The 72089-nt window shown below is 34.6% G+C and overlaps 4 protein-coding genes and 3 pseudogenes across 4 annotated transcripts; 5 read left to right on the top strand and 2 right to left on the bottom strand.

Annotated features, from left to right (window-relative positions):
• Window positions 1–4242: 4242 nt before the first annotated feature.
• Window positions 4243–5522, bottom strand: LOC116133939 (V-type proton ATPase 16 kDa proteolipid subunit-like). Its single transcript, XM_031419603.1, has 3 exons — window positions 5331–5522; window positions 4956–5241; window positions 4243–4321 (listed from the first exon to the last, which is right to left on the bottom strand). Exons 1-3 carry the CDS (start codon window positions 5407–5409, stop codon window positions 4264–4266), a joined length of 423 nt encoding a protein of 140 aa, XP_031275463.1. The 5' UTR covers window positions 5410–5522; the 3' UTR covers window positions 4243–4263.
• A 15628-nt stretch (window positions 5523–21150) lies between these two features.
• Window positions 21151–22695, bottom strand: LOC116133902 (V-type proton ATPase 16 kDa proteolipid subunit). Its single transcript, XM_031419573.1, has 3 exons — window positions 22517–22695; window positions 22142–22427; window positions 21151–21515 (listed from the first exon to the last, which is right to left on the bottom strand). Exons 1-3 carry the CDS (start codon window positions 22593–22595, stop codon window positions 21383–21385), a joined length of 498 nt encoding a protein of 165 aa, XP_031275433.1. The 5' UTR covers window positions 22596–22695; the 3' UTR covers window positions 21151–21382.
• An 11680-nt stretch (window positions 22696–34375) lies between these two features.
• LOC116133941 lies at window positions 34376–37561 on the top strand (annotated as a pseudogene).
• A 1072-nt stretch (window positions 37562–38633) lies between these two features.
• On the top strand, window positions 38634–41208 carry LOC116133920 (annotated as a pseudogene).
• A 2220-nt stretch (window positions 41209–43428) lies between these two features.
• Window positions 43429–47660, top strand: LOC116133911 (NAC domain-containing protein 37-like). The gene is given in 5 exon segments (XM_031419582.1): window positions 43429–43546; window positions 45265–45441; window positions 45895–46166; window positions 46894–47376; window positions 47378–47660. Coding segments are annotated over 4 exon segments (1014 nt in total). The 5' UTR covers window positions 43429–43546; window positions 45265–45275; the 3' UTR covers window positions 47471–47660.
• A 4793-nt stretch (window positions 47661–52453) lies between these two features.
• On the top strand, window positions 52454–55558 carry LOC116133919 (annotated as a pseudogene).
• Window positions 55559–59571: 4013 nt separating this feature from the next.
• LOC116133907 (NAC domain-containing protein 37-like) lies at window positions 59572–64053 on the top strand. Its single transcript, XM_031419578.1, is given in 5 exon segments — window positions 59572–59655; window positions 61385–61561; window positions 62373–62644; window positions 63372–63854; window positions 63856–64053. Coding segments are annotated over 4 exon segments (1014 nt in total). The 5' UTR covers window positions 59572–59655; window positions 61385–61395; the 3' UTR covers window positions 63949–64053.
• The last annotated feature ends 8036 nt before the right edge of the window (window positions 64054–72089 follow it).

Genomic DNA, 72089 nt, shown 5'->3' with positions numbered 1-72089 from the left:
ACCACCACCGTCGGAGGATGGTCGAAGTCACCGTATCGAAACACAATCGACTAGATATGGCCGGTTGTGTGCCGATATGGCCTTTTATGGCTAGATCCATTAACGGCTAGATTTGGTCGCGTTTGGTCGTCAACGATGGCTATATCTTTGCTGTCGTTAATGACTAGCTACGACCAAAGATCTTGCAGTCGGCCAGATTTTTTGTTGTAGATTTGGTATTTTTCGGCCAGATCCACGATGGATCTGGTTGAAAAAAGCTAGATCGACGCACTATCGGCCAGATCTGGTTGAAAAAGGCTAGATCGATGCACTATCGGCCAGATCCAGCCGGTAGTGCGTCATTATACCAGATTCCAACCATCTTCCAGCGATATTGGCTAGAATCTAGCAAATGTGGGTTGGTGGGGTGTTTTTGTTAATTTCGAAATTTTTTTGGGGTGTTTAGTTAAATTAACAGATCTAGGGGGATTAAAATAATTGAATAAAATATGATAATATTTTCAGAATAGGGAAACAAATGTGTATTTTGGATATGATAGAAATAAGATAGGGGAAAAATTGTGAAATAAACGAGAGATTAATTGAGGTACGCGTAAACTGGCCTGAACACCTCTGTTCATTTAAAAAAAAAAAGAGCTATTCCAAATCAAAACCTTGCCCTCTTATGCACTTACTATTCTCTCCCGCCTTGGATTCCACTACCATTCTAAAACCAGAAGGCTGGATAAATTGTGGTTCGGTTTTGGACCAGCGTCGTTTACAAGCGGAAGCAGTCCGAAATTAATAAATCATTCTCTTTTAAATCTGGTAAATATGGTCAAAGGAAACGCAAGACATTTTGGGAAGTGGATTCTATTGGGTTTGACATGTTGGTCGGAGAGATGAAAGTTTTGGGGCCAAGAAGAGGAGGGAAGTGGTCCGAGTGTGATGAAGGGACTTGGAGGAGGGACATTTGTGCAAGTTTCAAGTACTTAAGGGATCTTTAAGAATTTATACATGTTGAATTGCCAATGTTTATTGAGTTTAATGATAAATTTCAGTTGCATCCATCTTATATTCAAAGTAGATATATCAACACCTTTTTTTCTCTTCAATTAGTACTTTTGACAGTAAAATAATTAGACTAATTCACATCTCCATGCTTAAAATTCACAATCTCTAAATTACTTATACATGAAAAACGTGGATGAGATCCGGACTGGTTATCTCATTTCAAAGATATTCACGATATTCAGTATCTTATCGACGATTTCACCTTGTTGAACTCTCTTTCGCTATTGAAGGTGCAGTGTAAAGCATCCTAGTTCCAGACATTGATTTCCATTTAAACTTTGTCAACTGTTCTTATTTACAGGCATTTGATTTTCTTGAGATTTATCATCTAGGGATACTACTGGATTGCTTCCTGGATAACTTTTTTTAGTTTTTGCTTGTGGAGACCTTCTTAACTGAACCTCTTTAGTGTTTAAATGTATTCAACCTAAGAATTATTGAAACTAATAGTCTTCTAATAGGATTTCTTAATTTTTTTTTTGTTCTACAGGGGCTGTGATGTGATAAAGAGAACTGATAAGATGGACAGAATATCAGTATTACCGGATTCAATATTGCACCATATTTTGTCATTGAAACAAGTTTTTCGAACTAGTGCATTTTCTAGAAGATGGAAAGAGGTGTTGAAGAATTGGGAACAAGGTTTACTGTACCATCAGATGGAGAGGATAAGTACAAGGTAGCTTACAATTTCGATGTCTTCATCTTTTTGGTTGGTTCCAGAATTTACAGTGTTGGTAGATCAATGTGTTTGCAATGCAACTGGAAGTAACGTCAAGAGCTTAAACTTCGATTTCCAGTTTACGTCAAATTGTTTATTTTGCGGAATCCTTAGATGTGTTAGTTTTGAGGAAATGTGGTTTGGAGGAGGTTTATGCAGATAATCAAATGATTGAGAGTCTCGTTGCTATGTGCCCTTTGATTGAGTATCTAACGTTGATTCATCTAAAGGTAGTAACAATGATGAACTTGAAAAGGTGGAGATCAAAGCATTGAATGTTCACTCAGTGACAATAACTGAAATTAAGCATGTCAGATCGATGTAGCCTAATGTAAGAATTTGAAATGCTTAATATTATCGAAGCTTTCAACAATGGATGATTCATTATGCAATGTAATTCAGAATTTTCACTCCTCCAGTACTTAAAGCATAACTAATTGTTGTAAGTTAAGGTGAATCAAAATTTCAAGTCCTAGTCTTAAGGAATTGGTCATCTATGGATCTTTTTTGGTTCCTCGGGTTGAAGTAAAGCTTGAGACACCTAATTTAAGTATATTCAAATTTAGGGGTCCCCGGTAATATCCTTTACTTCAAATGCTGTGGGCGTGGCCTTGTAAAAAACTGAGCTTTACATTGATGGTTATGAACTCAATTTTTCATTAAGCGTATTCAACTTCTTGGAAACTTTAATTGGGACAAATTTTCATCCTCCTTATTCGGTGTCAAACATTTGAACTTCTTAATAGATGGAAATCTGGTGGATTTTTCAATTCCAGAACCTGTCGATGGCTTGCATCTCATGTAGACTGTGTTCATAAATTTTCCTTTAGTTTTTCGGCAAAGTATTTTTTCCAGGTATGGGAGAGATTATGTTAATGATCTCAAGTTTTAGTTCATTCTATATGGTGTTTAGGAAGATTTTAACTCTAAAGAATGCTTTTTTGTACCTAATTGTTGTTTACTGTAGTTGATCTATGGTTTTGTGATTGAGGCTGATTACAGGTAGAAATAGTCTTCTTAAAATTGATATAGGAACTCTCATGAAGTTTGTAAATTATAGGAAATTTCTTCTTCAAGGGAGGTCTATGACTATTTTCTGACCAAGGGGTTTCTATTTTAATTGGTCCAAACTTGAAGGGAAGTTAATGAAGCTTACCTTCCTTTTGCTTGGAAACAAACATTATTGGCCATATCTGGGTTACAACTCTTTGTATGGGACTGTTGCTCTTATTGCCATATGTTTTTTTTTTCTTACTATATTTATGCCATTGATTTTGTTCAGTTCTCATATAAGCACAGCTTACTCATGAGAGACTCCTAGTTGTTGCCAATCCCTTCCTCTCTCGTGTTTGCAGAATTGTCTCAAGGCAGTTATGAGATTGCCTACTTTTGCTTTTGGAGACAGGGTCCCTTTTAGGACAAGAGATTTATGAAGCAAAATATTGTGTAGAAGGTTCTTGTTCAAGGACAAGATCTTGGAGATGTTTCAATGTCATTATTTGGGTTTTTGGAAGGATAAGATTAACTCCACCCAATTTACAAACGTTCTCTCACAACCCCGACGTGGTAGCTAATTGATCAGCTCCAAATGGACAAAACTCATTTGCAAGCAGCCAAGTCGGGATTGTGAGAGAAAGTTTGTGAATTCAGTTATAAATGTAGTATTACCCTTTTGGAATATGTATATTTATATGTTTGATGATGAATATGAATAGTTATATGTTTGATGATGATGAGTATGAATAGTTTTATGTTTTCTTTCTTTAGTTGCCTTTTTTGTATAGATTTGAGAATCTGCAGATTTTACTTGCTTTAGTATCAGTGTATCTATGATTAGTTAATTTGAGAAATTTAGGGTTGATAACTAGAAAATTCAAAACCAACCATTGAATTGAACTGGACTGTAGTGACTTTGTAAATAATTTAATATGCATTTAGTATTCATTGATAAGCAAAAGATTTTGAAGTGTTTTTCATGTTTAATTTATATGTTTAATTACTAGCCAAACTTGGCTTTGTACTGAGAATTATTATGTACTTTTCTTATAAGGATCTGATTATGCATCAAGTTTCTGTGATACACATGAATCATCAATATCTACTTTTTTATTCATTCTTTGAAAAGATTGTCGTGTCGATCATACGGAAAATATAGATATGGTTAAATCATAGTATGAAATCAGAAAGAAAAAAATTTCTACCAAAGAGGACAAATAATATGCAGCAGTGGTTTTATCAATGTGGTTTTAACAGAAATCTGAAGTCACAGTAAAATACAGAAAATCATAAGAGAACCACTTAGCAAGCTTATTTCAAGGAAAAAACTTGCTCCTAATTATACAAAACACTCGATTGCATGCTTCATATGTTGTTCTAAACATCACCCACCTCGTAATGCCAACAACCCATTCGATCAAGCTATTCTCTCTGGATTGGCCAGCTCGGGATGACAAGATATGCCAACAATGAGGCCATACAATGCCAATGCCTCAGCAAATATGAGAATAAGAATCATTCCACAAAAGCTTTGGCTGCTGTGCATTAGCCCTAACAAAAAAAAAAAAAAAAAAAAAAAAAAAAAATGCAATCTAATTTCAGAGAGCAAATTCTTTTGATGGAAAGACATACAAAACCAAACTGATAATCTAACTAAACATGATGGAACTAAAGCAGTTAATAGGTAACCCAGGCTAAAATAAGCCAACTATTGCCAGTGGCAAATCCAAGAATAACTTGATAAAATGACTATTGTAATGCCTTAAGCAATTGTAAGACAGATCAGCCATGTCAAAATACAACATAAATTATACAACAACAGCAATAATCAAGTAATTAAGATTCCGTTTTTCTTGACTAGAACAATTCACCATTTCAATATCTTCATCCTAGGATCCCATTAAAGAATCGCCAAAGAAACATTAGTTTAAGGTTGATCACTTGAAGTAGTAAGCAATTCAATGAATGCAAAGCCACAACAACTCTGTTTATGAATCCGAAATCAATAAATTTGCTAATTTTTAGCTAAAGATAGACACTTATATAGCTTAGAGAATGAAATACACGCAAGTATGATCAACAATTGATGTTAGCAGCATGAAATTGGGTAATAGAATTCAATCTAACTTTGATTTGCAATGAAAATATTACAACATAAATAAATAATAAAGGGAATAGTAAATACCTAACCCCGGCATCACCAACAATACCGATAGCCATGCCAGCAGAGAGGCCAGCGAGACCACAAGCGAGACCCGAAGACAAATGAGCGTAGCCATCAAAAAGGTAATAGGATTTGGCCTTCGGGTTAATACCAGTACTAATAATAACCGCAATAATTAAACCATAAATACCTAAAACTCCAGCCATAACAACTGGCACTATCGATTTCATTACCAGCTCTGGTCTCATCACTCCCATTGATGCCACGCCCACTCCACTCTTTGCCGTTCCATACGCTGCTCCCATACCTGAAATCATTCATTTCATTTCATTTTATTGTTTCTCGAAACAACAACGAAATTAATAAAGAGTGTGGATTCAGGGTAAAGGATTATACATGAGAAAACAAGGGCAGCTGCGGCGCCAAGGAAGCCAAAAAACGGTGCCGTTTCATCTCCGCTGAACGTGGTTGACATTTTTTTTCTTTTGTTAATTGTTAGGTTATGGAGAGATTTGCAAAAGTGAGGATTTTTTCTTTTGGTGGGGGAACAGGATTGGAGAAGAAGACGGGAAATACTGGAGGAAGTTTCATACGGAAGAAGACAGCACATGGGAAACGTGTAGTGGGCCACATAGATTCTGTTTCTTCTTACAATGGCTTGGGCTTGGGCTTGGGCTTGGGCTTAAGTAAGATCCAATTTTGAGTAATTCATTTACGTTTAACTAAGGAGATAAGCCCATGGGCTGATCTTTCTCAATGTCAATGTTGAGTCATGGGTTCGCTCCATATATAATTGGGTAATACTATATTGACAAATATTTCTCACTAATTTTCTCTCACAAATATAACATGTCACAGCTCGTAATTGGTCAATTTGTAATGAGTCCTGCCTAACCAATTACGAACTAACCAATTGCGAGTTGACACGTCGTGATTGTGAGAAAAAAATTAGTGAGAAGGGTTTGTTAGTCTATTTTTATTGTATATAATTCTGAGGACATCATTTTGTTTTGCTTTGGTAATTTGGTATTGAATTTTTTCACACCAACCTAGGATCTACGAATCAAGAAGCCTAATTATGTTCAATAAGGACTCTTGGATATATTACTAAAGAGGTTATGAGTTTAAATCCATTCTCAGTTGCTAATAGGGGTAGCTACTAAAGTTCTTACCCAGTTGATAGTTTCAAGGTCTCGGAAGATTAGTTAAGGTGTGCATAAGCTAACCCAAAAACCCCCCGTCGTTAAAAAAAATAAAAAAACCTAATTGTCTTTATCATCTTCCAACACTATTGAACTAGCTAGCTTCTATTTTTGCTTCTTTCATTCTTTACCAAATGATTGAATTGAAATTAACCATGCAGCATCTGGTATTCATATCAAATATCTCATTGCAGACTGATGTAATGGAGAGTAAAACAAAGAATCATTTTGCTACAAGCAATTGCTTTGCGAAAAAGGATGCAAATTATACAAGCAATCACATTATTACAATGAAGGTTAAGTGGTTTATAATAGATTGCCATAAGTTATTGGACTTAATTTACTTTATCTTCTAATTTTTTTTTTACTATGAACTTCAAAGTCAGATCAAATTACATGGCAACAAGTAATTTAATTAATGCATGCTTTAATGAACATGCAAATGCTTAACTTAATCTTCAAAACAATGTGATTAAGTTTTAGGTAAAAAGACATCAGTTTACATGATTCAATTTGCTTTCGTTCCCAAAGTCTTAAGTAAATTTCCCCATCATCGATTGTGCTTTACTTACTGTGTGGTACTGTTGTTATGATGAACTGCAGATTATCAAACTCATTTTCACTTTGAGAAAATGTTAGCGTCTTCTAATACAAGTATTCAGCCACACGTTCATTTTAGTTATCATTCATTCAAGTCAATTAAATAATAGGTCCCCAAAGCAAATCTATAGAAATAGAAGCATTACTTAGAAATAATTATCCGTGGATATGTGGACTACACCCCATCCAAAATGCAATCATTTTATTTATATATTGGTGGTTTTCATTTAGCTTTTGTGATTACTCCATTTTAATTCTCTATATAGCTAACATACTCTAGATCAAATGGCAAAAATATTAACAATATTCTCACTATCATTCTTAATAATGACCAGAAAACTTCATGGAGAATCCATTATTATGCAATGATCTATACAATAATTCAATTTCAACCGACCTGATCATGTTCTATATTTACTTAATGCTTGTGAAAAACCATAAATATTTTGATTTTGGTGAGGCATTCAAATCCCATTCGACAGTTTTAGCTTAATGCTTCTGCATATCCGCGTTTCATTTTAGTTTTATTGTTCCACATATGCAGTAATTTCAAGATTTTAAGAGCAGAAACACTAATAATGGACATACTACAAATTGGGTTTGTGTCATTTATGAGACGTGACAGGGGCAATCGAAGTTGAATAAGAAAGTAACTTGACTAGGAAAAAGAAAAAAGAAAAAAGAAAAAACATAAAAAGTAATGCCACCCCAAGAACCATCCTTTTTGACAAACAACACACTCATGATCAAGGCAAAGTTTGTATCTAAAACAAAAAGAGGAATGTCTGTGCAAGGCAAGCAAGCAAACAGATCTAACTTGTCAATTCATACGCGTAATCATCAATTAGAATTGGACCCCCCACTTATAGAGAGAGCTCTCAAGAACACGGGGCAGAGACAGAGATCAGTAGTAGGAATTACCAATTACCCTTTAAAAACCACCATCCATTCATTCACCTGTTGCTGCACGATCCCTTAGCTCACCAGTGACTATCATGCCATCTATTTATTTCCCCATTCTTTCTTAATCAATGGCCCATTCGTCTTCCTTCAGACTTCCTGTTCAAATACGGATCCATCTAAATCATAATATTCTTCAGATCCTCTACGATCAAGTCGTTCAATTCCACGTGGTTTATACCTTTCAGATGACAAAGCCAATGAACATGTTGCACGTACAAAAATATACCAGTGAAAAACTTCAAAATGGAGGGTTTCTTTGATGGCTTTATTTTGATAATTGCCTTTCAGTTATCCTTCGCTGAGACACCAAGTGTAGTGAAGTAATTGAAATTCCAATACTTGAGGTTTTCTGCTTTTGATGATTCTAGCATAATGCCAGGGTTACAATATTATTCAACCATTTGAGAAAGAGTATATACCACTAACTTTTAAAATTAATATGATGATGTATGAATTAGCCACAGGATGTCCACTCTAATTCGCATGATGATCAATCATCAACCCAGAGAACGACAAATTACCATAGTAATTAATTAAAACTGAACTTTTTTACTCTCCACAAATCCAGAGATAAGGTACTGAAACAATTTCGTCAAATGGGGTCTAAATAGCTACTTTCCTTAGTGAAGATGTGATGAGGGTCTAGAAAAGTATAAATATTTAATTTCCCGTCAATGCAAGTGTTAGAATTAGTACCTACGAGGGAGCAATCATAGTTTTTGTCCCTTGGAAGAAGCTTCTGTTTCACACCTTTAATGTCTTTGGTAATTGCTATAGTAGTAAAGATAAAGAGAAGAGTGAAGCTGAAGAGTTTTGAGTTAAAAAAAAAAAAAAACATAAAAAAATAAGAGTAGATATAAATGGATGGTTTATCTTCACCAACCGCCATTAAACACAAATTAAAATACCTAAACAAATTGGTAAGCTGTTAATATTTATTCTTTAGATTCATTCACAGCTCTGAGAGAGAGAGAGAGAGAGAGAGAGAGAGAGAGAGAGAGAGAGAGAGAGAGAGAGTTTGGAGAAGGGTCGATGTCAAAAGAGTTAAGATCCTAATAGGGACCCCCAAGGATCTCCTTTTGCTGGTTACGCAAACTCCGTTTATCTCCACATTTTTTTTTTTTCTCATATATTTGTGTACAAAGTTATTATTGATTATAAATTTAAGATATTTTTATATAGTTTCTCTTTGGCTCACCGCCCCAGCTTTGAGAGTGAAGGTTTTCGATGGTGGTAGGGACCGCAATTGGAGATGTTTAATGAGTTCAATGATGCGGTCCGCCGCATGATTGGTGACTACGGCCGACCACCACCGTCCTACGTGGACTACGCGTCCACATCTCTAGCCATCCACTATTCCTTTATTACCCAGCTCAACTCCCCCAGCTCCGCTTTTCCTAAGAACTCCATTCTCATCCTCTCTCTCTCCAAATTTCTATTGTCTTTTTAACCCTACTCAATAAATAGAATTCTTCTGTGTGATATTATTTGCAAAAGTTTTATAAAAAGATTGATTACTTGTTAGAATTTGCAGTAATAATCTTCAACTGGGTTTATGAAAATGATTAGAAGGTGAATGTCCATGGCCCCGAATGAATCATAAGTTTCAAAAACATTTTCTTCTCTAATCATTGCATTTACATCTTCATATCTTACCTAACTTTGAAAATTATTTGTTCATATTTGATTAAATATAAATATTTCAGTAATTATTTTAAAAAAAAAAACCAGCTTTACTGTACAGAAACAAAAACTGTGTTCTAATAATTGAATGATTTTAATCCCTTTCGCCAACTCCCTAAACAATAAAGGAGAACAAAAAAAAAAAAACAGTATAATTTCTATCTATATTTAGCTCGAAACTTGACACGTGCGTGCAACATGTTTGATTCCAATTTACTCATGACTTTGTGTAAAGTCGAATAAATTAAATTTTCCTTACCTTTTATCATAATTTTAATCACCTGCAATTTGATATTCTCTGAGGATATCGAAACTCCATTTCTCCTACATTAGAATTCGTATCAATATAAACCATATGATATCAGGTTTATGTGCATTGTATTTATTTGAAATGTGAGAAAATCGCGTTACTCATTTTTTACATTGATTAATTACTTATATTATCCGTGTATATAATGAAATTATAGATGATATATGGGGACACAATAATTACATATCTTGACTAAAATTAAACAAACAGAATTGGATCATCTTGTCAATAATTTCTAACGTGATACACGACGAATAGGCTAAGATCAGCTATATGATCAGAACTGTTTAGTCTTAAGCTATGGGATGGAAGAACGCAAATGGGTCGTAAAACATATATAGCAAAATCATAATTCATCATATATTCAGTTCTCCTTATGCCCAAAATCTATACTAAATTACGTACAACGTACCATATTCATCACCTCCATTTAAGAATATAATGGTTTTGGGAATACCATACAACCTAGCATAGTTTGAGTAGTTTCGTGTACTTCTGTTCTTAATTGATTAGTAAAAGATTAGTTCTTCAAAACCCTTAAACAAATACAAAACCATTTGGTCACAGCTTGTACGCGATTGCTTTTCAAGGGAAGGAGGAGAGAGCCAGTGGACCACTTTGAATTTTGCTCAGAAATATTAACCCCAATAGCTTATTCTACAATTCTTTCCAAGATTCCTTTGTAGGAAACGGCATGTAAAAAAGTGACTTTGTAATAATTGCAAATTACAAATGCAATCTGAATTATGCAACACCGTGTTCTTCACCCATTTGTTTATATTCTCACTTAAAATGATAGGCATGAAGTGGGATATGAATGATCACAACTTTTATTATCTCCAAGAAATTGCAGATAGTCCATTGCTCTATCATCTCAACAACGACACTGTTAATCCAAAAATGAAATCCAATAACTTGCTTATCTCTCTGACTATATCAAGATCTTTGTTTACAATATTATTGATTTATTCTTTAACAATGATATAGTTTTAGAATAACGCCGATTTGGTAATCAGCATGCATCAACTTGGAACCCTAGTTCCATTATCATTAGATATCAGAAAGAAACTGCTAAAACAGTCCTTGTTAACAGTCTACATCGAGCCATTACTAGCACTTTCCCGACACTCTAAGATTTGCTTTACTACCTAGTTTTTGTCTTGATATGATGCTATCTAGTTTAAACTCAAACAGATGACAGTTCTTATTTTTTGTTCTACGAAACAAATTAAGAATGTAATCAACCCAACTTCCATTCATTTTAATGGGCAAAAGCTGATGGTGGGAGGGAGTGGGGGTCCTGGTAATCAAAGGCTGGCCTTGCGATTTATTTTTGTCTTTTGCTTTGTTTATCTTCTACGTAAAGGACGATGCCAGCCCACCAATCTAGACCGGCCACGTGTCTCTCAGAGTTATCCTCAACGTACGTTTTCCTCTTTCTCACTGTTTCTTCCCTAAAATACTTGTCGAGAAATCATTTTGAAGGCCGTAAAGGCGTAAATGAAATTCGAAATGACCAAAAAACCCCCTGATTGTGACACTGTGCAGACCCCATGTGGTGATGTTAACGTGCCTTGTCAGTGAGATTGGGAACCATACATCACCGCGTCATAGAAAGGACGGCTTCTTCTTAAATTGGAATGAACAGCTGAAAGAAAAGCCGTATGTGAAGCCATGTGAGCCGGCCACCGGGAGCCGCTTGGAAAAAAACTCAGTGTAAGAACCGGACACCGTGGCATGCGTGTGAGAAAGTTTGAAAGCGAAAAGTTACCAGAATCTCGTGTTATTTTAACGATAATTTCTGAGAAGCGTAAATGTCGTTACATTCCGACAGGCTCACTTTATACACATCTACCGAAAATATTTGTTATGTATACAAATAAATTTAAATCACACAGTAAAATAATTTAGATAAAAATTAATTAATTATTAAATATTTGAAATGTTGATACGAAACTAATGTAAGAAAACTGATTTACCTTGATGGAATCAGAATTGATGTATGTGTGATGTAATGATAAACCAACAATTGAATGTAAATATGTGTAATAATGCAAAGAACGTAATTTTTTTTTTAAGTGGTTCAACAAGTTAGAACTTAAGCCTACGTCCACTGTTATGTTATTGTTGTGAGAGCTTACAATGTATATCAATTGAAAAGTAAAAATGGTTAACCCCTTTCTCATAATTGGAGAGGGTGTTTATATAGTATTTATATAAGTTTGAGATAAAGGAAAAAGAGAGAATATCGGGATTGTAATCAAATTCAAATTGCAATTCTGATGTTTCCGTGATTGGACACTAACATTGCGTTGTCACTGGTGTTAATCTTATCCTTTCTGAAATATCTGATATTTGAGCTTATCCCTAGTTTGTCGAACAACTGTCAGGGCTGGTTGCGACTAGCTTGTGCTGGGTCAAGCTATCCCTCTCGACGAGCTTATACTGAGTCGGACCAATATTGAGTCGAACTGATTCTAGGTTGAACTATATTCTCTTGGGCTTCTGACTTCTCCGAGCTTAATGGCAAAGTTGCACACAACATGTAATTATTTTAAAATATGAATTATTCAATAAACTTAAATCCTAGTATAATTAAAACACAAAATCAAAACAAGTTAAATACAAAATGCAATGCTTCCACTCTCCTGACCCAATGCCTTCCTCTAGAAACGTATAATATGGTGGATAGGGACTTATTGAAGATAGTCTGTTGATTGAAATAATACTATGGGGTCATTTGGATAGGAGGTAAATAAGATAATGGGGGTAATATTTGTTTATTTTGCAAGATTTCTATGTTTGGCTTGCAAGTAATAAAATATAACGGTAATCTTTTATTGCAAATAGTGGTTACTGTTGGTAATGTGGAGGGTAATCTTATTACTTTATTAGGGGGTGTTATTAAAACATTATCGGGGTAATATGATTTTTCTTCCCATTTTGCCCTTAATTAAAAACTGTTTTGGATCCAATTGCCCTCAAATGTCTGCCAAATAACAATTAGCCCAACCTCCCTTACATTTGAGAAATTAGCTAAAATACTCCAACCACAAAAAAGTTTAAAAGTTAAAATAATACCCCAACCACCGCCGACAGCCAACATCAGTTGCCGTAATGATGCACGACCGGCAACATCTGGCCGGTCGTGCACCAGCAAGGCCTTTTCCCAAAAAAATGGACAAATCTGACATTTCTATGGCTGTTTCACGGCCAAAGATGTGGTTTTGATATTTCATGGCCATATCTATGGCCATTTCACGACCAAAGATGTGGTCGTGACATTTCACGGTCATATCTTTGGCCGTGAAGTGGCCATAGATCTAGCCATTTTTCGACTATGGATTTGTGATCCATAGCCATTTCTGGCATTGTCGGTGCACGGTTGACCATATACAGCCAATCGTGTGCCATTCCGTCGACTGTCGGCTGTGGTTGGCGGTGGTAACTGGCTGCCGGCAGTGGCTTAGGGTGGGTGGGGGTGTTTTAGCAAAATTTCAAATGTAAGGGATTAAAAGAAATGATTCAAAAAATAATAATAAAAAATATTATTATATTAATATTTAAAAATGCTATTTAGTAATCTATATAACATACCCATCTATTTATTATTCCAACCAAACATATTATTTACTAATTTATTCGAACCAACCAAATACATTTTCTAAACATTCCCAGTAATCTTCAAGGTGATATTTCTTTCCGTTAATATAATATACCCCTATAATAAAACGTTATATGATCCAAACGCCTCTTATGAGATACCAAACACAGGATTTAAAGAGATTAGTGCATTGAGCTAATCTTTTATAAGCTTAATATGTTTCTTACTAACACATGTTAAAATTCTCAATATTATTATTTAAAGTAACTTTATATTATCAATTATGTTAGATTCTACTAGAAATTTATAACTATTTTTGCTCATTACACAAAAATATAAGAGAAAGTGCCTAAGGCAACAAAGGTACATATAAATGACAACAAGATGATATGTGAGTTGAAGTCTTAAATGCACTAATTTTATTTCCAAAAGCACTTAGAGTTCAAAATATCATTAGTTTTTCAATAGAGCAAGATGTTTTCTACATTTTGTGGGAGCTTACTATTGTATATCTCAACCTTTTGAACTATTGGTGAATCAAAATGTTGAAGACATGTGTTAATGTTGTGATTTGCATCAACGAGAAGTACGTAGAATATGTGATGAAATATATGTAAGAAATTTGTATGAAATTTGAGATTTGATGCGAGATCAATGAATGAATGAAGAGTACAAACAAAAGATTTTTAGAGTGGTTATCATGTTAGACGCAAATCCTACGTACGTCCATTGTTTTTGTATTACTTTTTGAGTGTTTTTATGTACAAGCAGGTAAGTTATACATGAGACAACAAGGCAGCTGCGGCGCCAAGGAAGCCAAAAACGGTGCCGTTTCATCTCCGCGACGTGGTTGACATTTTTTCTTTTGTTAATTGTTAGGTTATGGAGAGATTTGCAAAAGTGAGGATTTTTTCTTTTGGTGGGCAACGGGATTGGAGAAGAGACGGGAAATACTGGAGAAGTTTCATACGAAGAAGACAGCACATGGAAACGTGTAGTGGGCACATAGATTTTGTTTCTTCTTACAATGGCTTGGGCTTGGGCTTAAGTAAGATCCAATTTTGAGTAATTCGTTTACGTTTAACTAAGGAGATAACCCATGGCTGATCTTTCTCAATGTCAATGTTGAGTCATGGGTTCGCTCCATATATAATTGGGTAATACTATTTGACAAATCTTTCTCATTAATTTTCTTTCACAAAGTAACATGTCACCTCGTAATTAGTTAACTTGTAAGGAGTTTTGCCTACCAATTACGAACTACCAATTGCAGTTGACACGTCGTGTTGTGAAAAAAAATAGTGAGAAGGTTTGTTAGTCTATTTTATTGTATATAATTCTGAGGACATCATTTTGTTTTGCTTTGGTAATTTGGTATTGAATTTTTCACACCAACCTGAATCTACGAATCAAGAAGCCTAATTAGTCATAGGACTTGATATTACTAAAGTATGAGTTTAAATCCTTCTCGATTGCTAATAGGGGTAGCTATAAGTTCTTACCCAGTTTAGTTTCAAGGTCTCGGAGATTAGTTAAGGTGTGCATAAGCTAACCAAAAACCCCCGTCGTTAAAAAAAAAAAAAAACTAATTGTCTTTACATCTTCCAACACTATTGAACTAGCTTCTTCTATTTTTGCTTCTTTCACTTTACCAAATGATTGAATTGAAATTAACCATGCAGCATCTGGTATTCATCAATATCTCATTGCGACGATGTAATGGAGAGTAACAAAGAATCTTTTGCTACAAGCAATTGCTTTGCGAAAAAGGATGCAAATTATACAAGCAATCAATCTTATTACAATGAAGGTTAAGTGTTTTATAATAGATTGCCATAGTATACTTAATTTACTTTATCTTCTAATTTTTTTTTACTATGAACTTCAAAGTCAGATCAAATTACATGGCAACAAGTAATTTAATTAATGCATGCTTTAATGAACATGCAAATGCTTAACTTAATCTCAAAACAATGTGATTAATTTTAGGTAAAAAGACATCAGTTTACATGATTCAATTTGCTTTCGTTCCCAAAGTCTCAATTAAATTCCCCCTCATCGATTATGCTTTACTTACTGTGTGGTACTGTTGTTATGATGAACTGCAGATTATCAAACTCATTTTACTTTGAGAAAATGTTAGCGTCTTCTATACAAGTATTCAGCCACACGTTCATTTAGTTATCATTCATTCAAGTCAATTAAATAATATGTCCCCAAAGCAATATCTATAGAAAGAAGCATTAGAAATAATTATCCGGATATGTGGACTACACCCCATCCAAAATGCAATCATTTTATTTATATATTGGTGGTTTTCATTTAGCTTTTGTGATTACTCCATTTTAATTCTCTATATAGCTAACATACTCTAGATCAATGGCAAAATTTAACAATATTCTCACTATCATTCTTAATAATGACCAGAAACTTCATGGAGAATCCATTTTATGCAATGATCTGTACAATAATTCAATTTCAACCGACCTGATCATGTTCTATATATCTTGATGCTGGTGAATATTTTGATTTTGGTGAGGCATTCAAATCCCATTTGATTTTTTGCTAATGCTTGCTGCATACCGCGTTTCATTTTAGTTTTATTATTGCACAGATGAGTAATTTCAGATTTTAGAGCAGAACACTAATAATGGACATACTACAAATTGGGTTTGTGTCATTTATGGACATGACAGGGGCAATCGAAGTTGAATAAGAAAGTAACTTGACTAGGAAAAAGAAAAAAGAAAACATAAAGTAATGCACCCCAAGAACCATCCTTTTGACAAACACACACTCATGATCAAGGCAAAGTTTGTATCTAAAACAAAAAGAGGAATGCTGTGCAAGGCAAGCAAGCAAACATCTAACTTGTCAATTCATACGCGTAATCATCAATTAGAATTGGACCCCCCACTTATAGAGAGAGCTCTCAAGAACACGGGGCAGAGACAGAGATCTGTAGTAGGAATTACCAATTACCCTTTAAAACCACCATCCATTCATTCACCTGTTGCTGCACGATCCCTTAGCTCACCAGTGATCATGCCATCTATTTATTTCCCCATTCTTTCTAATCAATGGCCCATTCTCTTCCTCAGACTTCCTGTTCAAATACGGATCCATCTAATCTAATATTCTTCAGATCCTCTACGATCAATGTCTTCAATTCCACGTGTTTTACTTTCAGATGACAGCCAATGACATTCACGTACAAAATCCGTGAAAACTTCAAATGGAGGGTTTCTTTGATGCTTTATTTTGATAATTGCCTTTCAGTTATCCTTCGCTGAGACACCAAGTGTAGTGAAGTATTGAAATTCCATACTTGAGCTTTTCTGCTTTTGATGATTCTGCATAATGCCAGGGTTCAATATATTCAACCATTTGAGAAAGAGTAATACCACTAACTTTTAAAATTAATAGATGATGTATAATAGCCACAGATGTCCACTCTATTCACATGATGATCAATCATCAAACCAGAGAACGACAAATTCCATGTAATTAATTAACTGAACTTTTTTACTCTCCACAAATCCAGAGATAAGGTACTGAAACAATTTCGCCAAATGGGGTCTAAATACTACTTTCCTTAGTGAAGATGTGATGAGGGTCTAGAAAAGTATAAATATTAATTTCCCGTCAATGCAAGTGTTAGAATTGTACCTAGAGAGGAGCAATCATGTTTTTGTCCCTTGGAAGAGCTTCTGTTTCACACCTTTATGTCTGGTAATTGCTATAGTAGTAAAGATAAAGAGAAGTGAATCTGAAGAGTTTTGAGTTAAAAAAAAAAAAAACATAAAAAAATAAGAGTAGATATAATGGATGGTTTATCTTCACCAACCGCCATTAAACACAAATTAAAATCCCTAAACAAATTGGTAAGCTGTTAATATTTATCTTTAGATTCTTCACAGCTGAGAGAGAGAGAGAGAGAGAGAGGAGAGAGAGAGAGAGAGAGAGAGAGAGTTTGGAGAAGGGTCGATGTCAAAGAGTTAAGATCCTAATAGGGACCCCCAAGGATCTCCTTTTGCTGGTTACGCAAACTCGTTTATCTCCACATTTTTTTTTCTCTATATTTGTGTACAAAGTTATTATTGATTTATAATTTAGATATTTTTATATAGTTTCCTCTTGGCTCACCGCCCCAGCTTTGAGAGTGAAGGTTTTCGATGGTGGTAGGGACCGCAATTGGAGATGTTTAATGAGTTCAATGATGCGGTCCGCCGCATGATTGGTGACTACGGCCGACCACCACCGTCCTACGTGGACTACCGTCTACATCTCTAGCCATCCACTATTCTTTATTACCAGCTCAACTCCCCCAGCTCCGTTTTCCTAAGAACTCCATTCTCATCCTCTCTCTCCAAATTTCTATTGTCTTTTTAACCTACTCAATAAATAAATTCTTCTGTGGATATTATTTGCAAAAGTTTTATAAAAAGATTGATTACTTGTTAGAATTTGCAGTAATAATCTTCAACTGGGTTTATGAAAATGATTAGAAGGTGAATGTCCATGGCCCGAATGAATCATAAGTTTCAAAAACATTTTCTTCTCTAATCATGGCATTTACATCTTCATATCTTACCTAACTTTGAAAATTATTGTTCATATTTGTTAAATATAATATTCCGTAATTGTTTAAAAAAAAAAAACCAGCGTTACTGTTCTAATATTGAATGATTTTAATCCCTTTCGCCAACTCCCTAAACAATAAAGGAGAACAAAAAAAAACAGTATAATTTCTATCATTTTTATCTCGAAACTTGACACGTGCGTGCAACATGTTTGATTCCAATTTACTCATGACTTTGTGTAAAGCGAATAAATTAAATTTTCCTTACCTTTTATCATAATTTTAATCACCTGCAATTTGATATTCTCTGAGATATCGAAACTCCATTTCTCCTACATTAGAATTCTATCAATATAAACCTATGATATCAGGTTTATGTGCATTGTATTTATTTGAAATGTGAATCGTTACTCATTTTTTACATTGATTAATTACTTATATTATCCGTGTATATAATAAATTATAGATGATATGGGGACACAATAATTACATATCTTGACTAAAATTAAAACAACAGATTGGATCATCTTGCAATAATTTCTAACGTGATACACGACGAATAGGCTAAGATCAGCTATATGATCAGAACTGTTTAGTCTTAAGCTATGGGATGAAGAACGCAATGGGTCGTAAAACATATATAGCAAAATCATAATTCATCATATATCAGTTCTCCTTATGCCCAAAATCTATACTAATTACGTACAACGTACCATATTCTCACCTCCATTTAAGAATATTATGGTTTTGGGAATACCATCAACCTAGCATAGTTTAGTAGTTTCGTGTACTTCTGTTCTTAATTGTTAGTAAAGATTAGTCTTCAAAACCCTTAAACAAATACAAAACCATTTGGTCACAGCTTGTACGCGATTGCTTTTCAAGGGAAGGAGGAGAGAGCCAGTGGACCACTTTGAATTTTGCTCAGAAATTTAACCCCAATAGCTTATTCTACAATTCTTTCCAAGATTCCTTTGTAGGAAACGGCATGTAAAAAAGTGCTTTGTAATAATTGCAAATTACAAATGCAATCTGAATTTGCAACACCGTGTTCTTCACCATTTGTTTTATTCTCACTTAAAATGATAGGCATGAAGTGGGATATGAATGATCACAACTTTTATTATCTCCAAGAAATTGCAGAAGTCCATTGCTCTATCACTCAACAACGACACTGTTAATCCAAAAATGAATTCCAATAACTTGCTTATTCTCTGACTATATCAGATCTTTGTTTACAATATTATTGATTATTCTTTAACAATGTTATAGTTTTAGAATAACGCCGATTGGTAATCAGCATGCATCAACTTGAACCCTAGTTCATTATCATTAGATATCAGAAAGAAACGCTAAAACAGTCTCTGTTACACAGTCTACATCGAGCCATTACTAGCACTTTCCCGACACTCTAAGATTTGCTTTACTACCTAGTTTTTGCTTGATATGATCTATCTAGTTTAACTCAAACAGATGACAGTTCTTATTTTTTTCTACAAACAAATTAAGAATGTAATCAACCCAACTTCCATTCATTTTAATGGGCAAAAGCTGATGGTGGGAGGGAGTGGGGGTCCTGGTAATCAAAGGCTGGCCTTGCGATTTATTTTTGTCTTTTGCTTTGTTTTCTTCTACGTAAGAACGATGCCAGCCCACCAATCTAGACCGGCCACGTGTCTCTCTCAGTTATCCTCAACGTACGTTTTCCTCTTTCCACTGTTTTTCTCCCAAAAACTTGTCGAGAATCATTTTGAAGGCCGTAAAGTATGAAATTCGAAATGACCAAAAAACCCCCTGATTGTGACACTGTGCAGACCCCATGTGGTGATGTTAACGTGCCTTGTCAGTGAGATTGGGAACCATACATCACCGCGTCATAGAAAGGACGGCTTCTTCTTAAATTGGAATGAACAGCTGAAAGAAAAGCCGATGTGAAGCCATGTGAGCCGCCCGGGAGCCGCTTGGAAAAAAGCTCAGTGTAAGAACCGGACACCGTGGCATGGTGTGAGAAAGTTTGAAAGCGAAAAGTTACCAGAATCTCGTGTTATTTTAACGATAATTTCTGAGAAGCGTAAATTCGTTACATTCCGCAGGCTCACTTTATACACACTCTACCGAAAATATTTGTTATGGACTATTTTCTGACCAAGGGGTTTCTACTTTAATTGGTCCAAACTTGAAGGGAAGTTAATGAAGCTTACCTTCCTTTTGCTTGGAAACAAACATTATTGGCCATATCTGGGTTACAACTCATTGTATGGGACTGTTGCTCTTATTGGCCATATGTTTTTTTTCTTACTATATTTATAGCCATTGATTTTTGTTTCAGTTCTCATATAAGCAGCAGCTTACTCATTGAGAGAATCCTAGTTGTTGCCAATCCCTTCCTATCTCGTGTTTGCAGAATTGTCTCAAGGCAGTTATGAGATTGCCTACTTTTGCTTTTGGAGACAGGGTCTCCTTTGAGGACAAGAGATTTATGAAGCGAAATATTGTGTAGAAAGGTTCTTTGTTTAAGGACAAGATCTTGGAGATGTTTCAATGTCATTATGTGGATTTTTTTAAGGATAAAAATTTTCTCTCAACCCAATATTACAAACGTTCTCTAACAACCTCGATGTGGTATCTGACAATTGGTCAGAGCTCACAAATGAACGAAATCCATTTGTGAGCTGTCAAATCGGGATTGTGAGAGAAAGTTTGTGAGATTCAGTTATAAATGTAGTATTACACTTTTTGGAATATGTATAATTTATATGTTTGATGATGAATATGAATAGTTATATGTTTGATGATGATGAGTATGAATAGTTTTATGTTTTCTTCCTTTAGTTGCCTTTTTTGTATAGATTTGAGAATCTGCAGATTTTACTTGCTTTAGTATCAGTGTATCTATAATTAGTTAAATTTCAGAGAATTTAGGGTTGATAACTAGAAAATTCAAAACCAAGCCATTGAATTGAACTGGACTGTAGTGACTTTGTAAATAAATTAATATTAAGCATTTAGTATTCATTGATAAGCAAAAGATTTTGAAGTGTTTTTCATGTTTAATTTACTAGTGTTAAATTATTAGCCAAACTTGGCTTTGTACTGAGAATTATTATGTACTTTTCTTATAAAGGATCTGATTATGCATCAAGTTTCTGTGATACACATGAATCATCAATATCTACTTTTTTTATTCATTCTTTGAAGAAGATTGTCGTGTCGATCATACGGAAAATATAGATATGGTTAAATCATAATATGAACTCAGAAAGAAAGAAAAATTTCTACCAAAGAGGACAAATAATATGCAGCAGTGGTTTTATCAATGATGGTTTTAACAGAAATCTGAAGTCACAGTAAAATACAGAAATATCATAAGAGAAGCAACTTAGCAAGCTTTATTTCAAGGAAAAAACTTGCTCCTAATTATACAAACAACTCGATTGCATGCTTCATATGTTGTTCTAAACATCACCAACCTCGTAACGCCAACAACCCATTCGATCATAGCATCTATTCTGCTCTGGATTGGCCAGCTCGGGATGACAAGATGATGCCAACAATGAGGCCATACAGTGCCAATGCCTCAGCAAATATGAGAATAAGAATCATTCCAACAAAAAGCTTTGGCTGCTGTGCATTAGCCCTAACCAAAAAAAAAAAAAAAAAAAAATTCCAGTCTAATTTCAGGAGAGCAAATTCTTTTGATGGAAAGACATACAAAACCAAACTGATAATCTAACTAAACAGTGATGGAACTAAAGCAGTTAATAGGTAACCCAGGCTAAAATAAGCCAACTATTGCCAGTGCAAAATCCAAGAATAACTTGGTAAAATGCCTAGTCATTCTTAAGCAATTGTAAGACAGATCAGCCATGTCAAAATACAACATAAATTATACAACAACAGCAATAATCAAGTAATTAAGATTCCCTTTTTCTTGACTAGAACAATTCACCATTTCAATATCTTCATCCTAGGATCCCATTAAAGAATCGCCAAAGAAACATTAGTTTAAGGTTGATCACTTGAAGTAGTAAGCAATTCAATGAATGCAAAGCCACAACAACTCTGTTTATGAATCAGAAATCAATAAATTTGCTAATTTTTAGCTACAGAGAGACACTTATATAGCTTAGAGAATGAAATACATGTAAGTATGATCAATAATTGATGTTAGCAGCATGAAATTGGGTGATAGAATTCAATCTAACTTTGATTTGCAATGAAAATATAAAAACATAAATAAATAATAAAGGGAATAGTAAATACCTAACACCAGCATCACCAACAATACCGATAGCCATGCCAGCAGAGAGGCCAGCGAGACCACAAGCGAGACCCGACGACAAATGAGCGTAGCCATCAAAAAGGTAATAGGATTTGGCCTTCGGGTTAATACCAGTACTAATAATAACCGCAATAATTAAACCATAAATACCTAAAACTCCAGCCATAACAACTGGCACTATCGATTTCATTACCAGCTCTGGTCTCATCACTCCCATTGATGCCACGCCCACCCCACTCTTTGCCGTTCCATACGCTGCTCCCATACCTGAAATCATTCATTTCATTTCATTTTATTGTTTCTCGAAACAACAACGAAATTAATAAAGAGTGTGGATTCAGGGTAAAGGATTATACATGAGAAAACAAGGGCAGCTGCGGCGCCAAGGAAGCCAAAAAACGGTGCCGTTTCATCTCCGCTGAACGTGGTTGACATTTTTTTTCTTTTGTTAATTGTTAGGTTATGGAGAGATTTGCAAAAGTGAGGATTTTTTCTTTTGGTGGGGGAACAGGATTGGAGAAGAAGACGGGAAATACTGGAGGAAGTTTCATACGGAAGAAGACAGCACATGGGAAACGTGTAGTGGGCCACATAGATTCTGTTTCTTCTTACAATGGCTTGGGCTTGGGCTTGGGCTTGGGCTTAAGTAAGATCCAATTTTGAGTAATTCGTTTACGTTTAACTAAGGAGATAAGCCCATGGGCTGATCTTTCTCAATGTCAATGTTGAGTCATGGGTTCGCTCCATATATAATTGGGTAATACTATATTGACAAATCTTTCTCATTAATTTTCTCTCACAAATATAACATGTCACAGCTCGTAATTGGTCAATTTGTAATGAGTCCTGCCTAACCAATTACGAACTAACCAATTGCGAGTTGACACGTCGTGATTGTGAGAAAAAAATTAGTGAGAAGGGTTTGTTAGTCTATTTTTATTGTATATAATTCTGAGGACATCATTTTGTTTTGCTTTCATTGCTTTGGTAATTTGGTATTGAATATTTTCACACCAAGCCTAGGATCTACGAATCAAGAAGCCTAATTGGATGTATTACTAAAGAGGTCATGAGTTCAAGTCCCTCCTCGATTGCTAATAGGGGTAGCTATTAGAGTTATTACCTGGTCGATAATTCCAGGGTCTCAGGGGATTAGTTAAGGTGTGCATAAGCTAGCTCAGACACTCCCGATCGTTAAAAAAAAAAAAAAAACTTAATTGTCTTTATCATCTTCCAACACTATTGAACTAGGTGGCTTCTATTTTTGCTTCTTTCATTCTTTACCAAATGATTGAATTGAAATTAACCATGCAGCATCTGGTATTCATATCAAACATCTCATTGCAGACTGATGTAATGGAGAGTAAAACAAAGAATCATTTTGCTACAAGCAATTGCTTTGCGAAAAAGGATGCAAATTATACAAGCAATCACATTATTACAATGAAGGTTAAGTGGTTTATAATAGATTGCCATAACTTAATTTACTTTATCTTCTAATTTTTTTTTTACTATGAACTTCAAAGTCAGATCAAATTACATGGCAACAAGTAATTTAATTAATGCATGCTTTAATGAACATGCAAATGCTTAACTTAATCTTCAAAACAATGTGATTAAGTTTTAGGTAAAAAGACATCAGTTTACATGATTCAATTTGCTTTCGTTCCCAAAGTCTTAAGTAAATTTCCCCATCATCGATTGTGCTTTACTTACTGTGTGGTACTGTTGTTATGATGAACTGCAGATTATCAAACTCATTTTCACTTTGAGAAAATGTTAGCGTCTTCTAATACAAGTATTCAGCCACACGTTCATTTTAGTTATCATTCATTCAAGTCAATTAAATAATAGGTCCCCAAAGCAAATCTATAGAAATAGAAGCATTACTTAGAAATAATTATCCGTGGATATGTGGACTACACCCCATCCAAAATGCAATCATTTTATTTATATATTGGTGGTTTTCATTTAGCTTTTGTGATTACTCCATTTTAATTCTCTATATAGCTAACATACTCTAGATCAAATGGCAAAAATATTAACAATATTCTCACTATCATTCTTAATAATGACCAGAAAACTTCATGGAGAATCCATTATTATGCAATGATCTATACAATAATTCAATTTCAACCGACCTGATCATGTTCTATATTTACTTAATGCTTGTGAAAAACCATAAATATTTTGATTTTGGTGAGGCATTCAAATCCCATTCGACAGTTTTAGCTTAATGCTTCTGCATATCCGCGTTTCATTTTAGTTTTATTGTTCCACATATGCAGTAATTTCAAGATTTTAAGAGCAGAAACACTAATAATGGACATACTACAAATTGGGTTTGTGTCATTTATGAGACGTGACAGGGGCAATCGAAGTTGAATAAGAAAGTAACTTGACTAGGAAAAAGAAAAAAGAAAAAAGAAAAAACATAAAAAGTAATGCCACCCCAAGAACCATCCTTTTTGACAAACAACACACTCATGATCAAGGCAAAGTTTGTATCTAAAACAAAAAGAGGAATGTCTGTGCAAGGCAAGCAAGCAAACAGATCTAACTTGTCAATTCATACGCGTAATCATCAATTAGAATTGGACCCCCCACTTATAGAGAGAGCTCTCAAGAACACGGGGCAGAGACAGAGATCAGTAGTAGGAATTACCAATTACCCTTTAAAAACCACCATCCATTCATTCACCTGTTGCTGCACGATCCCTTAGCTCACCAGTGACTATCATGCCATCTATTTATTTCCCCATTCTTTCTTAATCAATGGCCCATTCGTCTTCCTTCAGACTTCCTGTTCAAATACGGATCCATCTAAATCATAATATTCTTCAGATCCTCTACGATCAAGTCGTTCAATTCCACGTGGTTTATACCTTTCAGATGACAAAGCCAATGAACATGTTGCACGTACAAAAATATACCAGTGAAAAACTTCAAAATGGAGGGTTTCTTTGATGGCTTTATTTTGATAATTGCCTTTCAGTTATCCTTCGCTGAGACACCAAGTGTAGTGAAGTAATTGAAATTCCAATACTTGAGGTTTTCTGCTTTTGATGATTCTAGCATAATGCCAGGGTTACAATATTATTCAACCATTTGAGAAAGAGTATATACCACTAACTTTTAAAATTAATATGATGATGTATGAATTAGCCACAGGATGTCCACTCTAATTCGCATGATGATCAATCATCAACCCAGAGAACGACAAATTACCATAGTAATTAATTAAAACTGAACTTTTTTACTCTCCACAAATCCAGAGATAAGGTACTGAAACAATTTCGTCAAATGGGGTCTAAATAGCTACTTTCCTTAGTGAAGATGTGATGAGGGTCTAGAAAAGTATAAATATTTAATTTCCCGTCAATGCAAGTGTTAGAATTAGTACCTACGAGGGAGCAATCATAGTTTTTGTCCCTTGGAAGAAGCTTCTGTTTCACACCTTTAATGTCTTTGGTAATTGCTATAGTAGTAAAGATAAAGAGAAGAGTGAAGCTGAAGAGTTTTGAGTTAAAAAAAAAAAAACATAAAAAAATAAGAGTAGATATAAATGGATGGTTTATCTTCACCAACCGCCATTAAACACAAATTAAAATACCTAAACAAATTGGTAAGCTGTTAATATTTATTCTTTAGATTCATTCACAGCTCTGAGAGAGAGAGAGAGAGAGAGAGAGAGAGAGAGAGTTTGGAGAAGGGTCGATGTCAAAAGAGTTAAGATCCTAATAGGGACCCCCAAGGATCTCCTTTTGCTGGTTACGCAAACTCTGTTTATCTCCACATTTTTTTTTCTCTTATATTTGTGTACAAAGTTATTATTGATTATAAATTTAAGATATTTTTACTTTTTTTTATATAGTTCCTCTTTGGCTCACCGCCCCAGCTTTGAGAGTGAAGGTTTTCGATGGTGGTAGGGACCGCAATTGGAGATGTTTAATGAGTTCAATGATGCGGTCCGCCGCATGATTGGTGACTACGGCCGACCACCACCGTCCTACGTGGACTACGCGTCCACATCTCTAGCCATCCACTATTCCTTTATTACCCAGCTCAACTCCCCCAGCTCCGCTTTTCCTAAGAACTCCATTCTCATCCTCTCTCTCTCCAAATTTCTATTGTCTTTTTAACCCTACTCAATAAATAGAATTCTTCTGTGTGATATTATTTGCAAAAGTTTTATAAAAAGATTGATTACTTGTTAGAATTTGCAGTAATAATCTTCAACTGGGTTTATGAAAATGATTAGAAGGTGAATGTCCATGGCCCCGAATGAATCATAAGTTTCAAAAACATTTTCTTCTCTAATCATTGCATTTACATCTTCATATCTTACCTAACTTTGAAAATTATTTGTTCATATTTGATTAAATATAAATATTTCAGTAATTATTTTAAAAAAAAAAACCAGCTTTACTGTACAGAAACAAAAACTGTGTTCTAATAATTGAATGATTTTAATCCCTTTCGCCAACTCCCTAAACAATAAAGGAGAACAAAAAAAAAAAAACAGTATAATTTCTATCTATATTTAGCTCGAAACTTGACACGTGCGTGCAACATGTTTGATTCCAATTTACTCATGACTTTGTGTAAAGTCGAATAAATTAAATTTTCCTTACCTTTTATCATAATTTTAATCACCTGCAATTTGATATTCTCTGAGGATATCGAAACTCCATTTCTCCTACATTAGAATTCGTATCAATATAAACCATATGATATCAGGTTTATGTGCATTGTATTTATTTGAAATGTGAGAAAATCGCGTTACTCATTTTTTACATTGATTAATTACTTATATTATCCGTGTATATAATGAAATTATAGATGATATATGGGGACACAATAATTACATATCTTGACTAAAATTAAACAAACAGAATTGGATCATCTTGTCAATAATTTCTAACGTGATACACGACGAATAGGCTAAGATCAGCTATATGATCAGAACTGTTTAGTCTTAAGCTATGGGATGGAAGAACGCAAATGGGTCGTAAAACATATATAGCAAAATCATAATTCATCATATATTCAGTTCTCCTTATGCCCAAAATCTATACTAAATTACGTACAACGTACCATATTCATCACCTCCATTTAAGAATATAATGGTTTTGGGAATACCATACAACCTAGCATAGTTTGAGTAGTTTCGTGTACTTCTGTTCTTAATTGATTAGTAAAAGATTAGTTCTTCAAAACCCTTAAACAAATACAAAACCATTTGGTCACAGCTTGTACGCGATTGCTTTTCAAGGGAAGGAGGAGAGAGCCAGTGGACCACTTTGAATTTTGCTCAGAAATATTAACCCCAATAGCTTATTCTACAATTCTTTCCAAGATTCCTTTGTAGGAAACGGCATGTAAAAAAGTGACTTTGTAATAATTGCAAATTACAAATGCAATCTGAATTATGCAACACCGTGTTCTTCACCCATTTGTTTATATTCTCACTTAAAATGATAGGCATGAAGTGGGATATGAATGATCACAACTTTTATTATCTCCAAGAAATTGCAGATAGTCCATTGCTCTATCATCTCAACAACGACACTGTTAATCCAAAAATGAAATCCAATAACTTGCTTATCTCTCTGACTATATCAAGATCTTTGTTTACAATATTATTGATTTATTCTTTAACAATGATATAGTTTTAGAATAACGCCGATTTGGTAATCAGCATGCATCAACTTGGAACCCTAGTTCCATTATCATTAGATATCAGAAAGAAACTGCTAAAACAGTCCTTGTTAACAGTCTACATCGAGCCATTACTAGCACTTTCCCGACACTCTAAGATTTGCTTTACTACCTAGTTTTTGTCTTGATATGATGCTATCTAGTTTAAACTCAAACAGATGACAGTTCTTATTTTTTGTTCTACGAAACAAATTAAGAATGTAATCAACCCAACTTCCATTCATTTTAATGGGCAAAAGCTGATGGTGGGAGGGAGTGGGGGTCCTGGTAATCAAAGGCTGGCCTTGCGATTTATTTTTGTCTTTTGCTTTGTTTATCTTCTACGTAAAGGACGATGCCAGCCCACCAATCTAGACCGGCCACGTGTCTCTCAGAGTTATCCTCAACGTACGTTTTCCTCTTTCTCACTGTTTCTTCCCTAAAATACTTGTCGAGAAATCATTTTGAAGGCCGTAAAGGCGTAAATGAAATTCGAAATGACCAAAAAACCCCCTGATTGTGACACTGTGCAGACCCCATGTGGTGATGTTAACGTGCCTTGTCAGTGAGATTGGGAACCATACATCACCGCGTCATAGAAAGGACGGCTTCTTCTTAAATTGGAATGAACAGCTGAAAGAAAAGCCGTATGTGAAGCCATGTGAGCCGGCCGCCGGGAGCCGCTTGGAAAAGAGCTCAGTGTAAGAACCGGACACCGTGGCATGTGTGTGAGAAAGTTTGAAAGCGAAAAGTTACCAGAATCTCGTGTTATTTTAACGATAATTTCTGAGAAGCGTAAATGTCGTTACATTCCGACAGGCTCAGTTTATACACATCTACCAAAAATATTTGTTATGTATACAAATAAATTTAAATCTCACAGTAAAATAATTTAGATAAAAATTAATTAATTATTAAATATTTGCAATGTTGATACGAAATTCGCACTAATATGAGAAAACTGATTTACCTTGATAGAATCAGAATTGATGTGTGTGTGATGTATGATAAACGCCAACAATTGAATGTAAATATGTGTAATAATGCAAAGAACACAATTTTTTGTTTAAAGTGGTTCAACAAGTTAGAACTTGAGCCTACGTCTCCTGTTATCTTATTGTTGTGAGAGCTTACAATGTATATCAATTGAAAAGTAAAAATGGTTAACCCCTTTCTCATAATTGGAGAGGGTATTTATATAAGTTTGAGATAAAGGAAAAAGAGAGAATATCGGGATTGTAATCAAATTCAAATTGCAATTCTGATGTTTTCGTGATTGGACACTAACATCGCGTTGCCACTAGTGTTAATCTTATCCTTTCCGAAATATCTGATATTTGAGCTTATCCCTGGTTTGTCGAACAACTGTTAGGGCCGGTCACGACTAGCTTGTGCTGGGTCAAGCTATCCCTCTCGACGAGCTTATATTGGGTCGGACCAATGTTGAGTCGAACTGATTATAGGTTGAACTATATTCTCTTGGGCTTCTAACTTCTCCGAGCTTAATGGCAAAATCGCACACAACATGTAATTATTTTAAAATATTAATTATTCAATAAACTTAAATCCTAGTATAATTAAAACACAAAATCAAAACAAGTTAATTACAAAATGCAATGCTTCCACTATCTTGACCCAATGCCTTCCTCTAGAAACGTATATTATGGTGGACAGGGACTTATTGAAGATAGTCTGTTGATTGAAATAATACTATGGGGTTGTTTGGATCAGAGGTAAATAAGATAATAGGGGTAATATTTGTTTATTTTGCAAGATTCCTATGCTTGGCTTGCAAGTAATAAAATATGACGGTAATCTTTTATTGTAAATAGTGGTTACTGTTGATAATGTGGAGGGTAATCTTATTACCTTATTAGGGGGTGTTATTAAAACATTACCGGGGTAATATAATTTATCTTCCCATTTTGCCCTTACTTAAAAACTGTTTCGGATACAATTGCCTTCAAATGTCTACCAAATAATAATTAGCCCAGCCCCCCTTACATTTGAGAAATTAGCTAAAACACCCCAGCCACAAAAAAGTTTAAAAGTTAAAATAATACCCCAACCACCACCGACAATCGGCATCAGTCGTTGTAATGGTGCACGACCAGCGACATCTGGCTGGTCGTGCACCGATAAGGCCTTTTTTCGGCCATGGATCATAGATCCATGGCCGAAAATGGCCAGATCTGGCGTTTCTATGGCTGTTTCACGGCCAAAGATGTGGCCGTGAAATTTTACGGCCAAAGATATGGTTGTGACATTTCATGGCCATATCTATGGCCGTTTCACGGCCAAAGATGTAGTCGTGACATTTCACGGTCATATCTTTGGCCGTGAAATGACCATAGATCTAGCTGTTTTTCGACCACAGATTTGTGATCCATAGCCATTTCTGGCATTGTCGGTGCACGGTTGACCATATACAGTCAGTCTTGTGCCATTGCGTCGACTGCCGACGGTGGTTGGCGATGGTAACTGGCTGCCGACAGTGGCTTAGGGTGGGTGGGGGTGCTTTAATAAAATTTCAAATATAGGGGATTAAAAGAAATGATTCAAAAAATAATAATAATAAAAAATACTATTATATTAATATTTAAAAACGCTATTTAGTAATCTATATAACATACCCCTCCATTTATTCTTCCAACCAAACATATTATTTACCAATTTATTCGAACCAACCAAACATATTTTCTAAACATTCCCAGTAATCTTCAAGGTGATATTTCTTTCCGTTAATATAATATATCCCTATAATAAAATGTTATATGATCCAAACGCCTCTTATGAGATACCAAACACAGGATTTAAAGAGATTAGTGCATTGAGCTAATCTTTTATAAGCTTAATATGTTTCTTACTAACACATGTTAAAATTCTCAATATTATTATTTAAAGTAACTTTAGGTTATCAATTATGTTAGATTCTACTAGAAATTTATAACTAATTTTGCTCATTACACAAAAATATAAGAGAAAGTGCCTAAGGCAACAAAGGTACATATAAATGACAACAAGATGATATGTGAGTTGAAGTCTTAAATTCACTAATTTTATTTCCAAAAGCACTTAGAGTTCAAAATATCATTAGTTTTTCAATAGAGCAAGATGTTTTCTACATTTTGTGGGAGCTTACTATTGTATATCTCAACCTTTTGAACTATTGGTGAATCAAAATGTTGAAGACATGTGTTAATGTTGTGATTTGCATCAACGAGAAGTACGTAGAATATGTGATGAAATATATGTAAGAAATTTGTATGAAATTTGAGATTTGATGCGAGATCAATGAATGAATGAAGAGTACAAACAAAAGATTTTTAGAGTGGTTATCATGTTAGACGCAAATCCTACGTACGTCCATTGTTTTTGTATTACTTTTTGAGTGTTTTTATGTACAAGTATGACTTGCATAAAATATGAACAAGGCGTCCCAAAAAAAGATCCCTTAATTTGGATGAAAAGTCAACTTATATATTGCTATAATGAAAAATTTGTAAATAAAGTTAATCTAAAATGAAAGGACATATAGCATGAATCCGCTCTCTATAGATTGACCGCACAACATGATATCAAAAAATTTGGCGTATGACTTCATGTCAAAGCATAAAACTGATTCTATTTATTAAGAACTTGGAAAAATCATGAAAACAAGATTAAGGAGATTGATTAAAGGTGGAATAATTTGTATAAAAGACAATATCATAATTGTTTTTTAGAGTTAACCAAATTAAACTTTAATGTTTATAGTCATTTTAAGAAGTTATTAATATATATGTCAAAATATTTAAAAATAAAAATTTTGGGACAAATTTTTTAATTAATCGCTAAAAGAAGAATCTTAACCATTGTTATGTAAGAGAGGGGGGCAAATCCTTTGAGTCATATATTTTTTTAATAATCAGGGTGTCTGGGTTGGTTTGCACGCAACTTAATTAATCTCCAAATCTATGAATACCCACAATTCTAATGGATAAATAAATCATAAATGTGATAGATGAACACGTTGTAGACTCGAATACAAGATATCTAAGACCATCTCCAACCACAATACCAATAGTACAAGTTTACACCAAATTTGTGTGACTTTTGGTGTATTTTACATTTTTACATTGCATCTCCAACCCATTTCTTTCTATGTAATAACATATTAATTTATTTCACTCATTATTTAGTTAATGTTGTATTTTTTAATTTTAGTGCTTTAAATTAGTGTTAATTTATTTTGAGTATTATAGTTTAATATTTGCATTAATAAAGTTTTGTTTTTAATTTTTATAATTATTATGAATTTGTTATTATAAATATTAATATAAATAATAATCAATTAACATAAATACAAATAAAAAAATATTGTATATTGTTTAATAGTGTCAACAAATTTGGCGTGAATGTTCACTTAGGGCATCTCCAACCCTACGACACTAAAATAATGAAATTTCAACTCCAACCCAGTGCCATTTGCTGCACAAATTGGTGTCCCGCTATAGTGCCATGCCAAATTTGGTGCAACATTGTTCATTCACACCAAATTGGCGTGACATTGTTCATTCAATAAATTTTTTTTATTTGTATTTAAGTTAATTTGATTATTATTATAATATGATATAATTGAAAAAATGATGAAAAATTAAAAACAAAACTTTATTCAATGCAAATATAAACTACAATAACCAAAATAAAAATTAACACAAATAAAGAAAAACAACATAAACTAAAATAACAATTTAGTATTTCGGTATATTAGTTCCGGATCTTGTAAGATCATCAAATATTGAAAAAACTAAGTTATTTTGAGATCATTGACCTTGTTGTTAAGCTATTTTTTGCATAATTCTTGATTGCTCTTTTGAAAAACTCACGTAGGGCTCATATTCATAAATTTTTTTGAAATGCATTAATCAGTACAGAGGCTCACTATGCTCTTCGAAATGCATAATTGATTATTTGTGAGAAGAATATACTAATTCGGAAAATTAAATTACTATCAATATGAAATTTACTTTTGTGTTGTTGTTGCTTTTTTTTTTTTGTATCATTTATATTAGATGTAATGTTTTTTATATTAAATGTAATGATTTATTAAATAAAATACTTAATTTTATTAAATTAGTATAATTTTCAAAGTTATTATTATTTAATAAATATCATTCTCAATATTTATAATATATACAAAAATAATAGTGAAATATATTAATAGTTGGTTATTACAATAAAAAAAAAAATATTCTTTTTGATGTAATATTTAGTGCATAAATTAGAGATGCAATATATTTTACACCAAAAATCACATCAATTTGGAATGAAACTTGCATCAATTTAGTACAATGGGTTGAAGATGGTCTTATATCAATTGTGTAGTATTTAACGTGGGAGCATTTTTTTATACTATTTTAATGTTTTGGCATGGGTTGGAGATCTAATTTGGTGACTACAAATAATTACTTAACACTCTCTAGTATATTAGTTGAAAGAGGAATTTGGTGACACATACGATACGACAACATTATCGAACGAGAATAGTGAGAAGAAATTTAACTTTCTCGCGAATAATTGAGAGATAAAGAGAAGAAGAATAATTTAAAAAAAGTGAATATGCAAGAAGCTAGGGAATGACGTAAGCAATGGGGACAGGCATATACCCATGCGCAATCGAGCGGTCCTCCCTCTGTGTTTTATTTCTCTTCATCTCTCACTTGTTAGCGGAGTTTTCTTCTCTATTCACTACTCACTCATTTATTCTCTTTGTTTTCTTCTCTTCATTGTCTGTCTCCAACGACTTAACACACCAGAGTTTCCTACTGCTTGCAGGTAATTCGTTAGGACATGCATGACAGAAATTCTCATTTTTTCAGCTAATTTAACCCAATAATGTATATCTATATGCCATATTACCATATTAGTTTTCCTCTTACAAAAAGGCTAGGGTTTTCAATGTTTATATGAATGTGAATATGAGTTTTCTCAGGCTTTCAACAATATGAGGCTAGGCTTGTTGTTGTTGTTGTTGTTGTTGAGAATGAGAAGTATTCAGCAGCTGTCACCTTTAATCAGCTTTCTTTTTCGAATAATTTCTTCTCTCCACTAAGGAGCACACGCTTACCATATTTCAATTTTATGTCATAATCCTGTCTAGTTTTTACATTATTTTGTTAAGTCAAAGAAGCTACCTAATGAAGACTGAGATTTGGTAAAAGATGTTATAAACCAAGCGGCAAGTCTCAACTTTATTCCCCTTCTTTTAATTGAGGTTTTCATTCTTAAAATTTTCCTGTTTGGGCCTCCAGAAAACTATGTTAGTAATTTGACTGTTGAACATTCTTCTCTCTCTCAAGTAAAAAACAAGTATACATCTTGACATATAACCTCACCCAACCTTGACTTTTCTTTCAAAACACAAACCTCTTGACATGATAACCCTACCCAATTTGTGATGAGTTTGGAGGTCTTTTTTATGGTTTAACTCTTAAGGGGAAAAGAGCCTAATAATTTCTCTATGAGTTGAGCATTTTCTCAAAGTCTCTGAAAACCAAAAAAGGTCTGGTTGATGTGCCATGGAAATTCTCGACAGACAGACAAAAGGGTCAGAGCCCGTTTCAACAACGAGACACAGGCTATGCAGGAGGCTTAAGAGTAGTGCTTTTCTTTTCTTTTTCTTTTTCTTTCCTTTTTGTCTTTTAATTTTCCTTGTTTGGCAGGCTTTGATCCATTAGAACGGTGTTCCTCTTTTGGCTCCTAACCTTTTCTTTCAAGAAACGCGTGCTAAATTGTGATAACGTCATCCTCCATCCTCTACATTTTACAATGCTAACTCTGTAGCCATAGATATATAAAACAAGCATTTATTAACTCAAATTCCAAACAGGTCAGATGGGTTAATATTTAATTATCTAAAAAGTAAGTTTTGTTTGTTTAACCTTTTAATTCTTCCTTCCTAATCCTGGGTATGTGACAGTGATTAATATAAAAAGTTATTGATTAGTTTTTTCTAATAATTAATAGCATTTGAGTGGAAACCCCGTTCTTGGTGCATCATTCCTACCATTCACAACAGAAGACACATCATTAGCACAAACCTCTACTGTCCGTTTCTAGAGACCTTCACAGAACACAGCCTAATTAAGTTCCAACTTCCCCTGGTTTTTACCAAAACAAACTCTCATCATTTGGTTTTCTTTTCTTTTTGCCTCTTCCTCTTTTGTGTTTGTAACAGCGCTGCTTTTTCTTTCAGAGATGAATTGAAATATTGCTGAGTGTTGCTCACCACCAAATGAGCTGATAATTATACCTGATAACACTTGTCACCTCTTATTTGGAAAGTTCATTATTTCTTCCTGAATTTTTTTTTTTTTTTGTTTTTTTTTTTTTTTTTTTTTACATTTTAGCTTTGCCTTTTTAACTTTTTGGTTCTCTGGTTTGGGTTCTCTTCTCTCTTTATAACTTCACATTGGTTATGATTAAAGATGAGAAGTAAATGGTGGTGGTAGTATTAATGTTAGTGTTGAATTTAATGCAGCACCAATTGATATGATGGAGTCAATGGAGTCATATGTCCCACCTGGATTCCGTTTCCATCCGACGGATGAGGAGCTTGTTGGTTATTATCTCAGAAAGAAGGTTGCATCCCAGAAGATCGATCTTGATGTATCAGAGATATCGATCTCTACAGAATAGAACCATGGGATCTCCAAGGTATTCTTATTTACTTGCTTTCCTTTTTTTAGGGTTCTCATCCTATCATTAACTCGATCGGTTGAGTAGTTGAATTGTAGGGTTTTTTGTTGGATAGGATACATCGGTATTATTAACATGCAAGTGCCAACGATATTGAGTGTACATTATATGCGTATATTTTACAACCCTAGTACGCATAACTCTCGATTAAATCTGATTTATATTTATGCCTGCAGTTGATTGTTCAGAGTTGTTTCCTTAAATTTAATGAGTCTCTCCTAGGTCTGGTTAGCTTGCTATCAAAGCTTGATTTCAGGATTTACATGATCTTAATATAACTTTATATATTTTAGTATGAGAAACCTCATGAACTTATATATGGCAGTTGTGTATAACAAGAAACCTGAATGTCTATTCTCTTTTGAACACATATATGTATAAGATCTGTATGATGTTGAACAGAGAGATGCCGGATCGGATATGAAGAGCAGAACGAGTGGTACTTTTTTAGTCACAAGGATAAGAAGTATCCAACGGGGACAAGGACTAATAGAGCTACCATGGCCGGATTCTGGAAGGCAACGGGACGTGATAAGGCTGTCTATGATAAATTAAAACTGATTGGAATGAGGAAAACCCTTGTATTCTACAAAGGAAGAGCCCCCAATGGACAGAAAACTGATTGGATAATGCATGAATACCGGCTTGAATCTGATGAGAATGGTCCTCCACAGGCAAGCATTAACTCTCTCCTCTCTCTTTCAGTTGAGATGTTATATTATTAAAACGACAAAATTTTTTCTTCATGGTCTTCCACATGCTTAGTGGTTATCAACAGTGCTTCTTGCCTAATAATATGTGGATCTGTCTTTTTCATTCGTTCGTGTCCAATTAAAGGAGGGTTTGGAATCCATTACTATCAGTTTTTGTACAAAAGTTGTACAGTAACTCTTTCTTTCCAGTGGATTAAAATATAAGTACGTCCCTGATAACTTCTTAGCTAGCCATGACCTCACATAAAAAGGTTTTTATTTTTTACTTATAAGAAAACGATACCCCCCTTTTGCTTTCCATACATATATCAATATCTACGGTACCATCTCCTTGTAATGCTTTCCAGAAAGATGAGCTCCGTGCTCTAAGGTCAAAAAAGTTAATAGTAACTCTATAGCACTTTCATAGCTTTCTTCCAATTCCTTTTTGAGCATGGTCTTTCTGTCCTCATTCAGTTTGTCAAAAGCAAAACTCCAGTTTTCTTCTAAGTTTGTATCTATCATTATCACAACAGAAACAAAACTTACAGAAGAAAAAAATATTAAATTGAAAACAAATATTTTTTTTTCCCTCAACAAACTTTGAGCTCCTCAATCTCCGTTATGAATAAAGAAAAAACTTGAAGGATAGAACGGAAATTAAGTTCCCGTGTCTTTATCTTATAAACATTATCTTAAGTTCATGCAGGAAGAAGGCTGGGTTGTTTGCCGAGCATTCAAGAAACGAACCAATGGCCAAACCAAGAGCATTGAAGTGTGGGACTCTAGCTACTACTATGATGAACCAAGTGGGGTCAGCTCAGTGGTTGATCCAATTGAATATATCTCAAGGCAACCCCCAAGTTTTCTTGCTCAGAATTTCATGTGCAAGCAGGAGCTAGAAGGGGACAACTTGAGTTTCATGCACTCTGACCTATATTTACAGCTTCCTCAGCTAGAGAGCCCATCTCTGCCAATACAAAATAGGCCAAGCTCAATATCCCTAACATCAGAAAATAATGAAGAAGAAGAACATAACAAAGGGAACAACAACTCTAACAAGAAAGTGACTGATTGGAGGGCATTGGACAAGTTTGTTGCATCACAATTAAGTCAAGATCAAGACCGATGTGAAGGTGAGTCAAGCTTCGGAGCAGAAGATAATTCGGACATGGCGTTGCTGTTATTGCAAGAGTGGTAGAAGGGAGGGGAACAAGGTGAAAGGGATTCTTTTGATTGAAGCAGCTGAAACCTTGGGTGTTGGAATATGCGTAATATTTCACTAATGAAGGGCGAGAGATAAAGAGGGTTTTATTGGTACTGTACTATAAATGTTTGATGATCCTATATTTTGTAAAATTATGGTGGTGAATGAGTGAAAAAAAACTCTGCCTCTCTCTCTCTCGAAATGCAGATATTATTTTGTATGCATGAATGATGTATTAGATAGCAAATAATAATCGTTTCCATTAACAGAGCTAGAACTGCTGCCTGCACTAAACTAAGCAACAGAGTGCAAAAGAATTCATGCATGTAACTTGACTAGTTGGCTTGTTACTTAAGATTAAGGCTGAATATATAAGTTAAAGTAATAACGATCATCATTTTTAACTTTTGAAAGCTATAATGTTTTCTGGTTCTGTGTCTTCATATCTTCAAGGCGCACTAGTCCCCCAAATACAACTTTTTTCTTTTTCGCGTCATGTCACATGTGTGGCTATTCAATTAAGATTGAAACCATCGAACTCCTGAAAGAGCTTAAAATCATCGGTTAAATACTCTGACTTGATCTCTATTGCAAAGGCAAGCTAGCTTGAGTCTCATATAACCATGGCAGTACATTCTGTCAAACGATATTTGAACAAAAACGTCGTCTTCTATACTCGGATATTCAAGTATTATGGCTATGGGCGCCTTTTTTCTCGCACAATTAAATATTTGAGGGAATATTGAAGGTGAATACATGGTTGTTGGTCCAAAACCAAAAAACGTATTATATATTATAGTAAAAAAGACAAGTTCTTTACCAGGATCACTTCAACTACTAAAGCTGTTGAAAATATAAGAAAAAAGTTAATACTGATCGATCAAAGTAAACCATTACTGGGAAAATTCAAAAGTTGCAAGAGACTTTGTTAAGCTAGTCGTGCATAGACGTAGAATGCTTTCTCTCGCATGCCAATTAGCTAGCTCGAGCTATATTGGTGGTGATCAGAATTATCATTTATAGCATAGATAATACAAAATGGTCAAATTCCTGTCTGTCTTCATTACAACAAATATTGTAAAGAAAAGTGCTGGACTTTTAAGTCACTTTGAGAAAGAAAACAAAGCGTAAAATATGATGGATGAAAGTAATGTAATAGAAATGAGAAAAATTGAGAATGGTTGGTCAGCATGGCATTTGAAGCATCTTGGTGTGGGCTGGGTGGGCCATTGGGTTGTCTAGCATGCGCTGTGCAACCGTGGCTCCTGCTGGGCATGCTTGTCTTTATCCACATTTTGACTATTTATGTTTTTTTTTTTTCAAAATATGAGGCTAGGCTTGGTTGTTGTTGTTGTTTTGTTGGAATGAGAAGTATTCAGCAGCTGTCACCTTTATTTCAGCTTTCTTTTCGAATAATTTCTCTCTCCACTAAGGAGCACATCGCTTACCTATATTTCAATTTTATGTCATAATCCTGTCTAGTTTTACATTATTTTGTTAAGTCAAAGAAGCTACCTAATGAAGACTGAGAGTTGTAAAAGATTGTTATAAACCAAGCGCAAGTCTCAACTTTATTCCCTTCTTCTTTAATTGAGGTTTTCATTCTTAAATTTTTCCTGTTTGGGCCTCCAGAAAACTAGTTAGTATTTGACTGTTGAACATTCTTCCATCTCCCTCTCAAGTAAAAACAAGTACATCTTGACATTAACCTCACCCAACCTTGACCTTTTCTTTCAAACACCAAACCTCTTGACATGATAACCCTACCCAATTTGTGATGGTTTGAGGTCTTTTTTATGGTTTAACTCTTAAGGGGAAAAGAGCCTAAATAATTTCTCTATGGTTGAGCATTTTCTCAAAGTCTCTGAACCAAAAAAGGTCTGGTTGATGTGCCATGGAAATTCTCGACAGACAGACAAAAGGGTCAGAGCCCGTTTCAACAACGAACACAGGCTATGCAGGAGCTTAAGAGTAGTGCTTTTCTTTTCTTTTCTTTTTCTTTCCTTTTTGTCTTTTAATTTTCCTTGTTTGGCAGGCTTTGATCCATTAGAACGGTGTCCTCTTTTTGGCTCAACCTTTTCTTTTCAAGAAACGCGTGCTAAATTGTGATAACGTCATCCTCCATCCTCTACATTTTACAATGCAACTCTGTACCATAATATATAAAACAAGCATTTATTAACTCAAATTCCAACAGTCAGGGTTATATTTTATTATCTAAAAAGTAAGTTTTGTTTGTTTAACCTTTTAATTCTTCCTTCCTAATCCTGGGTATGTACAGTGATTAATAAAAAGTTATTGATTATTTTTTTCTAATAATTATAGCATTTGAGTGGAAACCCCGTTCTTGGTGCATCTTCCTACCATTCACCAACAGAAGACAACATCATTAGCACAAACCTCTACTGTCCGTTTCTAGAGACCTTCACAAACACAGCCAATTAAGTTCCAACTTCCCTGGTTTTACCAAAACAAACTCTCATCATTTGGTTTTCTTTCCTTTTTGCCTCTTCCTCTTTTGTGTTTGTAACACGCGCCTTATTTTTCTTTCAGAGATGAATTGAATATTGTTGAGTGTTGCTCACCACCAAATGGGCTGATAATTACCTGATAACACTTGTCACTCTTTATTTGGAAAGTTCATTATTTCTTCCTAGAATTTTTTTTTTTTTTTTTTTTACATTTTAGCTTGCCTTTTTAACTTTTGGTTCTCTGGTTTTGGGTTTCTCTTCTCTCTTTATAACTTCACATTGGTTATGATTTAAAGATGATGAAGTAAATGGTGGTGGTAGTATTAATTTAGTGTTGAATTTAATGCAGCACCAATTGATAGATGGAGTCAATGGAGTCATATCCCACCGGACCGTTTCCATCCGCGATGAGGAGCTTGTTGGTTATTATCTCAGAAAGAAGGTTGCATCCCAGAAGATCGATCTTGATGTTACAGAGATATCGTTCTCTACAGAATAGAACCATGGGATCTCCAAGGTATTCTTACTTTACTTTGCTTTCACTTTTTTTTTTAGGGTTCTCATCCTATCTTAACTCGATCGGTTGAGTAGTTGAATTGTAGGGTTTTGTTGGATAGGATACATCGGTATTATAACATGCAGTGGCCAACGATATTGAGTGTACATTATGCGTATATTTTACAACCCTAGTACGCATAATCTCGATTAAATCTGATTTATATTTATGCCTGCAGTTGATGTTTCAGAGTTGTTTCCTAAATTTATGAGTCTCTCCTAGGTCTGGTAGCTTCATCAAAGCTTGATTTCAGGATTTACATGATCTTAATTACTTTATATATTTTAGATGAGAAACCTCTTGCTTATATTGGCAGTTGTGTATACAAGAAACCTGAATGTCTATTCTCTTTGAACACATATATGTATAAGATCTGTAGATGTTGACAGAGAGATGCCGGATCGGATATAAGCAGAAGATGGGTACTTTTTTAGTCCACAAGGATAAGAAGTATCCAACGGGGACTCGGACTAATAGAGCTACCATGGCCGGTCTGGAGCACGGGACGTGATAAGGCTGTCTATGATAAATTAAAACGTATTGGAATGAGGAAAACCCTTGTATTCTACAAAGGAAGAGCCCCCAATGGAAAACTGATTGGATAATGCATGAATACCGGCTTGAATCTGATGAGAATGGTCCTCCACAGGCAAGCATTACTCTCTCCTCTCTCTTTCATTGAGATGTTTCTATAATTTGTATAAAAGACAATATCATAATTGTTTTTTAGAGTTAAACAAATTAAACTTGAATGTTTATAGTCATTTTAAGAAGTTATTAATATATATGTAAAAATATTTAAAATTAAAAATTTTGGTACAAATTTTTTAATTAATCGCTAAAAGAAGAATCTTAACCATTGTTATGTAAGATGAGAATTTGAGTCATATATTTTTTTAATAATCAGGGTGTCTGGGTTGGTTTGCACGCAACTCAATTAATCTTCGAAATCTATTAAATACCCTACAATTTTAATGGATCAAGTAAATCATAAATGTGATAGATGAACACGTTGTATGACTCGAATACAAGATCTCTAAGACCATCTCTAACCACAAACACCAAATTAGTGCAAGTTTCACACCAAATTTGTGTGATTTTTGGTGTATTTTACTATTGCATCTCCAACTCATTGCATCAAATATTACACCAAAAAGAATATTCCTTAGAATATTCTTTTTCTTTTTCTTTCTATGTAATAATCAACAATTAATTTATTTCACTCATTATTTTAGTTAATGTTGTATTTTTTTTTAATTTTAGTGCTTTTAAATTAGTGTTAATTTTTATTTTGAGTTATTGTAGTTTAATATTTGCATTAAATAAAGTTTTGTTTTTAATTTTTATAATTATTATGAATTTATTATTATAAATATTAATATAAATAATAATCAAATTAACATAAATACAAATAAAAAAATAAAAAATATATTTGTATATTGTTTAAACAGTGTCACACCAAATTTGGCGTGATACTCTTCACTTAGGGCATCTCCAACCCTACGTTATTTTGGTGTAAAAACACTAAAATAATGCAAATTTCAACTCCAACCCAGCGCCATTTGCTGCACCAAATTGGTGCCCCGCTACAGTGCCACGCCAAATTTGGTGCAACATTGTTCATTCACACCAAATTGGCGTGGCATTGTTCATTCAGTAAATTTTGTTTTTATTTAAATTTTTTTATTTATATTTAAGTTAATTTGATTATTATTTAGAATAATGATATAATTAAAAAAATAATGAAAAATTAAAAACAAAACTTTATTCAATGCAAATATTAAACTACAATAACTCAAAATAAAAATTAACACTCAAATTAAAAGAAAATACAATATAAACTAAAATAACAATTTAGTATTTCGGTAGATTAGTTCCGGATTCTGTAAGATCATCAAAATATTGGAAAAAACTGAAGTTATTTTGAGATTATTGACCTTGTTGTTGAGCTATTTTTTGCATAATTCTTGATTGCTCATTTTGAAAAATTCACGTAGGCTTGGATCAGTTACGAAATTCAAATCCTTGAATAATTTTTTTTGAAATGCATTAATCAAGGATACAGAGGCTCACCATGCTCTTCGAAATGCATTAATTGATTATTTGTGGGAAGAATATACTAATTCAGGAAATTAAATTACTATCAATATGAAATTTTATGAAATTTTACTTTTGTGTTGTTGTTGTCTTTTTTTTTTGGTATCATTTTATATTAGATGTAATGTTTTTTTTTTTTTATATTAAATGTAATGTTTATTTAATTAAATAAATACTTAATTTTATTAAATTAGTATAATTTTTAAAGTTATTATTATTTAATAAAAATATCATTCCTAATATTTAATTAATATATACAAAAATAATAAGTGAAATATATTAATGATTGATTATTACAATTAAAAAAAAAAAGAATATTCTTTTTGATGTAATATTTGGTACAACGGGTTAGAGATGCAATAGTATTTTACATAAAAAATCACATCAATTTAGTATGAAACTTGCACCAATTTGGTATAATGGGTTGGAAATGGTCTTATATCAATTTGTTGTAGTATTTAATGAGCATTTTTTTACACCATTTTAGTGTTTTGGCGCTGAGTTGGAGATGCCTAATTTGGTGACTACAAATAATTACTTAACACTATATTTCTCCTCTAGTATATTAGTTGAAAGAGGAATTTGGTGACACATACGATACGACACACCTTATCGAACGAGTAATAGTGAGAAGAGAATTTAACTTTCTCGCGAATAATTGACAGATAAAAGAGAAGAAGAATAAATATAAAAAAGTGAATATGCAAGAAGCTAGAGAATGACGTAAGCAACTGGGGACAGGCATATACCCATGCGCAATCGAGCGGTCCTCCCTCTGTGTTTTTATATTCTCTTCATCTCTCACTTGTTAGCGGAGTTTTCTTCTCCATTCACTACTCACTCATTTATTCTCTTTGTTTTCTTCTTCTTCATTGCTTCTGTCTCCAACGACTTAACACACCAGAGTTTCCTACTGCTTGCAGGTAATTCAGTTATGGACATGCATGACATAAATTCTCATTTTTTCAGCTAATTTAACCCAATATATGTATATCTATATATCATATATTTTTTCCTCTTACAAAAAGGCCAGGGTTTTCAATGTTTATATATGAATGTGAATATGAGTTTTCTCAGGCTTTCAACAATATGAGGCTATGGCTTGTTGTTGTTGTTGTTGTTGTTGAGAATGAGAAGTATTCAGCAGCTGTCACCTTTATCATCAGCTTTCTTTTTCGAATAATTTCTTCTCTCCACTAAGGAGCACATCGCTTACCTATATTTCAATTTTATGTCATAATCCTGTCTAGTTTTTACATTATTTTGTTAAGTCAAAGAAGCTACCTAATGAAGACTGAGATTTGGTAAAAGATTGTTATAAACCAAGCGGCAAGTCTCAACTTTATTCCCCTTCTTTTAATTGAGGTTTTCATTCTTAAAATTTTCCTGTTTGGGCCTCCAGAAAACTATGTTAGTAATTTGACTGTTGAACATTCTTCCATCTCCCTCTCAAGTAAAAACAAGTATACATCTTGACATATTAACCTCACCCAACCTTGACCTTTTCTTTCAAAACACAAACCTCTTGACATGATAACCCTACCCAATTTGTGATGAGTTTGGAGGTCTTTTTTATGGTTTAACTCTTAAGGGGAAAAGAGCCTAAATAATTTCTCTATGAGTTGAGCATTTTCTCAAAGTCTCTGAAAACCAAAAAAGGTCTGGTTGATGTGCCATGGAAATTCTCGACAGACAGACAAAAGGGTCAGAGCCCGTTTCAACAACGAGACACAGGCTATGCAGGAGGCTTAAGAGTAGTGCTTTTCTTTTCTTTTTCTTTTTCTTTCCTTTTTGTCTTTTAATTTTCCTTGTTTGGCAGGCTTTGATCCATTAGAACGGTGTTCCTCTTTTTGGCTCTTAACCTTTTCTTTTTCAAGAAACGCGTGCTAAATTGTGATAACGTCATCCTCCATCCTCTACATTTTACAATGCTAACTCTGTAGCCATAGATATATAAAACAAAGCATTTATTAACTCAAATTCCAAACAGGTCAGATGGGTTAATATTTTAATTATCTAAAAAGTAAGTTTTGTTTGTTTAACCTTTTAATTCTTCCTTCCTAATCCTGGGTATGTGACAGTGATTAATATAAAAAGTTATTGATTAGTTTTTTCTAATAATTAATAGCATTTGAGTGGAAACCCCGTTCTTGGTGCATCATTCCTACCATTCACCAACAGAAGACAACATCATTAGCACAAACCTCTACTTGTCCGTTTCTAGAGACCTTCACAGAACACAGCCTAATTAAGTTCCAACTTCCCCATGGTTTATACCAAAACAAACTCTCATCATTTGGTTTTCTTTTCCTTTTTGCCTCTTCCTCTTTTGTGTTTGTAACACGCGCCTTATTTTTCTTTCAGAGATGAATTGAAATATTGTTGAGTGTTGCTCACCACCAAATGAGCTGATAATTATACCTGATAACACTTGTCACCTTTTATTTGGAAAGTTCATTATTTCTTCCTAGAATTTTGATTTTTTTTTTTTTTTTCACATTTTAGCTTGGCCTTTTTTAACTTTTTGGTTCTCTGGTTTTGGGTTTCTCTTCTCTCTTTATAACTTCACATTGGTTATGATTTAAAGATGATGAAGTAAATGGTGGTGGTAGTATTAATGTTAGTGTTGAATTTAATGCAGCACCAATTGATATGATGGAGTCAATGGAGTCATATGTCCCACCTGGATTCCGTTTCCATCCGACGGATGAGGAGCTTGTTGGTTATTATCTCAGAAAGAAGGTTGCATCCCAGAAGATCGATCTTGATGTTATCAGAGATATCGATCTCTACAGAATAGAACCATGGGATCTCCAAGGTATTCTTAACTTTACTTTGCTTTCACTTTTTTTTTTTTAGGGTTCTCATCCTATCATTAACTCGATCGGTTGAGTAGTTGAATTGTAGGGTTTTTTGTTGGATAGGATACATCGGTATTATTAACATGCAAGTGCCAACGATATTGAGTGTACATTATATGCGTATATTTTACAACCCTAGTACGCATAACTCTCGATTAAATCTGATTTATATTTATGCCTGCAGTTGATTGTTCAGAGTTGTTTCCTTAAATTTAATGAGTCTCTCCTAGGTCTGGTTAGCTTGCTATCAAAGCTTGATTTCAGGATTTACATGATCTTAATATAACTTTATATATTTTAGTATGAGAAACCTCATGAACTTATATATGGCAGTTGTGTATAACAAGAAACCTGAATGTCTATTCTCATTTGAACACATATATGTATAAGATCTGTATGATGTTGAACAGAGAGATGCCGGATCGGATATGAAGAGCAGAACGAGTGGTACTTTTTTAGTCACAAGGATAAGAAGTATCCAACGGGGACAAGGACTAATAGAGCTACCATGGCCGGATTCTGGAAGGCAACGGGACGTGATAAGGCTGTCTATGATAAATTAAAACTGATTGGAATGAGGAAAACCCTTGTATTCTACAAAGGAAGAGCCCCCAATGGACAGAAAACTGATTGGATAATGCATGAATACCGGCTTGAATCTGATGAGAATGGTCCTCCACAGGCAAGCATTAACTCTCTCCTCTCTCTTTCAGTTGAGATGTTATATTATTAAAACGACAAAATTTTTTCTTCATGGTCTTCCACATGCTTAGTGGTTATCAACAGTGCTTCTTGCCTAATAATATGTGGATCTGTCTTTTTCATTCGTTCGTGTCCAATTAAAGGAGGGTTTGGAATCCATTACTATCAGTTTTTGTACAAAAGTTGTACAGTAACTCTTTCTTTCCAGTGGATTAAAATATAAGTACGTCCCTGATAACTTCTTAGCTAGCCATGACCTCACATAAAAAGGTTTTTATTTTTTACTTATAAGAAAACGATACCCCCCTTTTGCTTTCCATACATATATCAATATCTACGGTACCATCTCCTTGTAATGCTTTCCAGAAAGATGAGCTCCGTGCTCTAAGGTCAAAAAAGTTAATAGTAACTCTATAGCACTTTCATAGCTTTCTTCCAATTCCTTTTTGAGCATGGTCTTTCTGTCCTCATTCAGTTTGTCAAAAGCAAAACTCCAGTTTTCTTCTAAGTTTGTATCTATCATTATCACAACAGAAACAAAACTTACAGAAGAAAAAAATATTAAATTGAAAACAAATATTTTTTTTTCCCTCAACAAACTTTGAGCTCCTCAATCTCCGTTATGAATAAAGAAAAAACTTGAAGGATAGAACGGAAATTAAGTTCCCGTGTCTTTATCTTATAAACATTATCTTAAGTTCATGCAGGAAGAAGGCTGGGTTGTTTGCCGAGCATTCAAGAAACGAACCAATGGCCAAACCAAGAGCATTGAAGTGTGGGACTCTAGCTACTACTATGATGAACCAAGTGGGGTCAGCTCAGTGGTTGATCCAATTGAATATATCTCAAGGCAACCCCCAAGTTTTCTTGCTCAGAATTTCATGTGCAAGCAGGAGCTAGAAGGGGACAACTTGAGTTTCATGCACTCTGACCTATATTTACAGCTTCCTCAGCTAGAGAGCCCATCTCTGCCAATACAAAATAGGCCAAGCTCAATATCCCTAACATCAGAAAATAATGAAGAAGAAGAACATAACAAAGGGAACAACAACTCTAACAAGAAAGTGACTGATTGGAGGGCATTGGACAAGTTTGTTGCATCACAATTAAGTCAAGATCAAGACCGATGTGAAGGTGAGTCAAGCTTCGGAGCAGAAGATAATTCGGACATGGCGTTGCTGTTATTGCAAGAGTGGTAGAAGGGAGGGGAACAAGGTGAAAGGGATTCTTTTGATTGAAGCAGCTGAAACCTTGGGTGTTGGAATATGCGTAATATTTGACTAATGAAGGGCGAGAGATAAAGAGGTTTTTATTGGTACTGTACTATAAATGTTTGATGATCCTATATTTTGTAAAATTATGGTGGTGAATGAGTGAAAAAAAACTCTGCCTCTCTCTCTCTCTCTCTCTCGAAATGCAGATATTATTTTGTATGCATGAATGATGTATTAGATAGCAAATAATAATCGTTTCCATTAACAGAGCTAGAAACTGCTGCCTGCACTAAACTAAGCAACAGAGTGCAAAAGAATTCATGCATGTAACTTGACTAGTTGGCTTGTTACTTAAGATTAAGGCTGAATATATAAGTTAAAGTAATAACGATCATCATTTTTAACTTTTGAAAGCTATAATGTTATCTGGTTCTGTGTCTTCATATCTTCAAGGCGCACTAGTCCCCCAAATACAACTTTTTTCTTTTTCGCGTCATGTCACATGTGTGGCTATTCAATTAAGATTGAAACCATCGAACTCCTGAAAGAGCTTAAAATCATCGGTTAAATACTCTGACTTGATCTCTATTGCAAAGGCAAGCTAGCTTGAGTCTCATATAACCATGGCAGTACATTCTGTCAAACGATATTTGAACAAAAACGTCGTCTTCTATACTCGGATATTCAAGTATTATGGCTATGGGCGCCTTTTTTCTCGCACAATTAAATATTTGAGGGAATATTGAAGGTGAATACATGGTTGTTGGTCCAAAACCAAAAAACGTATTATATATTATAGTAAAAAAGACAAGTTCTTTACCAGGATCACTTCAACTACTAAAGCTGTTGAAAATATAAGAAAAAAGTTAATACTGATCGATCAAAGTAAACCATTACTGGGAAAATTCAAAAGTTGCAAGAGACTTTGTTAAGCTAGTCGTGCATAGACGTAGAATGCTTTCTCTCGCATGCCAATTAGCTAGCTCGAGCTATATTGGTGGTGATCAGAATTATCATTTATAGCATAGATAATACAAAATGGTCAAATTCCTGTCTGTCTTCATTACAACAAATATTGTAAAGAAAAGTGCTGGACTTTTAAGTCACTTTGAGAAAGAAAACAAAGCGTAAAATATGATGGATGAAAGTAATGTAATAGAAATGAGAAAAATTGAGAATGGTTGGTCAGCATGGCATTTGAAGCATCTTGGTGTGGGCTGGGTGGGCCATTGGGTTGTCTAGCATGCGCTGTGCAACCGTGGCTCCTGCTGGGCATGCTTGTCTTTATCCACATTTTGACTATTTATGTTTTTTTTTTTTGTTAGAGCCTCCACATGTTCTCTTACTGCCACGCATTTATATATATAAATGTTTGCTTTTGAATTTCAGTGTGTGCTTAAATGATGATCTGATTGGCAAACAGCTTCGTTCCTTTCACACTATCTACAATGTATGAACTCCAAGGTGATAGTTTGGCACTAAAAAAAGGTTTATTTCATTCGTCAACTTTTTGGGTTCGAATTTTAGGACTATCTATTATATTTATGACTTATTTAGTTATTTGGACTTATAGGATGTTGTAACTGCTAAAATTTATAATTGAATTAAATACTGAATCTTGTGAAGAGAGTCACTGACAACCTTGATGGACCTATGAGGTGTCTCCTCCTTGTGTCTTTGAGGGAGTCCAAGCGATGTGAGGGGATTGAAGTAGATCAGGGGTTTGGCGACATGAGAATCAGGGCTTAAGGGTGGTATTTTCTGAATGTCTAATGAGGGGATTTGCCTCAGCTTATATAGTGAACTGTAGGGGCTCGAATCCTAGTAAGACTCTGAGTCATACTTGGTAGGGGAACTCTCTTTTCGGGAAGAGATTGGATTCTTTGCCTTTATCTGTCAAGTCTTTCCTCTTTGGGTGAGATACAAGACCTTGTCAGAAGAGGAATTTGGTTAGGATTCTGATCCTTGTTATGGACTGCTGCGGGCGAATCAGTCGGACCCAGTTCAACTTAACTCGGGAGATGACCCAACTCATAAAGCAGACAGTTTCCAAGGTATTCTAAGCGTGGGTCCAATCGGGATTGGGTCAAGGCTCTGGGCTGTCACTTATCACTGTTACGATTGGACCTCGTCAAGCCCAATACGAATTTTAGTCCATACAGGTGTTTAATAGACCTCAAAGATCAGTCGAGGTATACACAAACTGACTCGAACACTCCAGTTCCTAAAAAAAAAAAAAAAATGTATGGATCTTCTAGCTATCTCAATGTGATGGATATCCAATCGCATAGAACAGTTGAACAACTGGGAAACTCTGATTCTTAATTGCAAAACTTAACAATGGTTCATCATTTATTCAAAACCCAAATACCGGAATTGATTGATGTTCTCTCGTTCAATGAAGTCCTTCTTGTTATACTGGTATGCACATTCGTACGCTTGGTCGTTTACCAATGCCATGATGCAACGACACAGTCGTGTTTTTTTAGCTGCACTAGTGTCTTTGAACACTGTTCGTTCTCTCTAAATGAAATGCGGCATTAGCAAATTGACAGAAAGATGACACTGCAGATATCACGTTTTCCAGGAGATAATATGCTTAATTGACACGTCACAGAGTAATCTCCGAATGATTAAACGCTTTAGTCAGTCATGGAAATGATTATATATAGCGTCAAATATTGTTCAATGCTGTGATTGATAATCAAACCAAATAGACCTGGCGCCTCAAATTAATCTACCTTCATCTTATACTTGATGAGTAGATTAGATATTAGGTGTTACCTTATATATATATATATAATTCATTAATTCATTAATTGTCAACATTTAACCTATAGTTTATTGGTTATATTTGTTAAATCCCAACTGAAGACTTGATTTTGTGATCTTGAGGAGCAAATTTTTGATGGATTTCTTAAAATATTGGCTTACTAAACGGTTGACAAGAAAGAAGAGGTAAATTTTGGCATTTGAATATTGTTTGAAAATTAAAGTTTCGAGTATGTTGCATATATGCGTAGGATACATGTTAAATAAGGTATTTGGTTCCTATAATGTATCTTCATAATTTTTCATTGACCCCTTCATTCATTTAACATAACATTTTGATCCCCTAGAATAAATATTCTGGCCTGTATATATGTACCACCTAATTTGATAATAAACAATTAAATCCTCTCGCAAAATTCAGAAATTAATTGAATAGACCTCCTGCCGACTCCAAAAAGGAGGAAATGTCATTCTCAGTTCAACCAATCACCTTCCACCAAATGAATGCAATAATAAAAACTTTGTTGAATATTAAAAAGAAAAATGTTTCTTCTTGTGATTGCTGAACTTACATGCTGTCTCTCAGGCATGGTCGGAGTGTAAATTTAAGCTTATAGGCCAATGAAGAATGTCAATGTCAATTGCTGTCAAGCTTTGTACTGGCCGGTGTGAGAAAGAAGAAGATGGATGTTAAACAGTAGCATAGTTGACCAAAATAAGCCTTCCTTTTCGAATAACAATGATGCTCATCATGGCACGAAACAAAGCAAACCAGCAGACCTTCATTTTTTTAATGAACTTTACATGCAGAGATAAGGTTTGAAATATAAAAAGTAACCCCCCTCTACCCTCCGGCCTCCACCTCCACTCTACAAAAGTGAATCAATATTCAAAGAATAATATAAATGGAGAATTCTATTTCCCTCTTTATTAGGAAGTGAAAACAATATGACCAATTATAATGTGGCATGTCAGTGTGAAATGGGAACTCTCTAATCTTATGCTTTTTAATTGGATTGATAAACTGCATTATATATCATGATGTTACACTGATATTTTCTTTGCAGAATATAATATATTGATTCCCAGTTAATAAAAGACCATTAAAAAAACGTTCGTCAATGTTGAATATAGGATGCCCATGACTCCACCAAACCTAACTTGGGGATTTGACTTGGTTGTCGTCTTCTTTTAATGATTCTGTTGTTGAAATAAGTTCACACATTATGATGCTCTGACGTTTCTCAAGGTCATACGCAAAAGCAAATCATCTCACAGTTCACAAATACGAACATCCCTGTAGAACATGAGATTATCGGAATAAAGCAAAACAAGCAAACCTAAGTTTCTAATAAGTAGCAAATAATACAAGTAAATAACATAAAGTAAAAATAGACGAGAAGTTGTACACAAGGAATTATAGTGGTTCGGTAATCAATTCGATTACCTACATCCATTCTTCAGGATAGTAAAGAAAATTTCACTATGAGAAAAGGAAACCTTATAGAGATTACAGCTCTCTCTCTTTACACAAAGAATCCCAAGAAAAACCCTCTATAATACACCCAAAAAACCCAGATGTTCCTCACCTCTCATACATATCAAAAACTAGAAGTTAATGGGCATTTTTATACACATAGAGAAAAGGAATCAGAAAAACAAACTGAACCTACCAACATCGTTTGATCCCATCAACGATCTTCAAGGTTCCAACTCAACCATTTGTAACAACCTTTCTCTCTCTGTAACCAAGAGAGAAAGATCGAGAATGGAGCAATCAACTTTCTTTTCGATAATTTCTTCTCTCCACTAAGGAGCACATCGCTTACCTATATTTCAATTTTATGTCATAATCCTGTCTAGTTTTTACATTATTTTGTTAAGTCAAGAAGCTACCTAATGAAGACTGAGTTTGTTAAAGATTGTTATAAACCAAGCGGCAAGTCTCAACTTTATCCCCTTCTTTTAATTGAGGTTTTCATTCTTAAATTTTCCTGTTTGGGCCTCCAGAAAACTATGTTAGTAATTTGACTGTTGAACATTCTTCCACTCCCCTCTCAATAAAAACAAGTATACATCTTGACATATTAACCTCACCCAACCTTGACCTTTTCTTTCAAAACACAAACCTCTTGACATGATAACCCTACCCAATTTGTGATGAGTTTGGAGGTCTTTTTTATGGTTTAACTCTTAAGGGGAAAAGAGCCTAAATAATTTCTCTATGAGTTGAGCATTTTCTCAAAGTCTCTGAAACCAAAAAAGGTCTGGTTGATGTGCCATGGAAATTCTCGACAGACAGACAAAAGGGTCAGAGCCCGTTTCAACAACGAGACACAGGCTATGCGGAGGCTTAAGAGTAGTGCTTTTCTTTTCTTTTTCTTTTTTTTTCCTTTTTGTCTTTTAATTTTCCTTGTTTGGCAGCTTTGATCCATTAGAACGGTGTTCCTCTTTTTGGCTCCTAACCTTTTCTTTTTCAAGAAACGCGTGCTAAATTGTGATAACGTCATCCTCCATCCTCTACATTTTACAATGCTAACTCTGTAGCCATAGATATATAAAACAAGCATTTATTAACTCAAATTCCAAACAGGTCAGATGGGTTAATATTTTATTATCTAAAAAGTAAGTTTGTTTGTTTAACCTTTTAATCTTCCTTCCTAATCCTGGTTATGTGACAGTGATTAATTAAAAAGTTATTGATTAGTTTTTTCTAATAATAAATCATTTGAGTGGAAACCCCGTTCTTGGTGCATCATTCCTACCATTCACCAACAGAAGACACATCATTCACAAACCTCTACTTGTCCGTTTCTAGAGACCTTCACAGAACACAGCCTAATTAATTCCAACTTCCCTTGGTTTACCAAAACAAACTCTCATCATTTGGTTTTCTTTCCTTTTTGCCTCTTCCTCTTTTGTGTTTGTAACACGCGCCTTATTTTTCTTTCAGAGATGAATTGAAATATTGCTGAGTGTTGCTCACCCACCAATGAGCTGATATTATACCGATAACACTGTCACCTCTTATTTGGAAAGTTCATTTTTCTTCCTAGAATTTTTTTTTTTTTTTTTTTTTTTTTTTTTTTTTTTTTTTTTTTTACATTTTACTTTGCCTTTTTAACTTTTGGTTCTCTGGTTTTGGGTTTCTCTTCTCTCTTTATAACTTCACATTGGTTATGATTTAAAGATGATGAAGTAATGGTGGTGGTAGTATTAATGTTAGTGTTGAATTAATGCAGCCAATTGATATGATGAGGTCAATGGAGTCATATGTCCCACCTGGATTCCGTTTCCATCCGACGGATGGGAGCTTGTTGGTTTTTATCTCAGAAAGAAGGTTGCATCCCAGAATCGATCTTGATGTTTCAGAGATATCGATCTCTACAGAATAGAACCATGGGATCTCCAAGGTATTCTTAACTTTACTTTGCTTCACTTTTTTTTTTTAGGGTTCTCATCCTATCATTAACCGATCGGTTGAGTAGTTGAATTGTAGGGTTTTTTGTTGGATAGGATACTCGGTATTATTAACATGCAGTGCCAACGATATTGAGTGTACATTATATGCGTATATTTTACAACCCTAGTACGCATAACTCTCGATTAAATCTGATTTATATTTATGCCTGCAGTTGATTGTTCAGATTGTTTCCTTAAATTTAATGAGTCTCTCCTAGGTCTGGTTAGCTTGCTATCAAAGCTTGATTTCAGGATTTCCATGATCTAATATAACTTTATATATTTTAGTATGAGAAACCTCATGAACTTATATATGGCGTTGTGTATAACAAACCTGAATGTCTATTCTCTTTTGAACACATATATGTAAAGATCTGTATGATGTTGAACAGAGAGATGCCGGATCGGATTGAAGAGCAGAACGAGTGGTACTTTTTTAGTCACAAGGATAAGAAGTATCCAACGGGACTCGGACTAATAGAGCTACCATGGCCGATTCTGGAAGGCAACGGGACGTGATAGGCTGTCTATGATAAATTAAAACTGATTGGAATGAGAGAAAACCCTTGTATTCTACAAAGGAAGAGCCCCCAATGGACAGAAAACTGATTGGATATTGCATGAATACCGGCTTAATCTGATGAGAATGGTCCTCCACGGCAAGCATTACTCTCTCCTCTCTCTTTCAGTTGAGATGTTATATATTAAACGACAAAATTTTTCTTCATGGTCTCCACATGCTTAGTGGTTATCAACAGTGCTTCTTGCCTAATAATATGTGGATCTGTCTTTTCATTCGTTCGTGTCCAATTAAGAGGGTTTGGAATCCTTACTATCAGTTTTTGTACAAAAGTTGTCAGAACTCTTTCTTCCAGTGGATTAAATAAATACGTCCCTGATAACTTCTTAGCTACCATGACCTCACATAAAAAGGTTTTATTTTTTACTTATAAGAAAACGATACCCCCCTTTTGCTTTCCATACTATATCAATACTACGTACCATCTCCTTGTAATGTTTCCAGAAAGTGAGCTCCGTGCTCTAAGGTCAAAAAAGTTAATAGTAACTCTATAGCACTTTCATAGCTTTCTACACAATTCCTTTTTGAGCATGGTCTTTCTATCCTCATCAGTTTGTCAAAAGCAAAACTCCGTTTTCTTCTAAGTTTGTATCTATCATTATCCACACAAACAAAACTTACAGAAGAAAAAATATTAATTGAAAACAAATATTTTTTTTCCCCTCTACAAACTTGAGCTCCTCAATCTCCGTTAGATAAAGAAAAAACTTGAAGGATAGAACGGAATTAAGTTCCCGTGTCTTTATCTTATAAACATTATCTAAGTCATGCAGGAGAAGGCTGGTTGTTTGCCGACATTCAAAACGAACCAATGGCCAAACCAAGAGCATTGAAGTGTGGGACTCTAGCTACTACTATGATGAACCAAGTGGGGTCAGCTCAGTGTTTGATCCAATTGAATATATCTCAAGGCACCCCCCAAGTTTTCTTGCTCAGAATTTCATGTGCAAGCAGAGCTAGAAGGGGACAACTTGAGTTTCATGCACTCTGACCTATATTTACAGCTTCCTCGCTAAGAGCCCATCTCTGCCAATACAAAATAGGCCAAGCTCAATATCCCTAACATCAGAAAATAATGAAGAAGAAGAGCATAACAAAGGGCACACCACTCTAACAAGAAATACTGATTGGGGGCATTGGACAAGTTTGTTGCATCACAATTGTCAAGATCAAGACCGATGTGAAGGTGAGTCAAGCTTCGGAGCAGAAGATAATTCGGACATGCGTTGCTGTTATTGCAAGAGTGTGAAGGGAGGGGAACAAGTGAAAGGGATTCTTTTGATTGAAGCGCTGAAACCTTGGTGTTGGAATATGCGTAATTTCACTAATGAAGGGCGAAGATAAAGAGGTTTTATTGGTACTGTACTATAAAATGTTTGATGATCCTATATTTTGTAAAATTATGGTGGTGAATGAGTGAAAAAAAAACTCTGCCTCCTCTCTCTCGAAATGCAGATATTATTTTGTATGCATGAATGATGTATTAGATAGCAATAATAATCGTTTCCATTAACAGAGCTAGAACTGCTGCCTGCACTAAACTAGCAACAGAGTGCAAAAGAATTCATGCATGTAACTGACTAGTTGTCTGTTACTTAAGATTAAGCTCAATATATATAAGTAATAACTATCATCATTTTTACCTTTTGAAAGCTATAATGTTTTCTGGTTCTGTGTCTTCATATCTTCAAGGCGCACTAGTCCCCCAAATACAACTTTTTTCTTTTCGCGTCATGTCACATGTGGGCTATTCAATTAGATTGAAAGATTGAAACGTCGAACTCCTGAAACTCTGACTTGATCTCTATTTCAAAGGCAAGCTAGCTTGAGTCTCATATAACCATGGCAGTACATTCTGTCAAACGATATTTGAACAAAAACGTCGTCTTCTATACTCGGATATTCAGTATTATGCTATGGGCGCCTTTTTTCTCGCACAATTAAATTGGAGGGAATATTGAAGGTGAATCCATGGTTTTTGGTCCAAAACCAAAAAACGTATTATATATTATAGTAAAAAAGACAAGTTCTTTACCAGGATCACTTCAACACTAATTAAAGCTGTTGAAAATCTAAGAAAAAAGTTAATACTGATCGATCAAAGTAAACCATTACTGGAAATTCAAAAGTTGCAAGAGACGTAGAATGCTTTCTCTCGCATGCCAATTAGCTAGCGCGAGCTATAGTGGTGGTGATCAATTATCATTTTATCATAGATAATACAAAATGGTCAAATTCCTTCTCTCTCTTCATTCAACAAATATTTAAAGAAAAGTGTGGACTTTTAAGTCACTTTGAGAAAGAAAACAAAGCGTAAAATATAATGGATGAAAGTAATGTAATAGAAATGAGAAAAATTGAGAATGGTTGGTCAGCATGGCATTTGAAGCATCTGGGTGTGGGCTGGTGGGCCATTGGGTTGTCTAGCATGCGCTGTGCAACCGTGGCTCCTGCTGGGCATGCTTGTCTTTATCCACATTTTGACTATTTATTTTTTTTTTTTTGTTAAGCCTCCACATGTTCTCTTACTGCCACGCATTTATATATATAAATGTTTGCTTTTGAATTTCAGTGTGTGCTTAAATGATGATCTGATTGGCAAACAGCTTCGTTCCTTTCACACTATCTACAATGTATGAACTCCAAGGTGATAGTTTGGCACTAAAAAAGGTTTATTTCATTCTCAACTTTTTGGGTTCGAATTTTAGGACTATCTATTATATTATGACTTTTAGTTATTTGGACTTATAGATGTTGTAACTGCTAAAATTTATAATTGAATTAAATACTGAATCTTGTGAAGAGAGTCACTGACAACCTTGATGGACCTATGAGGTGTCTCCTCCTTGTGTCTTTGAGGGAGTCCAAGCGATGTGAGGGGATTGAAGTAGATCAGGGTTTGGCGACATGAGAATCAGGGCTTAAGGGTGGTATTTTCTGAATGTCTAATGAGGGGATTTGCCTCAGCTTATATAGTGAACTGTAGGGCTCGAATCCTAGTAAACTCTTGAGTCATACTTGGTAGGGGAACTCTCTTTTCGGGAAGAGATTGGATTCTTTGCCTTTATCTGTCAAGTCTTTCCTCTTTGGTGAGATACAAGACCTTGTCAGAAGAGGAATTTGGTTAGGATTCTGATCCTGTTTATGGACTGCTGCGGGCGAATCAGTCGGACCCAGTTCAACTTAACTCGGGAGATGACCCAACTCATAAAGCAGACAGTTTTCCGAATAATTTGTATAAAAGACAATATCATAATTGTTTTTTAGAGTTAACCAAATTAAACTTTAATGTTTATAGTCATTTTAAGAAGTTATTAATATATATGTCAAAATATTTAAAAATAAAAATTTTGGGACAAATTTTTTAATTAATCGCTAAAAGAAGAATCTTAACCATTGTTATGTAAGACGAGAATTTGAGTCATATATTTTTTTAATAATCAGGGTGTCTGGGTTGGTTTGCACGCAACTTAATTAATCTCCAAAATCTATTGAATACCCTACAATTCTAATGGATTAAATAAATCATAAATGTGATAGATGAACACGTTGTATGACTCGAATACAAGATATCTAAGACCATCTCCAACCACAAATACCAAATTAGTACAAGTTTCACACCAAATTTGTGTGACTTTTGGTGTATTTTACATTTTTACTATTGCATCTCCAACCCATTTCTTTCTATGTAATAATCAATAATTAATTTATTTCACTCATTATTTTAGTTAATGTTGTATTTTCTTTTAATTTTAGTGCTTTTAAATTAGTGTTAATTTTTATTTTGAGTTATTATAGTTTAATATTTGCATTAAATAAAGTTTTGTTTTTAATTTTTTATAATTATTATGAATTTGTTATTATAAATATTAATATAAATAATAATCAAATTAACATAAATACAAATAAAAAAAATATTTGTATATTGTTTAAATAGTGTCACACCAAATTTGGCGTGATACTGTTCACTTAGGGCATCTCCAACCCTACGACACTAAAATAATGCAAATTTCAACTCCAACCCAGTGCCATTTGCTGCACCAAATTGGTGTCCCGCTATAGTGCCATGCCAAATTTGGTGCAACATTGTTCATTCACACCAAATTGGCGTGACATTGTTCATTCAATAAATTTTTTTATTTGTATTTAAGTTAATTTGATTATTATTTATAATAATGATATAATTGAAAAAATGATGAAAAATTAAAAACAAAACTTTATTCAATGCAAATATTAAACTACAATAACCCAAAATAAAAATTAACACTAAAATTAAAAGAAAAATACAACATAAACTAAAATAACAATTTAGTATTTCGGTATATTAGTTCCGGATCTTGTAAGATCATCAAAATATTAGAAAAAACTAAAGTTATTTTGAGATCATTGACCTTGTTGTTAAGCTATTTTTTGCATAATTCTTGATTGCTCATTTTGAAAAACTCACGTAGGCTTGCTCATATTCATAAATTTTTTTGAAATGCATTAATCAAGGATACAGAGGCTCACTATGCTCTTCGAAATGCATTAATTGATTATTTGTGAGAAGAATATACTAATTCGGAAAATTAAATTACTATCAATATGAAATTTTACTTTTGTGTTGTTGTTGTCTTTTTTTTTTTTTTTGTATCATTTTATATTAGATGTAATGTTTTTTTATATTAAATGTAATGTTTATTTGATTAAATAAATACTTAATTTTATTAAATTAGTATAATTTTCAAAGTTATTATTATTTAATAAAAATATCATTCTCAATATTTAATTAATATATACAAAAATAATAAGTGAAATATATTAATAGTTGGTTATTACAATAAAAAAAAAAAATATTCTTTTTGATGTAATATTTAGTGCAATAAATTAGAGATGCAATATTATTTTACACCAAAAATCACATCAATTTGGAATGAAACTTGCATCAATTTAGTACAATGGGTTGAAGATGGTCTTATATCAATTTAGTGTAGTATTTAACGTTGGGTTGGAGCATTTTTTTATACTATTTTAATGTTTTGGCATTGGGTTGGAGATTCCTAATTTGGTGACTACAAATAATTACTTAACACTCTCTAGTATATTAGTTGAAAGAGGAATTTGGTGACACATACGATACGACACACATTATCGAACGAGTAATAGTGAGAAGAGAATTTAACTTTCTCGCGAATAATTGAGAGATAAAAGAGAAGAAGAATAAATTTAAAAAAGTGAATATGCAAGAAGCTAGGGAATGACGTAAGCAACTGGGGACAGGCATATACCCATGCGCAATCGAGCGGTCCTCCCTCTGTGTTTTTATATTCTCTTCATCTCTCACTTGTTAGCGGAGTTTTCTTCTCTATTCACTACTCACTCATTTATTCTCTTTGTTTTCTTCTTCTTCATTGCTTCTGTCTCCAACGACTTAACACACCAGAGTTTCCTACTGCTTGCAGGTAATTCAGTTATGGACATGCATGACAGAAATTCTCATTTTTTCAGCTAATTTAACCCAATATATGTATATCTATATGCCATATTACCATATATAGTTTTTCCTCTTACAAAAAGGCTAGGGTTTTCAATGTTTATATATGAATGTGAATATGAGTTTTCTCAGGCTTTCAACAATATGAGGCTATGGCTTGTTGTTGTTGTTGTTGTTGTTGAGAATGAGAAGTATTCAGCAGCTGTCACCTTTATCATCAGCTTTCTTTTTCGAATAATTTCTTCTCTCCACTGAGGAGCACATCGCTTACCTATATTTCAATTTTATGTCATAATCCTGTCTAGTTTTTACATTATTTTGTTAAGTCAAAGAAGCTACCTAATGAAGACTGAGATTTGGTAAAAGATTGTTATAAACCAAGCGGCAAGTCTCAACTTTATTCCCCTTCTTTTAATTGAGGTTTTCATTCTTAAAATTTTCCTGTTTGGGCCTCCAGAAAACTATGTTAGTAATTTGACTGTTGAACATTCTTCCATCTCCCTCTCAAGTAAAAACAAGTATACATCTTGACATGTTAACCTCACCCAACCTTGACCTTTTCTTTCAAAACACAAACCTCTTGACATGATAACCCTACCCAATTTGTGATGAGTTTGGAGGTCTTTTTTATGGTTTAACTCTTAAGGGGAAAAGAGCCTAAATAATTTCTCTATGAGTTGAGCATTTTCTCAAAGTCTCTGAAAACCAAAAAAGGTCTGGTTGATGTGCCATGGAAATTCTCGACAGACAGACAAAAGGGTCAGAGCCCGTTTCAACAACGAGACACAGGCTATGCAGGAGGCTTAAGAGTAGTGCTTTTCTTTTCTTTTTCTTTTTCTTTCCTTTTTGTCTTTTAATTTTCCTTGTTTGGCAGGCTTTGATCCATTAGAACGGTGTTCCTCTTTTTGGCTCCTAACCTTTTCTTTTTCAAGAAACGCGTGCTAAATTGTGATAACGTCATCCTCCATCCTCTACATTTTACAATGCTAACTCTGTAGCCATAGATATATAAAACAAAGCATTTATTAACTCAAATTCCAAACAGGTCAGATGGGTTAATATTTTAATTATCTAAAAAGTAAGTTTTGTTTGTTTAACCTTTTAAATTCTTCCTTCCTAATCCTGGGTATGTGACAGTGATTAATATAAAAAGTTATTGATTAGTTTTTTCTAATAATTAATAGCATTTGAGTGGAAACCCCGTTCTTGGTGCATCATTCCTACCATTCACCAACAGAAGACAACATCATTAGCACAAACCTCTACTTGTCCGTTTCTAGAGACCTTCACAGAACACAGCCTAATTAAGTTCCAACTTCCCCATGGTTTATACCAAAACAAACTCTCATCATTTGGTTTTCTTTTCCTTTTTGCCTCTTCCTCTTTTGTGTTTGTAACACGCGCCTTATTTTTCTTTCAGAGATGAATTGAAATATTGTTGAGTGTTGCTCACCACCAAATGAGCTGATAATTATACCTGATAACACTTGTCACCTTTTATTTGGAAAGTTCATTATTTCTTCCTAGAATTTTGATTTTTTTTTTTTTTTTCACATTTTAGCTTGGCCTTTTTTAACTTTTTGGTTCTCTGGTTTTGGGTTTCTCTTCTCTCTTTATAACTTCACATTGGTTATGATTTAAAGATGATGAAGTAAATGGTGGTGGTAGTATTAATGTTAGTGTTGAATTTAATGCAGCACCAATTGATATGATGGAGTCAATGGAGTCATATGTCCCACCTGGATTCCGTTTCCATCCGACGGATGAGGAGCTTGTTGGTTATTATCTCAGAAAGAAGGTTGCATCCCAGAAGATCGATCTTGATGTTATCAGAGATATCGATCTCTACAGAATAGAACCATGGGATCTCCAAGGTATTCTTAACTTTACTTTGCTTTCACTTTTTTTTTTTTAGGGTTCTCATCCTATCATTAACTCGATCGGTTGAGTAGTTGAATTGTAGGGTTTTTTGTTGGATAGGATACATCGGTATTATTAACATGCAAGTGCCAACGATATTGAGTGTACATTATATGCGTATATTTTACAACCCTAGTACGCATAACTCTCGATTAAATCTGATTTATATTTATGCCTGCAGTTGATTGTTCAGAGTTGTTTCCTTAAATTTAATGAGTCTCTCCTAGGTCTGGTTAGCTTGCTATCAAAGCTTGATTTCAGGATTTACATGATCTTAATATAACTTTATATATTTTAGTATGAGAAACCTCATGAACTTATATATGGCAGTTGTGTATAACANTTTTTTTTAGGGTTCTCATCCTATCCTTAACTCGATCGGTTGAGTAGTTGAATTGTAGGGTTTTTTGTTGGATAGGATACATCGGTATTATTAACATGCAAGTGCCAACGATATTGAGTGTACATTATATGCGTATATTTTACAACCCTAGTACGCATAACTCTCGATTAAATCTGATTTATATTTATGCCTGCAGTTGATTGTTCAGAGTTGTTTCCTTAAATTTAATGAGTCTCTCCTAGGTCTGGTTAGCTTGCTATCAAAGCTTGATTTCAGGATTTACATGATCTTAATATAACTTTATATATTTTAGTATGAGAAACCTCATGAACTTATATATGGCAGTTGTGTATAACAAGAAACCTGAATGTCTATTCTCATTTGAACACATATATGTATAAGATCTGTATGATGTTGAACAGAGAGATGCCGGATCGGATATGAAGAGCAGAACGAGTGGTACTTTTTTAGTCACAAGGATAAGAAGTATCCAACGGGGACAAGGACTAATAGAGCTACCATGGCCGGATTCTGGAAGGCAACGGGACGTGATAAGGCTGTCTATGATAAATTAAAACTGATTGGAATGAGGAAAACCCTTGTATTCTACAAAGGAAGAGCCCCCAATGGACAGAAAACTGATTGGATAATGCATGAATACCGGCTTGAATCTGATGAGAATGGTCCTCCACAGGCAAGCATTAACTCTCTCCTCTCTCTTTCAGTTGAGATGTTATATTATTAAAACGACAAAATTTTTTCTTCATGGTCTTCCACATGCTTAGTGGTTATCAACAGTGCTTCTTGCCTAATAATATGTGGATCTGTCTTTTTCATTCGTTCGTGTCCAATTAAAGGAGGGTTTGGAATCCATTACTATCAGTTTTTGTACAAAAGTTGTACAGTAACTCTTTCTTTCCAGTGGATTAAAATATAAGTACGTCCCTGATAACTTCTTAGCTAGCCATGACCTCACATAAAAAGGTTTTTATTTTTTACTTATAAGAAAACGATACCCCCCTTTTGCTTTCCATACATATATCAATATCTACGGTACCATCTCCTTGTAATGCTTTCCAGAAAGATGAGCTCCGTGCTCTAAGGTCAAAAAAGTTAATAGTAACTCTATAGCACTTTCATAGCTTTCTTCCAATTCCTTTTTGAGCATGGTCTTTCTGTCCTCATTCAGTTTGTCAAAAGCAAAACTCCAGTTTTCTTCTAAGTTTGTATCTATCATTATCACAACAGAAACAAAACTTACAGAAGAAAAAAATATTAAATTGAAAACAAATATTTTTTTTTCCCTCAACAAACTTTGAGCTCCTCAATCTCCGTTATGAATAAAGAAAAAACTTGAAGGATAGAACGGAAATTAAGTTCCCGTGTCTTTATCTTATAAACATTATCTTAAGTTCATGCAGGAAGAAGGCTGGGTTGTTTGCCGAGCATTCAAGAAACGAACCAATGGCCAAACCAAGAGCATTGAAGTGTGGGACTCTAGCTACTACTATGATGAACCAAGTGGGGTCAGCTCAGTGGTTGATCCAATTGAATATATCTCAAGGCAACCCCCAAGTTTTCTTGCTCAGAATTTCATGTGCAAGCAGGAGCTAGAAGGGGACAACTTGAGTTTCATGCACTCTGACCTATATTTACAGCTTCCTCAGCTAGAGAGCCCATCTCTGCCAATACAAAATAGGCCAAGCTCAATATCCCTAACATCAGAAAATAATGAAGAAGAAGAACATAACAAAGGGAACAACAACTCTAACAAGAAAGTGACTGATTGGAGGGCATTGGACAAGTTTGTTGCATCACAATTAAGTCAAGATCAAGACCGATGTGAAGGTGAGTCAAGCTTCGGAGCAGAAGATAATTCGGACATGGCGTTGCTGTTATTGCAAGAGTGGTAGAAGGGAGGGGAACAAGGTGAAAGGGATTCTTTTGATTGAAGCAGCTGAAACCTTGGGTGTTGGAATATGCGTAATATTTGACTAATGAAGGGCGAGAGATAAAGAGGTTTTTATTGGTACTGTACTATAAATGTTTGATGATCCTATATTTTGTAAAATTATGGTGGTGAATGAGTGAAAAAAAACTCTGCCTCTCTCTCTCTCGAAATGCAGATATTAATTTTGTATGCATGAATGATGTATTAGATAGCAAATAATATCGTTTCCAGAACAGAGGCTAGAAATGCTGCCTGCACTAAAACTAAGCACACAGAGTGCAAAAGAAGCATGCATGTAACTTGACTAGTTGGCGTGTTACTTAAGATAAGGTAAATAATATAAGTAAGAATATCATTAATTTTACTTTTGAAAGCTATAAGTTTCATGTTCTGTGTCTTCAACTCAAGCGCACTAGTCCCCCAAATACGTTACGGGTTGGTTCTTTTTCGCTTCATGCAACTGTGTGGTATTCCAATTAAGATTGAAAGATTGAAAACGAGCGAAATCCTGAAACTCTGACTTGACTCTATTTCAAAGCAAGCTAGTGAGTTCATAACCATTGCAGAGTACATTTCTGTCAAAACGATATGTGAACAAAAACGTCAGTCCTTCTATACTCGGATATGCAAGTATTTATGGCTAGGGCGCCTTTTCTCGCACAAATAAATATTTGAGGAATATGAAGTGAAGTACATGGTGTGGTCCAAAACCAAAAAAAACGTATTAATAATATAGTAAAATAAGACAAGTCTTACAAGGATCACTTCACTACGAATTAAAGCTGTTGAAATCTAAGAAAAGTAATACTGATCATCAAAGTAACCATTACTGGGAAAATCAAAAAGTGCAAGAGGGACGTAGGATGCTTTCTCTCGCCTGCATAGCTAGAGCGGAGCTATATGGTGGTGATCAGAATTATCTTTATCGAATAGATAATCAAAAATGGTAAAATTCCGTCTCTCTTCATGACAACAAATCTGTAAAGGAAAAGTGTGGGACTTTTAAGTCACTTTGAGAAAGAACAAGAATCGTAAATAGATGGAGGAAAGTATGTCAAGAAAATGAGAAAAATTGAGAATGGTTGGTCAGCATGGCATTTTTGAAGCATCTTGTGTGGCTGGGGATGGGCCATTGGGTTGTCTAGCATGCGCTGTGAAACCGTGGCTCATGCGGGATGTGTCTTTACCACATTTTGAACTATTTATGTTTTTTTTTTTGTAGAGCCCTCCAACACGTTCTCTACTGCCACGCATTTTAATATATAAATGTTTGATTTGAATTTCAGTGTGTGCTAACTGATGATTTGATTGGCAAACAGCTTCGTTGCTTTCACCACTATCTAAAATGGATGAACTACAGTGATAGGTGGCACTAAAAAAAGGTTTATTTCATTCGTCAAATTTTGGTGTTGAATTTGAGGACTATCTAACATTTATGACTATTTAGTTATTTGGAACTTATAGGATGTTTTGTACTGCTAAAATGTATAATTGAATTAAATAAGCTGAATCTTGTGAGAGAGGGACATGACAACCGTGATGGACCTTGAGGTGTCTCCTACTGTGTCTTTGGGGAGTCCAGCGATGTGAGGGATTGAAGTTAGATCAGGTGGTTGGCGACATGAGAACAGGGGCTTACGGGTGGTATTTTTGAATGTCTAATGAGGGGATTTGCCCTCAGCTTATAGAGAAACTTGTAGGGGCTCGAACTCCTAGTAAGACTCTGAGTCATATTGGTAGGGAAACTCTCTTTTCGGGAAGATGATGGATTCTTTGCCTTATACTGTCACGTCTGTCCTCTTTGGGTGGGATACTAAGACCTGTCAGAAGAGGAATTTGGTAGGATTCTGATCCTTGTTATGGACTGCCGGGGGCGAATCACAGTCGGACCCAGTTCAACTTAACTCGGGAGAGACCCAACTATGTAAAGCAGACAGTTTCCAAAGGTATTTAAGCGTGGGTGGGTTCACAATCGGGATGGGTCAAGGCTGGGCGCTGTCACTTATCCACTGGTACCGATTGACTCGTCACGCACAATACGAATTTTAGTCCATTACAGGTTTAATAGACCTCAAAGATCAGTCTGAGGATACACAAACTGACTCGAACACTCCAGTTCCTAAAAAAAAAAAAAAAAATGTAGGATCGTCTAGCTTATCTCATTGATGGATATCCAATCGCATAGAACGTTGAAACAATGGGAAAACTGATTATAATTGCAAATTAAACATAGGTTCATCATTTATTCAAAACCAAATACCGGAATGATTGATGTGATCGCGTTCAATGGAAGTCCTCTCTGTTATAATGTATGCACATTGTAGCTTGTCGTTTACCATGCCATGATGCAACGACACAGTCGTGTTTTTTTAGGCGGCACTAGGTCTTCGAACACTTTCGTTCTCTCTAAATGAAAATGCGCTATTAGCTAAATTGGACAGGAAAGATGGACAATGCAGATATACGTTTTCCAGGAGAGTAATATGCTTAATTGACAGTCACAGGTATCTCGACTGATAAACGCTTAGCAGTCATGGAAATGATTATATATAGCGTCAAATATTGGCAATGCTGTGATTTGATAATCAAAACCCAAATTAGACCTGGGCGCACAAATTCAGTCTACGTTCATCTTATACGTGATGCGTAGATTAGATATTAGGTGGTACCTATATATATATATAATTCATTAATCTATGTAATTGTCACATGTAACCTATAGTATTGGGTATATTTGTTAAATCAAACTGAAGACTTGATTTTTGATCTTGAGGAGCAAATTTTGATGGAATTTCGTAAAAATGGGTGGGGTCTGACAATACGGTTGACAAGACAGAAGAGGTAAATTTGGGCCTTTGATATTGTTTGAAAAATTGAAGTTCGCGTCGTGGATACTATGCGTAGGATAATGTTAAATAAGGTATTTGGTCCCCATACTGGATCGTTCATACTTTCATTGACCCCTTCATCATTTAACATTAAATTGATACCTAGAATAAATAGTTCTGGCCTGTATTAGTACACCTAATTTGATAATAAACAATTAACTCCTCTGCAAAAGGGCAGAAATTAATTGAATAGACCTCTGCCGAACGCCAAAAGGAGGGGGAGGGTGAAGGAAGGAAATGTCATTCCAGAGGTTCAACCAATACCTTCCACCAAATGGAATGCAATAATAAAAACTTTGTTGAATATAAAAAGGAAAAATGTTTCTTCTGGTGATGGAACTTACATGCGTCTCTCGGCATGGTCGGGAGGAAATTTAGCTTAAGGCCAATGAAGAATGTCAATGTCAATGCTGTCAAGCTTTGTACTGGCGGACGGTGTGAGGAAGACGAAGATGATGTTCAAACAGTTAAGCCATTAGTTGACAAAATACAGCTTACTTTTCGAATAACAATGAGTAGCATGGCACGAAAAACAAAGCAAACCAGCAGACTTCATTTGGTAATGATTAATGCAGAGATAGGTTTGAAATAGAAAAAGTAACCCCCTCTACCCTCCGGCCTCCACCTCCACACTACAAAAGTGCCATCAAATATTCAAAGGAATCATATAAATGGAGATTCATGTCCCTCTATCAGGAAGTGAAAAAACAATAGACCAATAAATGTGGCTGTCAGTGTGAAATGGAAACTCTCTAATCTTATGCTTTTTTAATTGGATTGATAAACTGCGTATATATCAGACTGTTACATTGAGATTTCTTTTGCCGAATATAATATATGATTCCCAGTTAATAAAAGACCATTAAAAAAAACGTTCGTCAATGTTGAATATAGGATGCCCTATGACGCCACCAAACCTAAACTTGGGGATTTGACTTGGTTGTCGTCTTCTTTTCATGATTTGTTGTTGAAAAAGTTCACACATTATGATGCTCTGACGTTTTCACGGTCCATACGCAAAAACAAATCATCTCACAGTTCACCACATACGACATCCCTGTTAGACCATGCGGATTATCGAATAAAGCAAAAACAAGCAAACCTAAGTTTAATAAGTAGAAATATACAATAAATAACATAAAGTAAAACGAATAAGAGATGCTGTGACAAAGGAATTATAGTGTTCGGTAATCAATCTCGATGTACCTACCACCATCCTTAGGGAGTAAAGAAAATTTCACTATGATAAAAGGCAACCTTAAGAGATTAGCGCCTCCTCTCTTTACAAAAGATCCCCAGAAAAACCCTCTATATACACCTTCGAAAAAAGACCCAGGATGTCCTCACTCTCTAACATATAAAAACTAGAAGTAATGGGCATTTTTAGTACACATCAGAGACAGGAATCAGAAAAACAAAACTAACTAACACAGCAGTTTGACCCCATCAACGATCTCCAAGGTTCAAACTCAACATTTGGTAACAACCTTCTCTCTATACTGGAACCAAGAGGAGAGAAAGATCTCGAGAATGGAGCACACGCCACCATCGACTAAACCAATGTTAGGTTACTAAAAAAATCCCAATCGAGAAAATTCCTCAAATGCCCTTTTCTTTTAACAATACTTGTACCAACCCAAGTATAATTACTGACTTCCACGTTCAGGCATAAATCCCAATGCGCATCAAAAACAATCCCACCTTGCATTTGATTTTTGCCATTCCTCAATGCCCTGGAAATCTGTCTCAACTTTTCAATATGTAGTAGGCTCTTAAGAGCTTAAACTTGTCCAACGAAACAGGCTTGGTGAACCTTTCTGCTAGGTTTCTTTTCCAGGGCATCTTTCCACCTTGATGACTCTGTCTTCAATCAAAATTCTTGAAAAATGGAGTCTGAACAATGTGTTTGACCTCCATGAAGCACTTGATTTTTGCAAAAGAAAAATTAAGCACTTCGACTTCACTCTGAATTGGAACTTGCTGCTGATTCAACACAACTCTCATAAGCATTCCTTGAGCACATGATTTTTTTACTGCTCTTGTATATTGTCAATCATATTCCGCCTCGTATGAGAGTAAACTATAGCTAAGTTAGCCTGTCCAGCAAACCAAAATGATCCATATAGGAAAAACAGAATATAGAAATCATCATGGATTTTCTAGTGTATAACATTTCGCGCATAATCAGCATCAAACACCCCTACACTGAGATTCACCTGATTGTGCCCTTGTTTGGTACACAATACCACTGGGATAGGGTACCCCGACTATTGAGATCCATGTAACAGCTGTCCTAATGACCTTTCCAGGGTTACGCATAAATTACTTACAGAAACTGATGCAAAAGGCACATCTGGTCTTGGACAGACCATTGAGATAATAGGATCCTATTGCATTGTATAAGGAATGCAGGACATTTTTCCCTATTTTCTTCTTCTGCTTGTGGACACTGACGGCACTAGTTTTAAAATGTTGAAATAAAGTGTCGGTTTAAAGGTTTGACAATCATACATGTTAAATTCTTACGATTTTTGTGTAGCATATTCTTTCTGAGATAACACAAGCTTCCAGTTCTCTATCCCGTTCCATTATTCATACCTTTTTCTCTTTCTTTTCTCTTGATCTTCTCGCTTGCCCAGAATCTTTCAGTTACAACTGCCTACTCATCCTCATTTAATAACAATTTAAGCAGGATCTGTACAGATAGAAGCATATCACGCAAATACAATGCCATGTAGATATAACATTCACCATACAAACATGAGAAATACGAAAACAACATCAAGCTACTTCTAACAAAACAGACTCACAGAAAACTGTCAAATTTCACTATTTACCATGCCTAGGTGATTGCTTTTTAAACCATACAAGGATTTTTTCAGAAGAGACTTGTTTTTTAGACACCCCTTTCAAACAGTCTTAGTATGCTCCATCAAACTTTTCTTTCTAAATCACCATTAAGAAGGCTGTTTTGACATTACCGGTGCTCTAGTTCCAAACCCAAAATGAGGTACCAAGGATAAGATGGATTCAATAGTTGTAGTCTCACAAACGGTGTGAGATAATAAATCTCATTATAGTCAACCCCTTCAACCTGTGTGAAGACCTTTTTTTTTTTGGGGGGGGGGGGGAGCCACGAGCCTAGCTTTAAAACAGGTTGCTTCTAGCCTAGTCAGTATACCCCATTCCTTTTGAAAATCACTACATGGAACAACGCATACTACTTCAGGTTGTTAAATTAGAAACATAGGTCGTATTTTTATTAAGGAATCATACTTTCCTGCAGGGCAGTTTCCACCGGCCTAGAATCTCTACTATTCACTGGCTCCTAACGTTTAGGTTCCTTATCAATTCTTCAGCAAACGTGAAGGGCAAAGGGGGGGGGTGACAAACCATATAGATGTGAGATTACTAGGTAATCTGATTTGCCTTCTTCTCTATCTCTAGCTAACTGATTAATTGCAAATTATTTCATCACCATCATTAGACTAAGCTAGGCTTCCATCCACCTGAGTTGAGAGTTTTCTTGTTGAATATCTGAATGGGATTATTAAGGTTGGAAACTTCTCCCACTAGGTCCAGGTTAATAACCCCTGCTTACTGTACATCACTCTCTTTTTTGACTCAAACACCAGTTTATCCTAATTAAATTTAACATCTCTGCTAATAATGCACTTTTTCTACAAGGATCACAAACCATTTGTACCAGTTATTCCATCAGGATAACCTTTAGAAAAATGCACTTAATAGCCCTTGTTATAACTTATAGATTTTCATGCACAAACACAGTACAACCAAAAACTCTTAGGTTACTATAATGGGAAGGAGGTCCAGACCATTCTCTATGGGGTTTGAAATCAATGGCGTGAATGTATTGCTATTTTTAAATAAACACACAGTGTTGGAGCCGCTACCCAGAATTGTGGGTTATTATGCACAAGAATAGGCTTTGATCTTTCTCAACATATCCTATTCATTTTTTGCTAGGCTATTGCTGGTGTGTGTGCCTTACTGTCTATGCCTCAGAATTGCCACTTTCCCGTCACAAACATCAAACTCTTCATGAAATTCTAACCCATTATCTGTTTCAGTTTCCTAATTTTCTTCCAGTTTGATTTCTATCCAGACCATTCCAAATTTTTTCTTGAATTTCTAAGCCTCCCTTTTTTTTCAAGAAAATAGATTCAGACTTTCCTAGAAACGTCATCATATATTAAATGAAGACATCCTATAGCCTCCCAAAGAAGGAAATTAGTAGGCCCCTACACTCAAAGTGAATTAATACAATAATTTAGGACAATGTTTCCACACTTAAATAATTTACCATTTTCCCAAAACCAATTACCCAGAAGGACAGTTTCTCTATTTTCTCCCCTCCTAGACATTTTCTTACTCAGCTTATCAAGACTCGTCCCTAATGTTGTCCCATTTTTGTGCCATTATAGAAGTCTTATGCTTCTGTGAAGTCCTGCTGGCGTGCATTTCAGCAAGTTGGACGCCAACTTAGAACATATAAACCATTATTTTCTGCTCCGTTCATTACTCTCTAGGATCTTTATTACACCTTAAGGATCCACCTTGAGCCTTATACTAAAACGCCTTTAATGTCTAAGCTGCCTAGGAGATTAGTTCCTTTTTTAATCAGTATAAACCTAATTCTGTAAGAACTCTGGAACTACCATCATGAAGGTTAACATTGACATCTCCAATGCCAAGACATTACATACTGCATTATCTCCATTAGAACATTGCCTGATTCTAACCTTATAAATTCATAGAAAACTCATTTGGAGTCATGTGAAAGGTACATCCAGATTCTAAAATCCACTCAAAGTCAGATATATACAAAAGCTATCAAAGACATCAAAACTTTAATATCCATTAGGAGGAATATTACATTGCCATTAGCCCTCTTTCCCTAACCTTTCTTATATTGGACAATCTTCTGAAATGCCCTTCCTTTGACAGTGGAAGCACTTTCACAAAACTTGGATTAGACTAGATCTACCCTAGAGTGACCTTTCTAAAACACCTTCTCTCAGATCTACCTTGATATTAAGCCTCTTCCATCTAGCTTACCTCCTTTTGAATTCAGTATCCTAGCTAGAATGGGCTACTAATACTTCATCTAGATTAAGAGTTTGTCTCATATTTAAGGGTGTCAACGAAATTTGAAAAAAAATTTGGGTAGTGAATTAATGAGTATCACAGCTTGGTCCTCATCTTCAACTTTAACACTAAGACCTTCTAAATCCTGTACTAACTTCATGAAGTCATTCATATTTTCTCCCAATGTTGTT

The sequence above is a fragment of the Pistacia vera genome, unplaced genomic scaffold, assembly GCF_008641045.1.
Source record: "Pistacia vera cultivar Batoury unplaced genomic scaffold, PisVer_v2 Contig277, whole genome shotgun sequence".
Classification (NCBI taxonomy): domain Eukaryota; kingdom Viridiplantae; phylum Streptophyta; class Magnoliopsida; order Sapindales; family Anacardiaceae; genus Pistacia; species Pistacia vera.
This window is presented reverse-complemented; position numbering and strand designations above follow the sequence as displayed.

Bases quoted from the DNA above. Each gene is read 5' to 3' on its own strand.
- LOC116133939 (XM_031419603.1), bottom strand. From the start codon at position 5,409: ATGTCAACCACGTTCAGCGGAGATGAAACGGCACCGTTTTTTGGCTTC. The intron at 5,242-5,330 runs GTATAATCCTTT...GAATGATTTCAG, and splicing joins AGCTGCCCTTGTTTTCTCAT to GTATGGGAGCAGCGTATGGA. The intron at 4,322-4,955 runs GTATTTACTATT...TTTTTTTGTTAG, and splicing joins GTTGGTGATGCCGGGGTTAG to GGCTAATGCACAGCAGCCAA.
- LOC116133902 (XM_031419573.1), bottom strand. From the start codon at position 22,595: ATGTCAACCACGTTCAGCGGAGATGAAACGGCACCGTTTTTTGGCTTC. The intron at 22,428-22,516 runs GTATAATCCTTT...GAATGATTTCAG, and splicing joins AGCTGCCCTTGTTTTCTCAT to GTATGGGAGCAGCGTATGGA. The intron at 21,516-22,141 runs GTATTTACTATT...TTTTTTGGTTAG, and splicing joins GTTGGTGATGCTGGTGTTAG to GGCTAATGCACAGCAGCCAA.